Raw genomic sequence first — 70,552 nt, forward strand, 5'->3', positions numbered from 1 at the left:
TATAAATTTACTAAAGGACCACAGGGAGGGAAACCCGAGAGGGTCCCTACAAACAATGTGAAGGGATTAAGGAACAAGCAATTTGATTTTGTGTTTTTATTTTTATTTTTTGTAGTGTTATTGTTGTGTTTTTTCTTTTTTTGTGCTCTTTTTCTTTGTATTCTGAAAAACCTTAATAAAAAATATTATTAAAAAAAAAGGAGCAGAAGATCTGGGGCCTATTGCAAATGACAGGCATGTTTAGCCTGGAAAAGAGGAGACCAAGAGTAGATACAATATCCATCTTCAATTATCTAAACGACTGCCACATGGAGGATGGAGCAAGCTTGTTTTCTCCTGCGCTGGAGGCTAGGACTTGAACCAATGGAATCAAGTGACAAGAAAGGAGATTCTGACTAAATATCAGGAAGAATGTTCTGATAGTAAGAGCTGCTTGTCTGTGGAACAGACTCCCACAAGAGGTGGTGGACTCTCTTTTCTTGGAGGTATTGAAGCAGAGTTTGGACAGCCACCTGCCACGAATGCTTTAGTTGAGATACCTGCATTGCAGGAAGTTGGACTAGTTGACCCCTGGGATCTCTTCCAACTCTGCAGTTCTATGATTCTATCCAAACCCTTACAACTTGACACAAAACACTCATTGTTGCAGCTGGTTGGGTAAAGATACAACATTTAATTCACCTCTGCATGGAAACATGGATGGTCTGCACCCTTTCAGAGAGACTAAACAGAACTTCGTGGCAGCCACTGCGGAACACTGGCCTCAAGGGTGTGAAACGTGACAGGCCGCCGGCGAGCGACATAGGCTGTACTAGGTGGCTTGACGTAGGAGACCATGTAGACGCTGTTCATCACACCAGGCACGTTCTGGCCCCATTTTTTCACAATGTGCTCGAAAAGCCCATAGTTGGTTGGTGGTTCTGAAATGAGGACAAAGGCAAAAGTGGGCAGAGAAACTGTACTAGTTTCTACACACAGTCATCCATTCCTCTGGATCCTCTGCACAGGCAAATCATCATCAGAATTCAAGGACCACATTACGGCCGGGCAAAAATGCTCAAGGAGGATGCAAAACAAGGCAGGTGAGAGGGTGTGGTCTGGGGCAAGGGGTGTGACTAAGGAGGAGGTGTGACCTGGAGAGAGTCATGAAGGCCAGGTAGAGAGGACCAGGTAGAGAGGACCTTGTATCTGAGTTTCTCCACCCTTGCTCTGGAAGTATTTATTTGAAAGGTCCCCTGCACCCAGAGCAGCTTGCCTGCATGTTAAGATCAATGACAGAGGCTCTTCTCATTTGCCTGCCACTCATGACAGGCATTCGGGACAGGACTGTCTTTGTGGTAGCCCCACAATTTTAGAATTCATACCAGGTGGCCTCAGAGACCCACCTGTTTTCAATGGCTTATCCTTCTTCTCTGTTTTGCTACTGAGCTTCCTGGGATGATGGCCTTGCAAAAAGTTTGCAGTTTCTTCCTGGGCTTCACCCCTGGGCCTTAGGTTGGGTAAAATGCTGGAAACAACTTTGATGTGAATTGTGCCACATTTTTTTTCTGATGTGATTTACTGATTTACCAATTCAGAAACATGACCTAGTCTTTCAAAATTTGAAATTCAAGCCCTCGGCAGCTTGGGACAGGTTTACTTGAATGATCTCCTTATCCTTCATGTGTCCACTCAGCCACTTCCATCTGCACAACTGGCACATTTACAAGTGTCACATAATGTCCGTTCTGCACTTGCAATGAATCAGTGCTTCAGTCTGGCAACGCCAACTCTTTGGAACTCCCAGACTGTTGATATTAAGCCCCCTGGTGCATATTATGCTCTAGGAGGCTTCATTTGGTCAGAATCGAGTATACACTTCCAGCCAGGTAAAGGCAAAGGTAAAGGCACCCCTGACCGTTAGGTCCAGTCGCGGATGACTCTGGGGTTGCGCGCTTATCTCACTCTATAGGCCAAGGGAGCCGGCGTTTGTCCGCAGACAGCTTCCGGGTCATGTGGCCAGCATGACTAAGCCGCTTCTGGCGAACCAGAGCAGCACACGGAAACGCCATTTACCTTCCCGCTGGAGTGGTACCTATTTATCTACTTGCACTTGACGTGCTTTTGAATTGCTAGGTGTGCAGGAGCTGGGACCGAACAACGGGAGCTCACCCCCGTCACGGGGATTCTAACTGCCGACCTTCCGATCGGCAAGCAGGCCCTAGGTTCTGTGGTTTAGACCACAGCACCACCTGTGTCCCTTCCAGAGATAATGAGCCTCCACAGAGCTAAGAAAATTTGTGTCCTGGGCTTTTTAGCCTTGCCTACCCAGGTACTATCTGAAGCCAGATGTGAAATAGGTTGGCATTATTTTCAGCTCTCCTACCCCACTAATGTAAACTGCTTCATACTTTGGTTTGGTTTGCTTAAGCAGCTTATAATTCTTTCCAAGCAAAAGTATCTAACCAATGAACTATCCAGGCAGAAACACAAGTAAGGAGAATATTGCAAGCATTGTGATGCATAGGGCAAAAATAAAAATCTGTGTATTTGGATGACTTTCTCGACATGATGATGATGATGGAAGAAACCTGGCAATGAACCAAAGGCCTTAATGAGAGGAAAGGATGGGCAATCCAAACAGCATGTAGAAGAGATGGGGAACCTGTAACTCTCGGAACGCTACTAGACTACAACTGTCAGCATCCTTGCCCATTGGCCATGCTGGCTGGGACTGCCGTCCAATGACATCTGGAGGGCCACAGGTTTGCTAGTTACAATATTATTTTAATTCAGGGATGGGGAAGCTGTCTGAACATAGTTCAGATGTTGCTGAACTACAGATCCCTTCATCTCTGACTATTGACCACGATCAATCAGAGTTGTAGGCCATCAACACCTGGAGGTTCCTACGGTATTCACACAGGATCCCCGTGGAATAGATACTTGGGATGTTATAATGGGTAAACGGGGCCATATAATAAATGATTGATTGGTATGCATGATGGGAGCAACCTCCCCTGTTGTCAACCTTCAAGGTTGCCTTGTCTCGTTTTTTCTTTTCTTGACATGCTACCACATACCAACAAGCGGGAAGTCTGTCTTCTCTGGGATCCAAGCCATTTTGTGTCTATTCCATTTGCGAAGTGGAGGCAGCAAAGGATTGTAGCCATGCCTATTATACTGATCATCATATTGCGATACTAAGTGCCGGTGGCTCGGTTCTTCGTGGTGGGTCAATATATACTTCTTTGGCAGGCCCTAAAGTATAACACATGCCGAGCTTTAGCACAAGAATCCATTCTGCCTTTGGAGACATGCAGCCCCAGACCTGGATCTGTCTTCACACCCTTTCTATTACTTACATCCAGCTGCTTCATAATTCTTTTCATCACTATTCGGTCTGGACTCTGAGCTGGGTAACTAACATAATCTCGGTCGTAGGTGCTTTCGCCGGTTCCCTCATGGTCACGTATGAACTATGAAAACGCAGACAAGTGGCAGTCACTCTTTGGGAAGCAAGCATGGTTTATTCATGTACCTTGGAGTCCTGGAGCAAAATTCTGACCCTCTCAGATTCCACAGCAGGGGTAAGGAACAAGTGGGCCTCCATATCTTCTTGGACTCCAGTGGTGGCTAGCATGCGACTCTCTAGATGTACCGGTAACAAGACTCCAGCTCCCATAAACCCCAGCCAGCAAAGAGATAGTGGAAGTTGTAGTTCATCAACTTATGGAGTCTGTCTAATCATGTGCTCCCCAACCTCAGTTCCCCAGCTGTTTTTGGACTACAACTCCCATCATCCCTGACCACTGGTCTTGCTAGCTAGGGATGGTGGGAGTTGTAGTCCAAAAACAGCTGGAGACCCAAGGTTGGGAAACCCTGGTCTAATCCTTTCTTAAAGCCACCCATCTTCTGTGAGTGAATTCCATAGTTTAGCTCTGAAGAAGTGCTTCCTATTGTCCTAGATCTCTGACATTCACATTTGCTGGATGTCTCCAAGTTACGGTATTGTGCATAATCCGATGCATAAACACCATGCAAATGTTTATACACCTCTGTCATATTACCACCCTACTGTATAAGCTGGAAAGCCCAATTTTCAGAGCAACTCCCAACAGAAAGTCCAAGATAGTCCTAGTAAAGTGAGACACAAATTCTTGCAAAAACAAAATAACACAAGCAGATAAAACCTGGCTTTCAAAATTACCAGAGAGCCAAAATGACTGGTGATTTCAAAAGGGTTTTCATGTTGTGCCAACAAGCCCTGGTTGCCACTCTGGGAAGAGAACTGTCAGATCCAGGTGTCTCCATTGAGAAGACCCTGCCAGTAGGCACACCCACCTCACCTCTAACATAAATGACATTTATAAAGTCATGCAGGAAGTTGCTTTGGATTAATTCACCCCATTGGTCCATGTAGCTCGGAATTGTGTACATAATCATACGACCTTCTGTAGACATCTGAAGGCAGCCCTTTATTGGGATGCTTTTAATCCGTGTTGCTCTGCTATGTTTTTGTATATTCTCCTGGGAGCCACCCAGAGTGGGCTGGGGCAATCCAGTCAGATAGGCAGGGTACAAAAAATATATTATTCCTAACACCACACTGACTGGAAGCAGCTTTCTGTGGTTTCAGATGGGGGACATTCCCAGTTTTCCCTGGAGATGCTAGGGACTCCTCCTTCATGCCAAGCATCTGCTCTACCAGCTCATCCTGACTCAGACCATGGGTCCATCTACCACAGTATTGTCTACACTGACCAGCAGTGACTTTCCAGGGTATCAGAGAAAGTTATCTCCTAAGCCCTACCTGGAGAGACCAGTGATTGAACCTGCCTGCATCGAGCTGCAGTAGTTGGTTCCTAAACCACACAGAGCTTTATAGGAATGCAAGCCCTTTGATCTGTGCCTAGAAATGGTACAGGAAATTAATGTGTCCCATCAATTTTGTCCCATGTTATAGCTGTTTGGGGTGGGGTGATGCTTCATTACAATCTTCTCCCTCCCACCTCTTCTGCAACCACCTGGACTTTAGTTCCCTTTATTTCTTTCCTTCCCAAACCTACCTTTTTTCTCTCTTCCAGCCAGTTTCCAATAAGTACTTTAGTCGAATATTTGGGTTCTACCTTCCAGCCGGGAGTGTACCATTCCTGTGCATCTCTACACTGAGTAAACATGGTCCCGTTCACATGCTTTGGCAAGGAGTGAACTCGAAAGGTCCTAGACTTCCATCTCTGTATGTGCAGAGCAGGACATTTAACCTCTGATGTTCCTTGGTCTCGGGTTGCCTATTGTTGACCATCCCCATGGTAACACTCCAGGCAACAAGGGATTCTACCGTGGTGAAATCAATTCTACTATTCCACTGAAGGCAACAAAACACGTGTTTGTGAATGGACGCAGAATAAGGGGGGAATGCTTGCTGCTTACCCCCCCCCAAAGATGAGGAATCCAAATCCAGAGGCATGATAGGCTGGAGCTGGTGGAATTGGAATCCAACAACATGCAGATTACCCACAACTGGATTGCAATCTGACCACTGTGAAGATGTCTGGGTTTAGACAGAAAAGGGCACCATCCTATGCATGCCTGCTCAGAAACTACTCCCATTGGGTTAACCTGGAACTTACAATTGGCTAAACATGTAAAGCAGGCACGTCTAACTCCCAAGAGACTGTGATCTACTCACAGTATTAAAAAAACTGGCCGTGTTGTTGAGCTTTATTTAGGGAGCCAGATTCCCTAATTTTCCATTAGCATGCTCTACCTAGTGGCAGACAGCAGTACCACAAATAGCACAATGCGCCAAAGCAAACCTATATTGCCCTCTAGGGAAGCCCAGGTAGCTGCAGTGATGGCTAGGAGTTCCCTCTCCTCACCCCCTACCCAATTTAGGCGAGTAGAAGAGTTTGGATTTGATATCCCGCTTTATCACTACCCGAAGGAGTCTCAAAGCGGCTAACATTCTCCTTTCCCTTCCTCCCCCACAACAAACACTCTGTGAGGTGACTGAGAGACTTCAAAGAAGTGTGACTAACCCAAGGTCACCCAGCAGCTGCATGTGGAGGAGCGGGGACGCGAATCCGGTTCCCCAGATTATGAGTCTGCCACTCTTAACCACTACACCAGTGGTTCCCAACAGGTGGTCTGCGGACCCCCAGGGATCCGCGAGCTATGCCAGAGGGGTCCGCAAGATGCTATTAGAACAAAAAATATATTAAATATATTTCGTATGATAACAGATTTTTTGTTTTGGCCGCTTCCTGCATGAGCAGAGTCTAGCGCAAAACTAGAATTAGCTAGAGGCAGTAGTTCTGCTGTATGCCGTTAGGTGGTGCTTTACAAACACTACTGTTTTGCAAAGAGGCAGCGTGCACATTCTACCAACGCTCACTTCCCCAAGATGCTTTGCGCGCGTCGGCTTCATTTGTGCGCTACTGCGCAGGTACCCTGTCTTCTCCATTCCCCTCCCTCCTCCCTGGCACGCGCTGCCTCTTTGCAAAACAGTAGCGTTTGTAAACAAAGTGTTGTTTTTCGCGGAAGCTACAGTTCGCGTAGTTAAAAATGGACCGTTGGTTAAAAAGTGGTTCATCTCATTAAGAACTGAAAATTAAAACTAACTGTATACTGATGGAGTACTCTGTTGTAACTGTAAAAAACGTATAAATATAAAATATACAAAGACTCTTAATTTGGCTCTCACTTTTTAATTTTAGGATTAGGAATTAATGGGGGTCCTTGTCACAATAGCGGCTCGATGAGGGGTCCTCAAGAAAATTTTGTTGGGAACCCCTGCACTACACTGTGGTTACTACACCACAGTTGTAGTCCAACTGCAACTCTAACTACACTGTCTGATTTTGCCTCCTTTACTCATGCATTTGTTACTTGCCAAGGTAGACTACTGCAATGCATTTAGTGTGGGGCTACCTTTGAAGATGTCTCAGTAGCTTCGGTTGGTACAAAACGGGTTGGATCTCCTGCTCAGAGTTTACCCATTGAAATTAAAAGATCTATGGTATGTCATATCTGCTAACTCCTGTGGGCCTGCTGTGAGTGGAGCTAACATTGGATACAATCTGATGTGCCCATCTGGCTATTGTTTTAGACCAGGTGGTCAGAATGCAGGCACACCAACAACTAGTGGGGTCTTTGCTTCCCCCCTCCCAATATTTTCTGGTAGAGGGCTGGGCCCCTTTGATGACGAGCAGGCGGAGGAGGCTGAGCACAGGATCAATGGCTGGTTCAATGGCTGGCTTCTCCTGAGCGTGAGAGGGGAAGCCATGTCGCACTGGGCTCCCTGCTTGGCCTCCTCCCAGCGACACAAGGTCTCTATCCCCTTTCTCCTTGGTCTAATAAACATCATATAATATCTTCATGACTGAGTGGATGGTGGAATGGGGATTTGAACCCTGATGTCCCTGATCCTAGTCCAACATTCTAACCACCACTCTAATTTTGTTAAATTGTGGGGTAGGGAACCCTCCCAGGGATTTGGGACTCCAGTTGCTCCCCAGGGATACTGGGTACAGACTCCAGTCTTGCTCCTCTAAAAAAAGCATCTAAACATTTGAGGGTTTGTAGGAATGGTTTGCCAAGAATGGTCACATGACTGATCCCCTACGGGGGGAAAGTTGGCACAAAAAGCCAAAAGACACAAAGCTGTTTCCCAATTACCTTGTCCTTAAATTGGCGACATTCAAACATTTATTGAGGTTGCTTCTTTTCCTGAATATCATCCATATGAAGAATTTTTTAAAAAGGGTTCAACAACTTTGGACCATAGGCACTATTAGGGTTGCCACATGAACATAAGTGTGCATAGAACAATTTATTAAACTGTTTAACATGTACATATGGACTCTCTTTAAGGGCAGGGGGATGCTAACTCTTGACTCCTTCTCCAAGATCTTGTAGCTGAGCCAGCGTATATTGTTCTCAATATGTATATTGTTCTCAGTACAGTCATACCTCAGGATATATCCGCTTCATGTTGTGTCTTTTCAGGTTACAGACACGCTGAACCCGGAAGTCCCGGAACGGGTTACTTCTGGGTTTGGCGTGCCTGTGACCTGTGCGCATGTGCAAAAGTGCTAAATCACGCTTTACGCATGCGCAGAAGCACCACATTGCATCATGCACACGCGCAGATGCAGTGCTTCATGTTGCGGTCCTCTCATGTTGTGAACAGGCCGCTGGAACGAGTCCCGTTTGCAACATGAGGTACCATTGTACTGAGAAAAACTCCCTGTGGTTATGAGACCGTGACAGCATCAGTGTGTGTGTGATTTCCATAATCAGAAGCAGCAGAACATAGCTCAATTCCCATTGTAAGCATAAGGTTGGGTGTGTTTCTCTCTCTGTGTTATGCCATGCTCCCCACGGCAGCCATTTTTCATTATGCCGTACCCCCTAGCAGCTATTTAGTGTCATATCATAGCCCCTCCAGGGTAACTATTTTATGACTGGTGCCCCAGCACTCTCTCAAAGCTCAGGATGTTCCCTCTGGTCCAAAATGGTCAGAGATCCCCGATTTAGAAATATGCTTTTTGGTTTTATAAGCTCTTTATAAAATTGACTATCTTGTCCAGCCCTCTTTTACCAGAAGGGAAATTCAACCAGTCTCTGTCGAAGAAGCTTAGAATCCCATGGAACCCACTTTCAATGTGGTACCAAGTCACTGCTATGCCATTGTCCTCCAGTCTTTTCTTGTAGAGTAATCCATCATCTCTCAGGACATCATATTCACAGGTCACGATGCAGGTCTCAGGAAGCAGGCGGACAATGGCATCGTCGGCAAGAAGGGGCGAACACTCTGAAGAACTCAGAACCTTCACTTTGTTGTAGACTTCATCATCACAGGGAACTGTCGCTAGGGGCTTGTAGCCTCTGGTTTTAAATTCGCTCGGGATGTTTTCTGCACTCAGCCATTTCTTGTACTGCAATCTCAGGTTCACCGGAACATGAGAGCCTTCCAAAATATCTTCGAGGAGTGAAGCTTCTCCATTCACGTGTTGCAATATGTAAAAAGCAGCCCGTTCCCTGAATAAAATGGGCACGGCGTGGTTTTGCTGGTATGAAGGCAAGTTGAAGTCTACAGCCTGGAGGCCTGGGTAAATGAGGATCTGTGCACGTACTTTTGCAAGGCCTGGTCTATTCACTAAACTCTGGGAGATAGAGGCAGCCAGGCAGCCGCCTGCACTGTCGCCAGCAATGATGACACAGGTGTTGTCCACACCATAGTCTTCTGCAGTCTCCAGGAAGTGGGTGGTGGCAGCAAGGCAGTCGTTGAGAGGGGCTGGATACTTGTGCTCAGGAGCCAGACGGTACCTAAAGAAAAATCAATCCACAGTAAATCATCCCCATCTGAGATTGTGTATGATGCTGCTGCTTTTGAATGATCAAATAGTGGCCAGTCCCCATAGGGTGAAAGGCAGGAAGCCCACCAGCAGGTGGAGCCAGAGCCATTGACAGACAACTACCACTAATTCTACTCTTTCCCTTTATCTCCTCTCTGCTCTTCTTCAGGAGCAATGCTGAGATTAAGGAGGAAGCAGACAAACCATACAAATATATTCTACCCTACATCCCAAAGAAGCTAAGGGCGGCCAGCACACAAATGAAAAAAGTAATTAAAACAGGCATAGGCAACCTTGGCTCTCCAGATGTTTTGGAACTACAACTCCCATGATCCCTGACCACTGGCCCTGTTAGCTAGGGATCCTGGGAGTTGTAGTTCCAAAACATCTGGAGAGGCAAGGTTGCCTATGCCTGAATTAAAACATCGTAAGAGCAGGTGCAATACAGATGCAGACTGTAAAATAGATCTCAAAAGGTTTGTTGCAGGAGGAGTATCTTCACAGCACCTATAATATTAACAGGAGGAGGTAGATGCCACAATACCAATGACCTGCTTCCTACATTGTGTGGAATGGACCTCCTGATATGATGGTATTGGGTTGGAAATAATAAGGCAGCAGGGCTTGGAGGAATCAAGACCGAGGTTGGTGGTGAAGGGCCCCATTTCCCCCTATATGCCATTTAGGCACATGGGCTTACCCTCCATGGCAGTGGCATAGCATGGGAGGGGGCCACAGGGGCAGTGACACGGACGCTATTAGGCAGTTGAATGCTCTGTTTCCCTCCTTCCCACTCCATTGCTCTGCATGGCCCTAGGCGCTGGCAACCCACGCTACACCACTGCTCCATGGGCAGGCAGACTTGGAAGTTGGTCCACAAAGGGAATGTTCTCCTTGGGCTGCAAAGGGCGCCCTTTCCCTGAGGTGAGCAATGCTGAGCTAGATAGACAAAAGGTCTGGCATGTACAGTGGGTTACCCGATTTGCTCAGTGCTCTTTGGAAGGTGGATAGAGAGCTGGGGTAAGTTGTGGCTCACGGGGCAACCACACAATTAGGTTTCCTTCTCCAGCCGGCAAGTGAGCTGCTCTTAACATTTTGCCATGCTGTGGTTGAGTAAATGCTCTATCACAACCACGGGGGGCTGGGGGCTGGGTGGGGCGGAATACATTGACTTACTCCACAGACACAACCACAGATTCACTCTCTCGGGCCAAATAGCGGCAGATATTTTCATGGGTTTCTGAAACGAAAATATTCCCAGAGTTATCCATGTATTTATTCACTACCCGTTTCCCCCTTTTTAATACGTAGTCATAAAGTAAGCCATGGCAGGGTTTTTAAGCATTTGAGAAATATAAGACATACCCCGAAAATAAGCCATACTTCCGCGCCGCGGAAACCAACCCCCACAGGCACCTCCACTCACAGAGTCACTCCATGCGGCCGGCACTGCAGGAGCGTGATCAGCTGTGAAGCGGCGCTCCAAGAGCTCCGCTTAACAGCTGATCACGCTCCTGCCTTGCTGGCTGCATCCCCGCGCTCCGCCTTCTCGTCCACCGCCGTCCCTGCTGCTTCCGTGCTTGCCGCCACCGCTGGGCCCACTGCTTCTTCCTTGCCTGGCCCGGCCAAGGAGCTTGGAGCACCCTGAAGCGGCGGGCGGAGCGCCTGAGCCAGCGGCCTCCGCCTGGCCCGGCCAAGGATGCCTGCCGCCCCGCCACCCAGAACCGGTGGCTGCTGCAGCGCCGAGCACTCAAGAGAGCAGCAGCACCCTGAGCCGTAAAAACCGTACTGGTAATAATAATAAAAAAGACATCCCACCGAAAGTAAGCCACCCTGTGTTGTTTTTTTAGGGAAAAAAGTTATAAGACGGTGTCTTAAAAAAGGGAAAACACAGGTAGTAAGATGTGATATTTGCTTATGTACCTCCCAGGTGCAACACTTAATGAGAAGAACCTCATCACCACCTGTAAGGGGGTGGTCTTACAGAGAACAGCCACCCCTCATCAAATCCAGCTCTTCGAATGGCTCGAACAACAGTGGAGGGACAGGAGAAAGGAAGGAGGAAGTGAGTGGAGCAGGCTGGGGCTCAGGCAGCACACAAGAGCCCTACCTGCAGCCTATGATATCAGCAAGGAAGGAGGAGCTAGCAGAGAGTTCCAGCGGGGAAACAGCAGAGGGGCGTCCTTTCAAATTCACCCCGGAACTGAGGCGATCAGCGGCTCGCAAACGCAGGGGGGCGGAGATTTGGGGTCCCCAACCTACTCTGCTGGGGGAGGAGCCGAAAAGCGCCATTGGGAGAATCTGATAGTACTGAGTAGACATGTTTTCATGAAGCTCTTGCCTTGTAAATAACTTTCACAATAAAAGCACCAAAGACAAGATGGTTTGGAGTGTCGTTGCTCGAGGGTAGCCAGCAACCGCTCTGACACCACCAAAAATATATGTCAGCAAAATTAACAGAGAACAAACTCCCTGGGGATGTTATCGCACTATATTCATTTGACAAAATAGAGAAAATAAATATGTTTTTCCCCATGATAAGGAAGAGAGGGAGGGAAGGAGGTACAGATACCATCAGGGCCTGCCCCAGTCAGACTCCATCCCCTTTGGCCAACAGTGAGAGGATGTTAGAACAGTACAATTGTAGAATTGCATTACTGTAAACCATATAGATATATATATCCCAAACCTACAGTTTCTTCTAGTTCCAAAATGCAGATCTCTGCCCCGCCTCCCAAAATATTTTTGTCCATTAGTTTCCAGTGACTGAAGGAAGAACAGAGACTTAAGGTGGGCTAAATTAGCAAGTTAATTACAGGTGAAACTCGGAAAATTAGAATATCGTCGAAAAGTACATTTATTTCAATAATGCAACTTAAAAGGTGAAACCAATATATGAGATAGATGTTGTAATTGTAATTATTTGTCAATTATAAATGGAATGTAATTAATGAAATGTAATAGTGTTTATTTTTGCATTATTGTAACTATTTGTTTTATTTCTGTGGAATTTCCAAAAGAAAGCATTTGTAAAAATTAAAAGAAAATTAAAAAATAATAAGTTGCATTACTGAAATAAATGCACTTTTCGACAATATTCTAATTTTCCAAGTTTCACCTGTACAGGGGGAACTAATAAATAAATAAATATAACCCCACTGAAAAGTGGTCCAAGATGCAAAGCTCCAGCCTTATACTAGAAAGCCTTGACCACCCCCTTCTGATTTTTAAGTCTCTTCAAAAAGATTTCAAAGTTTTTCCTCTAGAGCCCATGAGGACTAGAAGGTTGATGTTGTTTCTCTAAAGCTAGGATGGGGAACCTTTGGTCCTCCAGATGTTGCTGGACTCATCACCTTTGGTAAGGCAAGCTGGGGCTGACGGGAGTTAGAGTTCAGCAACATCAAGAGAGTTAAAGGTTTCCCACCCATGCAGTGTTTCTGCAACTCCCAGCTCATCCAACAACAGCTAGAGTCCCAAGTTTGAGAAACACTATCTCACAAGGTTGTTGAGAGGATATAATTGTGGGGAGAATTGTGCAGGTCAACTTGAGCTTGTTGGAGGGATGGTGGGATAAGAAACGAAACGAAACAAAACAAAACAAAACAGCAGCAGCAACAACAACAACGATGCACAGAAATCAACAACTACTTTGAAACTTGTCAATAAATGATAGCTGCAGCTAGGATTGTTGTTAAGGCACATCCTGACTTCAGAAAGTCCCCTTTGGCTTGAGATTATTTTGGGGGTGGGATACTTTGGGGTTGGTAGATGGCTGATGACTTTGAGGAGAAACCTTATTATGAACTGGGTCTTAATTCAGAGGAGATCTCTCTGCAAATGCTCTGTGCATATGTGTTACCCCCACTTCATTCAGACATTGACGCAGATTAAGTTTGGGCATAACTCACGGATGCTTCCGAACACCCAGCCGCCTCCATGAAAGAACACGACCCCCCTCCTTCGGCCAGCAGAGGGAGTCTTTGGTTGGTAAATCCGGACAGGCACATGCTTAAACTTTGTGTCTTTAATGAAGAGTGCGTTTTCTTTCCCCAGTTTCCGGCTGTTTCGCACAAACCGCACAAACTGGATTTGTGTGCAGATATGTAGGTTTTCCAAGATCCTTCCCTATTGAGAGTGGGACAGAAAGAAGAAACAAAAGTCATATAGGAATTAACTCGTGGCAGGTTCATCCAAACAACTATTTAGATGTTCAAAATCTAAGAATCATAGTGCTACCCAGTTTGGATGAAACCTACCTAAAACAGTTGGGGCATGAGAACAGGGGAAATCATTTCAGAATTATAACATTATAGGTTATGAGGTGGACGTGCCAGATTTACATATAAGCTAAACAAGCTATAGCTGAGGGCCCCACTCTTTTGGAGGGGCCCAAAAATATAAAGAAAAAAACCCTGGATGTACAGTGGTACCTCAGTTTAAGGACGCAATTGATTCTGGGGAGCCGTTCGCTCCCCGAGCAGTACTTAAACGGAGTGCCTCTTCCGCGCATGCGCAAAGCGCTGAGAGAGTGCTTCTGTGCATGCGTGCACCGTGGAACATGGAAGTAAACACTTCCGGGTCCGCGGAGTACTCAAACCGAGAGTACTCAAACCACAGCAGACTTAAACCGAGGTATGACTGTACATTTCCAAAATACAAGATAAAAAGCAAATAAAATAAAACCTACATACAGCGACAGTGTTTTGTGTTGCGAAGGCTCCAATGACGTAAGTAATGGGCCCTGCCTGCTAGCCTGCTCCCTAAAATATTCATTACAAAAAACAGTGACAGTTTGTTGTTGACAAAGGACAGCTGGACATATAAAGGGCCCCATTACCTTCAGTAGCTTAAAAGGTAAAGGTAAAGGGACCCCTGACCACTAGGTCCAGTTGTGACCGACTCTGGGGTTGCGGCGCTCATCTCGCATTATTGGCCGAGGGAGCCAGCGTACAGCTTCCAGGTCATGTGGCCAGCATGACAAAGCTGCTTCTGGCGAACCAGAGCAGCACACGGAAACACTGTTTACCTTCCTGCTGCAGCAGTACCTATTTATCTACCTGCACTTTCAGTAGTTTAGGGCCTCATCAAATCTAAATCTGGCCCTGCATAGTGGATATGAAGAGTGATGATATAAGAGAAGATTCCTTTTTTTAAAAAAATATGCTTTTTATTAGTTTTCTTACATAACAAGCACACACACAAAATTAACAAAAATAATAAAACAGTAACAAAAGGAAAAACATACCTACACCCATAAATCCATACGTTCTTACAAAAAAAATCCCCTTACACCACCATATTCTTAATTCCCAATTACTTATCTTTCCCAATAGAATTCCGTCTTTCTCAAAGCGGGTCTGTCTTATCATTTTCTTAAAATGCTTCTTTGATCATTTTCCCATTTCTTTTATTATCTGAATGTTATACTTACACTCTATCTTGTAATTTGCACAAACGTAATCAAAGCATGCCCAGGTGTTGACTTGAGGACACTGTTTTTTTAAAAAAGATTCTTTATATGTTTCCCACTCTTTTTTGAATTTTTGGTTTGGCTGTCTCCTAATTGTCTCTGTCATTTTTGCCAATTCGAGATATTCAAATAATTTATCCTGCCATTCCTCTTTTGTTGGTATTAATTCTTCTTTCCATTTTTTTAAAGCAATTAATATTCTTGCTGCTGTTGTAGCATATAAGAATATTCTCCTGTTTTCATTTGGGATATTTGAGTCTAGAATGCCCAAGATGAAGGCTTCTGTTGTTGTTGTTGTTGTTTCTTTCTTTTTTTGGTCTGCTTGAACATTTTTTTCAGTTCCTCATAAATAATATCCCAGAAATTCTATTTTTTTTTTTTTTTGCAGCCCCACCATTCCTTCTGCCTGTTTACACCTCCAGCAAGTATTAGATCTTGTTTTATACATCTTGGCCAGTTTGTTGGGAGTTATATACCACCTATAGAACATCTTTCTATAAATTTTCCTTTAGTGTATAACAGGCCATAAATTTCCATTCTTTATTCCATAATCTTTCCCATGCTGATAGTTGGATATTTTTACCAAAATCTTTAGCCCACTTAATCATTACTTCTTTCGCCTCTTCATCTTTCACCTCCCACTCTAAAAGAAGCCTGTACATTCTGGACATTACTCTTTTCTTAATTTGTATTAATTCTTTTATCTATTTTTGATTATTCCGTTGCAAAACCCTTTTTCTTATCTATCTTAAAAACCATGTTTAGTTGATAATATTGAAGCCAGCCCGTTACGAGATGTTTTATTTCTTTGATTCCCCCCCCCACTTTCAGTTTATTATCTTCTTCTTCTAATAGGTCTTTATATGTGGCCCAGTTTGTTTCCATATTTTTTTCTTTTCACTGCAATGGCCTCCAGAGGGGATAGCCACCAGGGAGGTTTGGGTTCCAATAACTCTTTACTTCTCCCATACCTTATATAGTGGCTTCCTTATGACATGATTCAGAAAGCCTCTATGAATTTTAACTTTTTCATGTCCCAGATTCCTAACTTGTTTTAAACTAAATAATCTTGCAACGCATGAACAAGCCGCATACAAACATCGGCTTGCTATGGACAAAGTTAATGATATCTGGAAATCCTTCTTGCTGTATTAGGTTACGTTTAGGATAAGTACAATAACAACCTTGTAAATGCTTTTTTATTTTCTTTTTTCTTATTTATTTATTTGCATGGGCGTATATTAATAATTGTTATTCTTTTCATCTTATATATACAGTGGTACCTCTACTTACGAATAACTCTACTTACAAATGTTTCTACTTACGAATGGAGCTCCATCCGCCATCTTGGATGCGGTTTAGATAGGATTTTTTCTACTTACGAATTTTTAGATAGGGTTGCTTCGACTTACAAATTTTTCCTCCCAATGCATTCCTATGGGATTCGACTTACAATTTTTTTCGACTTACAAATGGGCGTTCGGAACGCATTAAATTCAGAAGTAGAGGTACCACTGTATATATAATATTTTTTTTCCTATTTTTCAATAAAGAATATTAAGAAGAAGAAGAAAAACCTAGCCCATCCAAGAGAAGGAAATCTCTAATCTCTGCTGCCTTGGGATATATTTGGGAGAAGAACAGGCTAAACTGTAAACCAGGGGTCAGCAAACTTTTTCAGTCATGGTCCGGCCCACTGTCCCTCAGACCTTGTGAGTGGCTGAACTACATTTTTGGGGGTGGGTGGGTGGGATGAGATGAACGAATTCCTGTCCACTATCCAATTAAAACTATTTAATTAATTCAACAACATTGATGAACTCGATCGAGCTTTTGAAAGTCTGATACTCATTGGCACCTACACTACATCCCTCTTGCTTCTTAGCACCCCACCCCCCAGGTAATCCCACTGCCCCTTTGGCGAACCGCTGGGCTAGATGAACAAACTAGCTTTATGGAAGGCATGCTTCAGCTGATTGCTTTGAAGAAAAGGCAGCTGTGGCAACGGAGGCTGATCCACTGGCAGGAATGGGGCCCTGCTCCACCAACCTCTGCGAGTCCTTGCCTGCCTGCCTCTCCTGCCTGCTTATCAACTTCCTCCACCACCACCTTAATCTCAGTGTTGTCCTTGTTGAACTCAGCTAAACTTGAATTCCTTGGCTCCATAGAACTGTACAATTGTAGAACTGTGGAGCTGGAAGGGACCCAACCCAGGGACATCCAGTCCAACCATGCAGTGCAAAAAAATCAACTTTAACAAAATCCCCTATAGGCAGCCATCCAACCTCCAATGAAAGAGAGAGTCCACCATTCTCTGAGGGAGTCAAGTCAGTTCCATTGTCAAACAGAATGGTTAGTAGGAAACTCTTTCATTATAATTTGAATCCACTGGTTTGGGTGCTACCACCTGGAGCAGCAGAAAGCAAGCTTAGAATCATATAATTGTAGAGTGGGAAGGGATCCTGGTGGTCTTCTAGTTTAATCCCTCCTCCTGCAAGACCGGCATCTCAACCTTTGGTCGCTCATCCAATTTGAAACCATACAGGACTCTGCTTAACTTTGCAAATGTGCTGGCAGTTTTATTGCTGTGCCACTAGGAGGCCAGCTTGCTCCATTATCCATGTCACAGCTCTTCAGGTATTTTGAGGACAGCTCTCCTATCACCTCTCACTCTCCTCTTTCCCAGGCTAAACATCCCCAACTCCCTCAACTGTTCCTCATCAGGCTTAGTTTCCAGACCCTCGATCATCTTGCTTGCCATCCTCTGCACACATTCCAGTTTGTCAATATCCTTCTTAAGCAATAGCTCTGGTGCCACCTTTCTGATTCCCACCTTAACACTGGGTAGCAGCTACCACAGAGCTGCAGAATCCCTCTCTAAATATGGCATGGGGCCTACGCTGGAGGAAATCCGTCCACCTGATAACTCTTATCTGCTCCTGAAAGGGTAGCATGTAGTAAGCAACACTTTCAAGGGCAAACAGCAGCCCAGGTGTGGGTGGGTGTGCTTCAGCAGGAAAGAGAGTAAGCGGGAAAAGATTAAGCATGCCTCCCTCATCTCACCCCATGGCATTCTCTGTGGTGGCACCTTGCCAATGGAGCTCCCTTCAGTCTGTGCTCATCGCAGATATATTTTAAGAAGTGACTTCAAACCAGGCATCCCCAAACTTCGGTCCTCTCCAGATGTTTTGGACTACAATTCCCATCATCCCTGCCCACTGGTCCTGTTAGCTAAGGATCATGGGAGTTGTAGGCCAAAACATCTGGAGGGCTGCAGTTTGGGGATGCCTGCTTTAAACCATAGGTAGGCAAACTAAGGCCCAGGGGCCGGATCAGGCCCAATCGCCTTCTAAATTTGGCCTGCGGAGAGTCTGGGAATCAGCGTGTTTTTACTAGAATAGAATGCGTCTCTTTATTTAAAATGCATCTCTGGGTTATTTGTGGAGCATAGGAATTCGTTCACCCCCCCCAAAAAAATACAGTCCGCCCCCCCACAAGGTCCGAGGGACAGTGGACCGGCCCCCTGCTGAAAAAGTTTGCTGACCCCTGCTAAACCATTTTATCAGGCAAGAGTTTTGGACTCCCATGAGATATACCATTTCCTTGGAGTGCAATTTTATTGATATTATTGCAGCAGTTCTGGCCATGCTGACTTTGAGAGTTTAACTTCCGTTTTACTTCAGCGCAGCTGTTTCATCTGTTAATGTTTTTGCTCCCTGGGCTCCAAACTGAATGATGGGCAAGATATAAAGGTCTTGTGTAATTGCGTTGTTTTTTTTTTTTAAACTGTGTTGACTTTCTTTCTCACAAAGTTGCTTCTTTCTCGTTCTATCATTTATTCATTCTACCGGTAAGTCTGCCTGTGAGCCTGCTACAACCATTACTGCTCCCACAGCAGGCAGTAATTGGCGTTTGGATGAAAATGTTCCAGAGATCCTGTCAAACACCATTAATAATTTTTAAAACTCTCTCTCTCTCTCTCTCTCTCTCTCTCTCTCTCTCTCTCTCTCTCTCTCTCTCTCTCTCTCTCTTTCCATAGCTGTCAAGTTCTCCCTTTTTTAAAGCGAAATTCCCTTATGCTGAATAGGCTTCCTCGCGAGAAAAGGGAAAACTTGACAGCTATGCTCTCTCTCTCTCTCTCTCTCTCTCTCTCACACACACACACACACACACAGAGAGAGATACTGTAGCTGTCACATCCAGACTGTTTAAAGCACACGGATTCTCCCAAGGAATCCTGGGAACTGTAGTTTGTTCCTTACAGAGAAGTCCCAACAAACTGCGGTTCTCAGGATACTTTGGGGGGAAATCATGTGCTTTAAATGTACAGTGTGGATGTGACCAGAGTCTCACTCAAGTCACTGCAGAAAGTTGAGCGAAATGCTACCGGTAGTCCCAAGCAGCTACTCTGAACCTGGAGGGTTACTTCAGCATCAGAGCCAAACTTTTTTGGGTTGCGTTTAAACACTGCCAAGCTCGTTCCTTTCCCTTTCCCTCCTCCTGCCCAACAATTCCTCTCTCGTTAGATCTCTCCCTCTCCGACAGGGGGGCGCCCACTTTAGCATTCGCTATGTCGGAGAGATACAGGTTAAAATCAGGAGGAGAGCGCAATGGCGCATGGGGTGGGGGTGGGGAGGCGGTTAAATTTGTGGATTTCCCGCAAGTTACCACCTCGCCTTTGGATGGGGCGCTGCGATCCACTCACCAGGACAGACGCGCCAATCAGCGTGGCGTGAATGATTCGCAACTTGGCCGGGTGCTCGACTCCAGGAGGGATCTCCGAGTTGGCGTAATCGAAATAAATGCTTCCCAGAACAAGCAGGAGGAACGCTGCCAAGAGGGCAGCCACCAGCAGCACCAGAAACGCGTGCAGGAAGCCCATGTCGCTGCGGCTCGGAAGAGCGCCTGCTCTCGCCCTTGGATTTTCCTCCTCACCGAACTTGGTTTGGGCTGTAGATTATTTCCTGCTTTCTCCCGTGGCTGCGATACTCAGGTTGCCGGCAGCTGAAAGGAGCGTCCCTAATCCCCTCCCACGCGCGGGAGGGAACGAAAGGCAAGCCCAGGTGCCTTCCGAGAAGCAGAGAGACCGACCGAAGCCTCGCATGATTCGATTGCCACCCCCAGAAATTTAAACTCCCCCTCCTCTTTCCCATGCAAGCCGAGCAGAGGAAGGTGTTGTTGCGCGTGCAAAGAAAGAACCAGCGAAAGATTTCCGCGTCCTCAAAGTTGCTGAACAGGTTAACAGACTATTGAGACACCCGACCAGGAAGCGCTGCAGAAGGCACGGCAAAGTGATACTAACTTAGGCTCAGGACCTGGCCTAGCCAAGTATTTCGCCTCTGTTGCACCTCATTGCGTGGAGAGAATGATTAAATCTAGGAGTCTCCACAGCTCCAGCAGAGGTGGAGAACCTCTGGCTCTCCAAGTGCAATTGGATCACAACCATAGCTGCCAAGTTTTCCCTTTTCTCGCGAGGAAGCCTATTCAGCATAAGGGAATTTCCCTTAAAAAAGGGAGAACTTGGCAGCTATGATCACAACCCAGATTTTTTGTCCAGGATGAAGGCTCCAGAGGGCCGCCATTGAAGCTCCCAGCCTGTGTGTGTGTGTGTGTGTGCGTGCGTGCATAAACGCGCGTGGGGTGGGTGCGTGCCAAACTGGCTCTTTGACTCCTGTGAAATAAAGCCTAGTTTTGCCCCTGCTAGTTGGGACTGATGGGAGTTGGAGTTCAGGTTGCCCACTCCTGTCATGAAGGATGCCTTGTTGAAGAAGAACTGGTACAGCTCCAAGCCTCACCTCATCAACTTTTTGCAATGCTTGAAATGTACAAAAGCACAAGCAACTACTTTGGTCCTTGCAACAAATTGGGAGTTGTGGGTGGGTTTTGAACCAAGGATCAGAGGCTACACAATCATTTTCTGAAACTAAACTCTCTCTCTATTTCTCTCTCTCTCTGTGTGTAGGAAGACAGGATCACAATCACTGGTCAAGCCCTCAGTACTTTCAGAATGTGTGTAGGGTTTTTTTTAAAAAAAGAAAGTATGCACAAACAGAAGCCGATTTTGGTGCGACTGGCTCTGCTGCACTGGGAGCCAACACTAGAGGGCGCTGCAGGGCTTCAAAACTATAATGCAGTGAAGGGAGCAGAACAGAAGACGAGAGGCAATGGGGGTGCTGAATTTTAGCTTTGCACAAGGTGCTGCTGAAATTTTAAAGAACAAAGTCCGCCACTGGCACAAATGTGTGTTGAAGGAGGGGGAGACTGGTGGGCACAGTCCTGTCCCCTATATGTGTGTTTAGTAAACCACTCCATAAGTTCTCTTAAGAAGTCTTATCATAGCATAAGAGTTCCCCAGGGCTGCTGAAATTCAGAGAGACATATTCTGGGCCCTGCTACCAACAGCCTTGTGACCCAGGGGCACTGATTTCTTTTAGTTGTTTATTTCTTATGCTGCTTCTCATTCCAATGAATCACAAAGCAGCTTACAAACAATAAATAACAAGAACAACACAAATGCAGCACAAATCATACAGAACAATTAACGGCATGAGTAAGGCAATTGCCACCCATAGAGCACCGTCGATGAAACAACAACAAAAAAATAAGCTAAACAGCACAATTGCAACAAGTCAAATTATAGGATCCACAAAGTACTATGGCATTCATAATTTGTAAAACAACAGCCAGAAATAAACCAAGTGCTGCCAAATTCATACACATACGCTCCCCATCCCCATGATTCAAAATCTTTCATTTGGTTCATTAAAAGACACATTCACATATTGCCCGTGGCCAGTGGCGGAGCTTCATTCTCCGGCACCAGGGGTGGAGAGCAGACAGGGGCGGGGCTAGCGCGTGTTCTGGGGCATGGCGCGCCCCACGTAGGGGCGGGGCGCGCGTTCTGGGGGCAGGGACCACTGCCTGTGGGGGCGGAGTGCCCAGCTCGGGGGGTGCAGCCATGATGGTCCCCTCAGGATCACGCTGCCCATGGGCGGAGCGCCCCTATCGCCCCTCCCTTCCTACGCCCCTGCCCATGGCAGCAAGACTGTCCAAAAGTTTCTTTGGACCGGAGGTGAGCAGCTGAGCCTCTTCTTCCCAGAAAAACATCATGGCAGAGTATAAACCCAGTGGCGGAGCTTCATGCTCCAGCACTGGGGGGTGGGGTGGAGAGCAGGTGGGTGCGCTGCCTGCAGTATATATCCTTATATATACTAGTAACTATATATTATACATAATACATAATTGCTTTCTGTACATATTATTATTCACCATACGAGTATTATTTAAGTACTTTATCCTATTAATCTGATTCTAGAACGTTTATTATATATTGTGCATATATGTATAACCTCATGGATATCCATTAATCACTACCCTTCTTTATCTTACATTCAGACATTACCTGAAATATTTCTCTTCAACACGGAAGTGTATTTTATACCCGGTTATTTATTGATCTGGCTTCTCACGTGAGAATCATCAACCCCTGTCTGTAAGGCCCCTCTCCCTAGTATTACGTCCATAACTTGAGGTTGCACCACTTTCTCACCTTTTCCAAGGCCTCTGGTTAATGGGTTAGTTACCCTCTTACCCTTGCTCATAGCATAACTGGTTTTCCTGGAGGCTGGTATTTTTTATTTCTCTTTCCCTTCAGACCACATCTCAAGTGCTCCTACCGATCCGATTTCTAGCCTGGAGTAACAGTGCAATGGACTTCGTGCAAGCTATGGCACTCTGCCGGGATCACGCTGCCGGGGGCGGTGTGCTCCCCCCACATTCCTCTTCCTCTGCCAGTGTAGAAACCAACCCTTCTTGCATCCACTGCGTAGTGAAGAGACAGCTGCTCCCAATGCTTGCTTTCCTCTTCCCTCCTCATTCCTTTATCCTTTTATATCACATTTTTAAGGTTGCAAGCTTGCAAGCAGGAGCTGTCTTATTTTTAAATATCTGTAGAGGATGTTTTACAATAAGAAAAGTATCCCTTCATCTCTGCGTTACTCATAACTTCTGCCATTGTTTAAAACCACCACCTGAAGCAGAAATGGTGTGAAGTGCAGTTAAAAATATGGGAGAAGCCAAAATGAGCAGATCCTTTCATCTCTACTCAAAGATAAATAAGATAGTTGCTGTTGATCAAAAGAAGTCAGAGATACAAATAATGTTTTTTTTATTTTTATTTTTTAAAATGCTCACAAGTCTTTTAGAAATGTTATAATGCTGTCTACCCCCTTTTTCCCAGAAGGAAAGGATAGAAATCCATCAAATAGACTTATCACCCCATGAAATCCATTTTCAATGTGGTACCAGGTGACCGGTACCCTATTGTCCTCCAGTCTTTTCTTGTAGAGGATGCCATCGTCCCGTAGAACATCATACTCACAAGTTACAATGCATGTTTTTGGAAGCTGGCCGACCACAACGTCATCTACCATGAGCGGAGAGAAAGTTGGCTCTAGCGCTTGCTTCACCACTTCGTAGATGTTGTCCTCATAGGAAGCGGCCGTAGGTGGTTTGTAGCCTCTGACCTTAAACTCATTGGGGATGTTCTCCGAGCTGATCCACTTCCCAAATCTCATCCTTATGTCTCTGGGAACATGGCAGCCCTGCATAACGCTTTCTAACACCGACAAGTCCTTATTGAGATACCGCAAGGCAGCGCCAACGACATGCTCCCGGTACAAGATGGGGACGGCTCGGTTTTGCTGGTATGAAGGCAGGTTGAAATCTAGCGCTTGGAGGCCGGGATAGATCAGAATCTGAGCAAGCGGCCGTGGGATGCCAGATCTGGTCACTAATGCTTGGCAGACAGAGGCGGCAAGATTCCCTCCGACGCTGTCTCCGCTGATGACGATACAGGCTGGGTCGACCCCATAGTCTTTGGCGGTTTTCATAAAATGTATGCTGGCAGTCAGGCAGTCCTTAAACTGGGATGGATATTTCTCCTCAGGGGCCAAATGATACCTGGGATATGATTTATTTGTATATAAGACAAATCTGGCCAAAATAACCAAGCCAAAATAACAGCACAATAGGATCACATCTTACACACATTTAACTCACATGATTTCAACCATATGTGGCTCATAATCAGGCAGAGGCAAACTCAGCCTATTGTTTTGGGACTACAAGTCCCATGATCCCTAGCTAACAGGACCAGTGGTCAGAGATGATGGGAATTGTGGTCCCAAAACATCTGGAGGGCCGAGTTTGCCTGCTCATAATGAAAGGTTGCAGCCAGCTAGGTCCTGCTCTGAGTAGACCTATTACAATTAAAACGCCTAAGTTACTCATGGTCATTAACATTAATGGGCCTACTCTGAATAGGATACAACCCCAAACTCATAGCCATTTCCCCATCAGGCACTGCAATCTAAATTAACTTTGCATTGGGCTGGGTGTGTTTCAGTTGGGAAGAGGTAGCCTTCTGCTGGGCTCCACCATTAAGTGATGCCAATTGGGAACTCTACATTCTGCCCACTGAATGTGTGACCAGGCAGGTGCCAGTGGCGGAATCCCTTCTTCGCTGCAGCGTTTAGCCAATTCAGCAGTATAACGCTATTAGTCAGTTCCCAGGGTCTGTTTACTTACCCGACAGAAAGCACCACCGAATCACTTTCTTTGGCAATGTAGCGGCAAAGGTGGTCATAGGAATCTGGAAACACAAGATGTATGGGCCATGTTAGAAGAGTTCTAGAGGCTGTCTAATCTTGGCAGAATGTTGGGGTTAATACAGGTGTTATGAAGGCAAATTATTCCAATTAGAACAACCAAAGCAACAAACATGTTTGTTTCTTTGTTTCAAAGTTTCAAAATCATAGAATTGTAGAGTTGGGCTCATCTAGTCCAACCCCAGCAATGCAGGAATCTTATCTTTTGTTCAACATGGAACTCACAACTCTAAGGTTAAGAATTTAATGATCTACCAACTGAGCTAAATCTGATTCACCTTTGGTCTTTGTGCACCTGAGCCCTTTAAGATTATTCATTTATAGCCCTTTATGAGGAAACTAACAAACCATCTTAGAGTGCTCAGATACACAAGGACCATTCCACGCACCCCACCCCCACCCCAAACTGTATGTTATGCGTTTTTCAGTACAGTGGTACTTAATTCGTTCCGGGGGTCCGTTCTTAACCTGAAAATGTTCTTAACCTGAGGTCATAGCTGCCAAGTTTTCCCTTTTCTCGCGAGGAAGCCTATTCAGCATAAGGGAAAATCCTTTTAAAAAAGGGATAACTTGGCAGCTATGCCTGAGGTACCACTTTAGCTAATGGAGCCGCTGCGGCACAATTTCTGTTCTTATCCTGAAGTAAAGTTCTTAACCCGAGGTACTATTTCTGGGTTAGCGGAGTCTGTAACCTGAAGCGTCTGTAACCTGAAGCGTCTGTAATCCGAGGTACCACTGTACACTAGAATGAACGTTCCCCACATAAAAGGGGAGGCGCATTTTGCGTGGTCGCGCACAGCCCCCTGGGATCCCTGAGGCAGCCCTGGAAGTTCGGAGGCCGGCACTGCCTTCCCGGGCTGGATACTGGTGGTCCCCGCCCACGCAGTTACCTGTCCAACCCAGCTCGGGGAGGCGTTGCCGGAGGGATTGGCCAGGTAGGAGGAGGTAACCTTACCTCGAACACGGCTGAAGCAGAGTCATTCCCGGGAAGCAGTCGACGGCTCCTGAGCTCCCCCACCCTCCACTCCCAAGAATTAATGATTGCATTACAGGTTATTTTCTTGCACAGGCATACACGCACGCAGGCGCTGCTACGACAAGGCTGCTGTTGAAGGGCCGGAATGGAATTTCCCTGCATTGGCAGGTTTCGCCTTTCCCGTAGCAATTTGTCACTACTTTGGCGGGTGCAGGACTTGGGCGGAATCCTTTAGTCATCTACATAAATGGGGGGCATGGGGCAGTGCCCCCCTGCCCCCATTGCGGCGGCGATAACAGGGTTCCTGTAAATGGGGCTAGGGGGGAGGCATTGACCATACGCAATAGGCTGTCATTGCCCTCCCCCTCCAGCGGCGGCGATCGAGGGGGGTGGGCTATCTGCTTGAACATATGTTCTCCAGAGCTAGCCCAACCCCCACACATGCTGGATGACCCTAAAATTACCCAGATCCCCGGCTGGGGGCTGGGAAGGATATACACCCAATGCTTGAGCCAAGGTCTCCCTGCATCTGAATTTTAATAAAGTTGTGGCCAATTTTAATCCCATAGAACGTGGTCTTGTGTCATCATTCTGCTCGGGGGCTGCCTGGGGGCTTTGGGGGACTCCGCCTAACTACGTAAAGGTCAAGGTGAGCTCCTCACCGCCAGCTATTCCCGGCTCACTCTAGGACAATCTGTTAAGATGGAGGGTAGGAAGATAAGCAACTGATGTAATCTGTTCTAAGCTATTTGCAAGTTTCATGTTTGGCTGCATTATTTACATCGTATATGCCTGGAATGTTACTTGCTGCATAGGGGTATAGGGAGATGATCTGTTATATGGATTTTTAGAAACTGAAAAATGAAGTTAAGAAGAAGGGGAAACAAACAGACAAAAAAAAACTTGTAGCCCTTCTGGGATCTGAAGTCGGGAAGACCCCTCCCCATCATTCATAAGTGTGTGTGTGTGTGAAACTCATGCTCAGACTGATCTCAGCCAGTGGCGTTATCACCTTTCTCCTTCTTGGTCTCAGTGTTGCCCTTGCAAGGAGGAGGAGGGGGAGGACAATGGAGACAAAACTAGAATTAGTTGAGTCTGCCTGTCATTGGCTTTGGCTACTGTTGGCCTCCCTGCTTTCCACTGTACCAGTCCCAATAGACACCAACCATCACAGGTACCAACGCTGAGTCAGATGGACGGAAATACACAACTAGAACGGCATTCATCCCTCAATTACTACAAAACTCTTTGTCATTTCATCTGGCCCAACTGCTCTATCCTTCCTCAAGTGAGAGGAAATTGCAACAGACAAATCAGAGGTTGGCCCCAGAGCTAGAGCCCCATACTTGATTTTTGTCCCTTAAGGTTGCAGCTCAAAGCTTAAAGTCAAATGGGAGGTTGTGGTTTTAAAAATAAAAAAAATCAAAAAAAATCTGTGTAGGTAGCTCTATCTTATTTGCTAAAGAACAAGCAGTTCAAACTGGTACTGATAAACAACGATGTTGTTGACATATGGAACCAACTGTATGTACCACTGATTCCCTGGCTAAGTTTACTTTTTGACGTCAACAACCAACAAAATGGAGTAACTTCTTTCCTGTTGAGCCATTTCCCCTGTTGAAAATTATTTCCACCTGCTCCTTTTCTCCTCCACTGGAGAGAAATCTCCCTTGCTCTTTGACTTCATGTCACCGGTTTTTTGACTGACTGACCACACCAAAATGGTCAAATCTTTCCTGGTAGAAAAACTGCAAACAAACAAACAAACAAACAAACAAACAAGCACACACCTGGATGGATTTGCCTGCAGTTTATCCAGTTTCAGGCTTTAGAAGGGCAAATTTGCCTGCAAGTTTCATTCACTTCTGCAGGATAAAAGTTATAGCTTTTTTTTTTAAGATTCCTAATTCTTTAGGGGGGTGGGGGCAGAGCCTCAGATTTAAGAGATCTGATTTTGACCTGAATAACAAATCAAATAGGAAAAACAGATTTGCTCCAAGACAAATTCAGTTGTTTCTCAATGCCACAGACAGTATTTATCTTGGTGACGATTTAGGTATTACATTTACTGGTATTTCATTATTAGAAACCATGACTAGCTTCTTTTTAGGTAATACAAAAATGCCCTCCCACAGCATGTGGGGAAAGAGAAGTTCAACCATTTCCTCCCTAGCCTTGAAAATTGTCCCCATGTTACAATATAATTATGAATAAAAATAAATAATTAGTTATTATTATTATCTATCATCCTAAATAGAAATAAATGAAAGGAAGACTGTCTAATAAGGATTGCATTTCAGGGAGAGGGAGTTATGGATCCTCGGGTCCATGGACAAAATGAGGCCCTCAAGTCCTTTCTATTTGCCCCTTGGCCATCTCAGGTCACACACCCATCAACACCTCTGCTCCATGTCTTCCTCAAGTGGAAGTGGGTGATTTTTCAGGATGCCTTACTGATGCTGCCGAACACCCAAGCTCCTCCATGGAAGTAGATGACGCCTCTTCTTTCTCTTGGGCCCCGTGGCTGGTAAACCCTTACAGGGATGTCCTCAAACACCAGGTCCTTAATGTCAAGCTTGGGGTCCTCCCCCATTCTCTTTCCTTCTTGGGTGTAGCGGATGAAGTGTATCTCAGTGCACAGGTGTAGATTCTCCAGAATCTTCCCCTGTTTGGAAGAAAAAATACAATGAGAGGAGAGGAGGTGATATGAATTCCAAAGAGTGTGTTCCCTCCTGTGCTGGATGTTTCCATTCTCTTCTTATGAGTCTTTCTGGATCAGGCCAATGGCACCATCTAGCACAGCATCCTGTTCTCATAGTGGCCAACCAGATGTCTCTTCTGGGAAGCCCTCAAGAGATAACTGAGCACAAGGGCCCTCTCCCCTCCTGTGGTTTCCAGCAACTGCTATCGTTCTCCCACTCTGCCCCACTGCTGTTACTTATTGTAACTGTTAGGAGTGGATTTCTGTTTAATCTTGAAATGCTAATATTTTATATTATTTTAATGAATATGTTGTTTTATTTGCATATTGTATATTGTATTATGCATATTGTCTTATTTATATGATGTTAGCCACTGTAAGCCTGGCTTTGGCCATGGAGGGCGGGATACAAATAAATTTTGTATTATTATTATTATTATTATTATTATTATTATTATTATTATTATATTCCCTATTTCTGTCATTGTCATGTGTAGCCCTAGCAGAGTGCCAGATTCTGAGTCCTCAGAGGATGAACAAGACACCGCACAGTCTGAGGATATAGGGCTGGGAGATGTCAGTTTTTCAACATCGTGATGTATCACCAGCCAAGCATTGTGGTCTGGTGATACACCGCGAGGTTGAAACAACAAGCTGCATTGGCCCCAGCCCAAGAGGTGCGGGGTGAGGCACTTTTCACCCCAGTGCCTCCTGGGCTGGGACCATACCTGCCAAGTTGCTGTCAGAGAAATAAGGGACCGGGCCGGAAATAGCAGACCGGAAGTAGCGCTGCCGCCATTTTGGAACTGGGCAGAGCAGCATCAAAAGTCGCTTCTGAGCATGCTCCGCCCAGTTCCAAAATGGCCGTCGCGCCAGAATAAACCGGGGGAAAAAAATCCATTTTTTCAGCTAGGAACAGCTGGAAAAACGGGGATTTCCCGGGGAAAACGGGAGACTTGGCAGCTATGGCTGGGACAGTGCAACTTATTTGCGAGGCTCAGCTGGGGACTGGGAGGGCTCCCTCCTCCCAGTTGAGCAATCCCTCAGGTCCCTGACGCTCATCACACGTGTCGCAGGGACCTAGGGACGTCTTTCTGAGGCTCAGCATGGGGGCAGGAAGGCTCCTGCCCCCCAGCTGAGCATGAAACTGCTTCTGCCCCCCAACTGAGCATGCCCCATGCCTCTCCAGCTTGCATGTGAGGCGCCAGGGCTCGCTTAGCTGGCAGGTGGGAGCAGTTTAAAGAAGCCAAGGGAGGAACAAGATTTTATCAGCCTGGCGATACAGCTTGCTCCTCCCTCTGCGGTGTGAGGGGCAGAATGATGGTGGCCTCACCCAGCCATAGCTTGTGGGTGAAACAGCTGCTGCTCCTGAGTCCCTCTGCTACCAGCGGTCCAGTGTTGAAAGTGACACTGGTAGCAGAGGGACTCAGGAGCGGCGGCGGTTTCGCCTGCAATATACCGCCAGGTGAAGCAGCCTTCACGGCCTGCCCTTCATACATCAATACATCGCCCAGGCCTACCTGATACTCCTGCCCTGCAAGCAGCAGTGGGTGGCTCTCAAAGAGGATTAGACAAATTCATGGAGGATAAATCAGTCAACGGCTATGCTCTGTCGCCACAGCTGGAGGCAGCAAAGCTTCTGAATACCAGTTGCTGGGAAGCGCAGGACGGCAGAGGCTTTTGTGCTCAAACGCCACTTGTTGGTTTCCCGCAGGCATCTGGGTGTACAGGATGCTAGAGCATTGGCCTGTTCCAGCAGGCTCTTCTTGTTTTCTCCTGTTAGGAGGCCAGGGTATATAATGCCTTCCTAGTTCTGGAAGCAACACGGGTCTCTGTCTCGTCTCTCGTTTCTGAGTCTATTTACTCTGCTTTGGTGTGTTATACCTTACATGGCACCCTGTGATACTGACCTTTCCCTTACTTCTGGTGTGTGGACACACACTGTCCCCCTATGTTTAAACTTGGTTTGTTTGGACTGTGCTGCACTCTGTTTGTGCTGGTCAGTACTTTGGCGAAAGCCTTATATCTCCTGGGGCTGTAGTTCCTGAAAGCACCCACGAGAAGCAGGGAAGAAGCAAAAACACAATATGAACCATAATCTACTATTGCTCCAAAAAGTGCTATGTTTGGGGGTGGCCCCTAAGTCCTATGGACATTGTCCCTGTTGAGTCTAGTTAGCTTCTCTATATGGAACAGGGCTGGCCTTTGTAACACCCCTTCTGCTGTAGCCTCTCCTTTCCACTAGTCTTTCTATGCCAACCTTCCAGCTCTCCAGCCATGCTCTCTTCCTGCCTCCAGTACCTCCTTCATCAGTAGTTCTCTCTCTGGCTCAAGGGAACCATCAACATAGGAAAGCAAGACGGTCCACTGCAATCCTTGCTAGGGCTGCCGTTTCCTCCGTAGCTTCTTTCTGAACCAAACCTTCCATCTGCTCCACAGTCCCTGCCATGGTCCTTTGTGCGGAGGGTATAATCATGAAAGATCGATTCTTTGAACTCATACGTCACCCTTTCCCCCCTTGATGGAGCCCAGAAAGCCACATGGTCAACAGGCATACATAAGAAGATCCCATCCAGTCCAGCATCTTGGCCTCACCATGGTGGACCTGAAGGAAACTTGAACACACAGGAGCATTCAAGAGCATCCTCCCCTCCTGCGGTTTCCAGAAACTGGTAGTCGGAAGCATTACTGCCTCCAGCCATGGAGGCAGAGCATAGCCCATTGTGGCTAGCAGCCAGTGACAGCCTTATCCTCCAATGAATCTGTCTAATCTTATTCTAAAGCCATCCAAGTTGGTAGCCATCACTGCCTCCTGTGCGAGTCAGTTTCATAGCTTAACTATACACTGCGTGAAGAAGTGCTTTCCTTTATCTGTCCAGAATCTCCTAACATTCGGCTTTCTTGGAGGTCCATGAGTTCTAGTGCTATGAGAGGAGGGGAGAAAAAGTTAAAATAGTTGTCCTGTATTAGGGATGGGGGGGCTTGAGGCCTCCAGCTGTTGTTGGGCTTCAGCACCCATGTTCTCGGCTGGCTCTCGTGGGAGCTGGAGTCCCACATCAATTCCTGTTCCATATAACATGCAACCCTGATATCCTAATGGATGTGAGCTTTCGTCAGACTATAGCTTAGTGTTAAAGCATCACCCTTGCGTGCAGGAGGTCCCAAGTTCAATCCCTGGCACTTCCAGGTAGAGCTGAGAAAGATTCCTGCCTGAAACCTGGAAGAGACCCTTCCAGTCAATGTGGAGCACACCAAGCGAAATAGTCCAATGGTCTGACTCGCTATTCCTGCATTGCAGGGGGTTGGACTAGATAGCCCTTGGGGTCCCTTCCAGCTCTACAGTTCTGTGATTCTAAGGCAGCTTGCTATATTCCTAATCACAGAGGCAATTTAAAAACAAAAAGGTTCCATCGTTTTAAAAACAACAACAACGAAAAACTTACCAGGAATGATGAAAGAATCATGAGCCAGTTAAGAATCCGAAGCTTCATAGGCTGGTCAATGCCAGGAGGAATCTCAGACTTGGAGAGATCACAGTAAATGGCCCAAGTGATCAGCATGGCAAAGGGAATGATCAGTATTTGCAGGAGAATCACAAAAAAGTCGAAGTTTAGCAGCATGTTCTCCAATGTTGGTTGGGTGGCTCCAGTTGCTTGTTACTTCCTGGTTCCAGATGCTTGTTATCTCCGGTGTCTGCAGTTTCCTAGTGTTATAAGCTGCATACTCTCTGCAACACTGTAGTAGTATCTGAGGGTGGCTGGGCTTTTTTTAGGCTCCAGTTGCAGCAAACACACAGGAAGCCCAAGAGTGTCTGAAAATAGAAGTTGGCCAACGAGCCGTTAGAGTTCTTTTAAGGTTGTGCAAGCCCTGTCGAAGAAACGGGCAACTGAGGAAGGTTAGGAAAACATGACTGTTTTGATCCCGGGTCACGTGTCCTGCGATCCGTGTGCTGTTGCTTTCTTTCGGGCAAGAGCAAATTCCAGTGCCTCTCTGCCAATGGAAGTGGTTCAGGAACACCTTGCTAAACACAAGCAGGTTACTCACTTCAAAGGCATTACAAAGCAAAGGGCGATTGCGAAAATGGATGCGGAGGTGTGGAGCAAGCGGTGCAAAGGGGCAGAATCCTCTCCTAATTCCCACCTGGTTTTATGTGGTTGAAGTCTATGGTAGGGGATCTGTGTCTAAGGTTGCCTCTGAGGAAGGCTCCTCTAGCTCCCTCAAGTTTTATAGCACCCAGCAAACCTCTTTGTTTTCATGATTTTGGTCCAGTGCAATCTCTCCACCCTTTTGGAGCTAACAGCAGTTTATGCCTGCCTTTTTGGCATGAACTTTTTGGCATGAACTTTTTGGCATGAACTGAGCTAGAACCAGCTCCAGGGGTAATTTAGATTACGGGGAAAGGCAAGGACTTGCAACCTTGTTTGAGAAGATAAGGATTACATTTTATGCTGTAAACCGCCCTCTGATATTAGGGCGGTGGAGAGAAAACAAACAAACAAACAAACGAACAAACGGAAGAGGCATTTCCACAGTACAGAGACATAGTTCAGTCACTCATGGAGGACCTGGAACAGAGCTGGTGAGATGTGTGGTCTGGAGAGAGTTCCAAGGGCCACACAGAGAAGCCAAGAGGGCCACATTCATATGCTTGCCAATTTAGGGTGGCATTCCATGCATCTGAGAAAGTGGACTGTGCTCCCTCAAAACCATATGCTTGTAATACAGTCCCTTGAATAGAAAAAGTCCACTCCACAACCACTCCCATTCCTCTGTTTTATGGAACATTGGGTTGCCAGACCTCCAGGACTGAGCTGAAGTCTCCTATTTTCCTGTCCCTTTCTGGGTAGCAGGTGGAGGGCTTGACTCTCCAAGTGGATGATAATGCCATTTTTTTTAATAAAAAAAATCAAGTAGACTCTGCATGTAGTTTCAGCCTGGCTGGAGTCAACTGCAAATTATTGCATAGACTCTCAAGGCGGGGATGGTCCTGCCCCACTCCTGTCTCTCCTTTCCCAATTAACCTCCACCTCTGCAAATTATTGCATAGATACTCTGGGGAGTCTGCCCTCCTCCCTTTTCCCAATTAGCCTCTGACTCCAGGGCTCAGTGGTGGAAGGGAGTGCAGAGAAAGGAAAAGAACTGGGCTAGGCTCAAGGGGAAGATGGGGTTATGAGTGTGACTGTGCATCTAGTGCAGGGTGGCAGAAGTGAGCAGGTTATGTGAAGAGCAGCAGCAGGAGTTAAGTTCTGCTACCTCTGTTGCCCACAGCAACTCCCAGGTTTCAGGTTTCAAGTTTAGGCTCCGAATTCTCAGCGTCTGGGATTATCATGGCCTGACAACCCTAATCCTTCTTGAGATCCACTGTCTGCACTTTCCGGAAACAAATGTAGATAATTTAGCTTTTCCAGCAGGATGGGTTTTTTTGTTTTGTTTTAGGTCGGAGTTTTGTTTTAGGTTAGGGGTCGGAGCAGCTTGATTTCGGGCTGATCCTGGTGCCCCCTCGCCCCAGCCGGTTGCAATCGGCAGGGGCGAGGGGGCGCCAGGATCAGCCCGAAATCGGGCTGCTCCGACCCCCTCCTCCCCCTCCGCGATCGGCAGGGGAGAGGGGGCGCTAGGACCATGGCTTTCCTTGCCCCACTGTGGCCCCTTCCCCCATGCCTTGGCCCCGCCCCTTGCCCCCCCTAATTTTGATCCTGGCTATGCTCCTGCTCGTACCTATGGGACCGCCTCTCCTGGTATGCCCCGTGGAGGACCTTAAGGTCCACAAACAACAATATTCTGGATATTCCGAGCCATAAGGTGGCTAGATTGGCCTCAACTAGGGCCAGGACCTTTTCAGTATTGGCCCCAACTTGGTGGAACGCTCTTTCACAGGAGACCAGGGCCCTGTGGGATTTGTCATCTTTCCGCAGTGCCTGCAAGACAGAGCTGTTCCGCCTGGCCTTTGGGTTGGATTCAGTCTGACCCCTTTGTTTTCCTCCCTCATGGTTTGGATTTATGGACTACTTAAAATGAGGCTGCATTTTAAATTTTAATATTGTATTTTAATCTGTATTTTAATTAATTGTTTTCTTTTTATGTCTTATTGTAATTTTATTGGTGTTAGCCGCCCTGAGCCCAGTTTTGACTGGGGAGGGCGGGGTATAAATAATAATAATAATAATAATAATAATAATAATAATAATAATAATATCCTGCTTCCCACAGTGTCCTAACTGATGCATCTGGGAGGCCCACACCACCTGAGACTTTGACTTCAGGGTCCAAGTTGGACCTCCATGCAGCACAAAAAGCTCCCCCTACAGTTTATCCTCTGGGGTCCTCCTCCAGTCTGCAGTATCCGTATATTCTCTTATTAAACCTTTCCTTCTATCGCTGTATAGTTGGAACAATCATCCTTCAACAGCCTGTTAATAATAAGGATGCACAGATTTTCTTTGCAAACAAACCGAAACAAAACAAGCCTATCCTGTCAATGAAGAAAATACAGCCATACAAAAATTAAACCAATGGGCTGATGGGGAGAAAGGGAAAGATAAAGCGGAAATAAATAATAGGATGAGTGGCTAGTAGCGACAATGACTGCAGCCTACTGGACAAGGGTACTACCTTCACTTTCGGAGGCAGTATACTGCATATTTCACATCTGGCAACCAATGTGCCCCTTTGGTTTCAAATGGTACCTGGGTAGGCGAGTCTAAAAAGCCCAGGACATTTACCAGAAGTAATGTATTTAGCGTTAACTCTAAAAGTGTATACAATGATACCTTGGTTGTCGAACTTAATGCGTTCCGGGAGTCCTTTCGACCACCAGAACCATTAAAAAACCAAAGCACGGCTTCTGATTGGCTGCAGGAGCTTCCTACACTCAATCGGAAGCCATGTCAGAGGTTCGGCTTCCAAAAAACATTCGCAAACTGGAACACTTACTTCCTGGTTTGCGGCATTCGGGAGCCAGTTGTTTGGGAGCCAAGCCGTTCGACAACCAAGGTACCACTGTACTCAGTTCTGACCCAAATAAGCCTCCTGCTATATATTGTGCTCTAGGGGGTTTAGCTTGGTCAGAATCAAATATGCATATCTACCAATGTACTTTTTGAAACCAGAGGAGTGCATTGGTTGCTCTGCTCTCCTTCCCCACTACAGAAGCATAGAGCTGATATTGCGCATAGAACTGATGTCTTGCTTTCATGCTGTCAAGAAGGCACCTGTAGACCCTCCAAGTAGACCCTATTTTCCAGGGTCACTCCTGGATTTACAAAAGCTGTTCCGGTTTCTTATTTGATACCGGAATGTTCATCTTTTCTTTAGGACATCCCTATTTCCATCAGAGAAATGTTGGAGGGTATAGTAGGACGTCCCTATTTTCACTGGAGGGTATGGAGTTATGTGACCCCCGAGTCAAGGAGATAAGTAACTATACAACATTTAGAAGACACCGGAAAGCAGCCCTGTATAGGCAAGTTTTGTTTTTTTTAAAAAAAAAAGTTTAATGTTTTATTATGTTTTTATATATGTTGGAAGTCACCCAGAGTGTAATTATTATGGAATAGGACGTCCCTATTTTCTTTGGAGAAATGTTGGAGGGTATGCATCTGGTTGGCTGGCAATCACTGATTAAGTGCTGGTACTTTGCCATGCAGTGTGCTTTTTTTTGGAGAGATCTGTGACTATCAAGTAGCCTTTGGAATGCCATGTGAATAAGTCAGTTCCTATCTTCTAGTAGGCCCCAATTCATCATCTAGCTCTGCTTGTTGCTGTGAGTTGTACTTTAAGCAGGTGGAACAACCTCCTACAATGGCTGCTATTTCCTAGGCTAATACATCACCTCTCGTGCACATCTTTTACATTTCCTAATGCCACAATGACTCTCACAGATTAGTTGTAACATTTCTTTACAGAAGCTACTGATTATCACCACTTCGCTTCGATTGAAGACAATGTCATCTATCACTGAGCGTTCATGCCTGCAATTTGAGGAATCTCAAATCAGGATCTACAGTGATGGGTCTTTCTCGGTTTCCTCTTTGAGTTGTTATAATTTTTCATCTGCCACAGGAAGGGAAACAAATAAACATATCTATATAAGCTGAACAAATTTTTTCCCCTGGTGTGCAAGTCACCTCTAAGTGATACTTCTGCAGCTTGAGCATCATTTGTTGGATCCATAGTGAACAGTATTCAAGGGATTGTGGAAGACAGCTGTGAGAGAATGGGCATTAATATATAAAGTGCATTTGCAAACTGCATCATTATCTCCCCTATAGTTGGCAGTTCAAAGAGTTCTCTTACAATTGCCTAGATCTCTTGAATCTAAGCATATACACAAGTGGCCATTATGCTTTTTCCACAAGTCTCAACCGGTCAGTTGGTTCATTTATTTTCTTAATTACTTCCAAGTCCTCTTACCCTGTGAACTGCCCTGAGATCTATGGATGAAGGGCGGTATACAAATTTTAACGAAAACAACATGTCAGTTTGTAGTTTTGTCTTGAAGAGCATTATAGCACTTTCCTGCATGGCTGAGGGCACTGCCTTATTATTCTGGGTGGAGTGTTCACCTGGCAAGCACTCTAACCAACAAACAAGTCCTGGTATTCATCTGTAAGAATCTCATGCCCTTGCTCAGTATGGTCCTGTAATGCAAATACATGTTTTCCACATTTAATTTTCCACAGGCTACTAGACCTAGGATGGGTATCACTTTCTTCAGTACAATAAGGAACAAGTTGTATGTGGCATTTTTGTACTTGCAATGCATCTCGCCCGGCATTGGAATATTTGTTGCACAATAACCAGTAACTTTAATATTTGCTGGTCTCAGTTTTGATAGACCTTTTGATAGATGTTTAGAGCCGCAGGTTCCGGTTTCCGCCTGCAGGAATGGCGGACCTGTTTTCCATCTCTCTGACCTTCGTAAGGAATTTGGCGGTTGCTAGGGGAGTAAATGGCAACCCCCTACCCTCTCCGGGGGTTACGGAGAGGGGCCGCTGGCCCGCGATGCCCCCAGACCCACTCCGACTGTTTTTGGAGTGGGGGGAGCTTGGGCTGAGCACTTACGAGGGCCAGGACTCCCGGACGCTAATCTGCATGGCGGGGATTTCCATGGTTAAAGAAGATAATTAGGCTTAAATCTATGGACATACTTCAGAAGGAGGGGAAGAAGCGCTGTTTACTGCTGAGAAATTTATGCTGCTGAGGGAGAGGAGTCAAAGACTGTACTGCATCTGGAAGAAGGATTGATGGGGACGGAGCGATAAGGGAAGTGAGTTTTTATTTTTTTTTCTTCATATTGTTGCCTCGTACCTTCCCGGACGCGATGTCCTGGCTTGTTTGGAGTGAAAGAGAAGCAAAAGACTGTGTGAGTTGAACTTTATAACTGTTGTTACTGAGCATATTTTTTAAAGATGTGGAGTTGCCGATGAGAAAAGCCCCCCCCTAGTCGGACGGAAGGAGTTCTGGACGCGCTCGGAGGATTTATGAGCTATGACGCACTTTAAATTGGAGCAGCGACCTGAAGCTAAGTTCAGCTATAGGGCAAGGAGATCCATTAATTTACCAAGAGTTTATGGTTTGATGTTTGGGTCTCCTGCCTGGAAAAGCTGTAAATTCTATAATGATCGTAAATCTTCATGGCTATGAGAGAAAACGAAAGTGATTTGAGCTTTTTAAGATGGCGCTGCTTCGAGCTGCTTCGACGCAACAGGGAGCTCCATTAAGAAGATTTATGGGGAGGCTGGACTGATTAACTCACACAGGAGAAAGAACATCTGTGAAACTTTGTTTGATATTTATCTCAGCAGCTGGGAAACAATCGGATGAAAGTGGAAAACATCTATGTGACTGTAAGGGGAAGATCTGGATTATTATGAACTTGGAGGACGATTTGAACTTTAGAAAAAAGACGGCAGTGGACAGTTGCGAGGAATTCCCAATTTCTTGAAGCATGGGAACCCAAATAAAAAATTCTTTAGATGATTTGGCATAATATTCGGTTTGATTGATATATATATGTGTATAATTTGAAATATTGAATGTGATATAATTGGTTTTAATTGGAAAATTAATAAAAAATATTTTTTTAAAAAAAAATGATAGATGTTTAGAGCCTCCTCTCCCACCACATGAAGAAAAATGGAGGATATGACCTTAACCATTTTGCTGCCAGGTGCAGTTCAAACCTTTGTCTAGATTTCTTCCAGTTATGTCCAATAGCCCTTGACACTTGTAGGCTGGAGCAAGGCTACAACAGTATCTATACATGCTTTATTACTGCCACAGGGCAGGGCTGCCACAGCTTCTTATCTTCTATTTGTAGCCCTGCAACCAGAACCTTTCTGCCGGTTAATGCAACCCTTATTCTCCACCTTCTGACACCATGCAATGTTCATGGGTCCAATAACAGGCACCAAGAATGAGGAATAGGTTTATAAAGAGAGCTTTATTCAGAGGAGCCTCAAAGACCTTCTGCAAGAATGGAAGCGAACTGCCTAAAGAACTGCCCAGGTCATGTTGATGCAAGGGAAGTCCCCAAATTTCCAAGTCCTTAACACTAAGGGAGTGTCAATAAGTTACAAACACTATCATTGCAGTTGTCCTCCAACTTGTGGAGGGCAGTGGAAAAGGAGAGGGAGTAGACCCCAGGTGGTCATCACCGCAGGCTCCATTCATGTGTTGTATTTCTGCATTTCCTGAATATGAGAGTGTAGTTCCCACACGTGCTTGCTTGTAGGCGGAATGTAAGGAGCATGCTTACCTTTTGTTAGTTCTTTGGCGGCACCTAGTGGCAAATATTTCTGTGTCTCCAGACTTCCACATACTGGATACAGGAACCTCCGCACAGGGCAAACTGACTGTTTGACCATGCACACTTTTACTAGCTGCCAAGTTTGACTGGTTCAAAATTGGGAAAGGAGTACGACAAGGTTGTATATTGTCTCCCTGCTTATTTAACTTATATGCAGAATTCATCATGCGAAAGGCTGGACTAGATGAATCCCAAGCAGGAATTAAGATTGCCGGAAGAAATATCAACAACCTCAGGTATGCAAATGACACAACCTTGATGGCAGAAAGTGAGGAGGAATTAAAGAACCTTTTAATGAGGGTGAAAGAGGAGAGCGCAAAATATGGTCTGAAGCTCAACATCAAAAAAACCTAAGATCATGGCCACTGGTCCCATCACCTCCTGGCAAATAGAAGGGGGGGAAATGGAGGCAGTGAGAGATTTTACTTTCTTGGGTTCCATGATCACTGCAGATGGTGACAGCAGTCACAAAATTAAAAGACGCCTGCTTCTTGGGAGAAAAGCAATGACAAACCTAGACAGCATCTTAAAAAGCAGAGACATTACATTGCCAACAAAGGTCCGTATAGTTAAAGCTATGGTTTTCCCAGTAGTGATGTATGGAAGTGAGAGCTGGACCATAAAGAAGGCTGATCGCCGAAGAATTGATGCTTTTGAATTATGGTGCTGGAGGAGACTCTTGAGAGTCCCATGAACTGCAAGAAGATCAAACCTATCCATTCTAGTTCTGGAGGTATTACTCGATAGGATTAGAAAGGATGAGGAAATAAAAGGTGTGACTGTAGGGAAGAAACAATATAAACTTAAAGCCTTTGCAAGATGATCTGGTTTTGACACTACAAGATCCAGAGTCCAGTGTTCATCGGGCTCTGGAAATAATTCAAGAATTTGGAAAGGTAGCAGGTTTCAAACTGAATAAATCAAAAACCAAAGTATTAGATAAAAATTTGGATAGTAAGGAAAGGGAAAAATTACAAGAAGCAACTGGTTTATCTTTTGTTAAGAAAGTAAAGTACCTTGGTGTTAATATGACATCAAAGAATTTGAATCTGTTTAAGGACAATTATGCTAAAATGTGGGATGAAGTTAAGAATGATTTAGAAACCTGGACTAATTTGAAATTGTCTCTGTTGGGCCGTATAGCTACTGTTAAAATGAATGTTTTGCCAAAGATGTTGTTTTTATTCCAATCGTTGCCAATAATTGATAAGTTGGACTGTTTTAAAGAATGGCAAAAGGTTTTATCGAAATTTATATGGCAAGGGAAAAAGCCAAGAATTAAATATAAGATACTTACTGATGACAAACAAAGAGGAGGCTTTTCCCTGCTGGATTTAAAAATTTATTATGAAGCAGCTGCCTTTTGCTGGATGAAGGATTGGTTTTTGTTGGAAAATACAGATATCTTGGATTTAGAAGGCTACAATAATGTTTATGGTTGGCATGCGTATCTATGGTACGACAAAGTAAAGGCCCACAGAGGCTTCAAAAGTCATATAATTAGAAAATCATTGTATAGTGTTTGGTCCAGGTACAAAGATCTGTTAGAAAAACAACAACACCTAAATGGATTTCACCATTGGAGGCCAAGGTTCGTAAAAGATTAAACATGGAAACCAGTTGGCCAAAATATGGAGATTTATTGATTGAAGAAGGAGACCAATTTAAGTTAAAGACATACGAGGAGTTGAAAGGTAAACTAGATGATTGGCTCCAATACCACCAGATAAATGAAGTTTTTAAAATGGATAGATTACTTGGTTTTCAAACAGAGAGGTCAAAGTTGGAAACAGAATTGTTAGAACCTAAGACGAAAATACTTTCCAGAATGTATAAATTGCTGCTTGAGTGGCATACGAAAGACGAAGAAACAAAGAATGTTATGATTTTGTGGGCAAAGGATGTTGGTCATAATATTATGATTGAGGAATGGGAAAAATTGTGGCATGAGACTATTAAGTTTACTGCGTGTAGTTTATTAAAGGAAAATTTAATGAAGATGATGTATAGATGGTATCTTACACCAGTAAAATTAGCAAAGATATACCACAACCATGATAACAAATGTTGGAGATGTAAGAAAGAAGTAGGTTCATTTTACCACATGTGGTGGACGTGTCCACTAGTGAATGACTTCTGGAATAAGATTTATAATGAACTCAAGAAAGTGTTGAAAAACACATTTGTTAAGAAACCAGAAGCATTTCTAGTGGGCATTGTAGGGAAGGAGATTCAAAAGAAGAATGTATCTTTTTTTATGTATGCTACGACAGCAGCGAGACTTTTGATTGCCAAGAACTGGAAACTACAAACACTACCAACGATCGATGACTGGCAGATGAAGATGATGGAGTTCATGGAACTGGCTGAGATGACCGGAAGAATCCGCAACCAGGGAGAGGAAGCGATGGAACAAGAATGGAAAGATTTTAAATTGTATTAAAATATATATGCTAAAGTAACATATTAGATCAGAAATTAAGTTGTAAATAAACTGTGGAATTAGGATTATGTGATATGAAAGGAAGAAAATAAGGTTAAGTAAGGTGATTAAAATGATTTAGAATTTGCTAACTATAAAGGTGTTAAAGAACCACAGGGAGGGGAACCCGAGGAGGTCCCATTATACCATGTGAACTGATATAAGAATTGTTGTTTTATTTTTATCTGTTTTTTTCTTTTTTTTCCTTGTCTTTTTTCTTTTTTCTTGTTCAATTTCTTTATATACTGTTGTCATTTTTGTGAAAATTCCAATAAAAAATATTATATATATAAAAAAAGATCAAACCTATCCATTCTGAAGGAAATCAGCCCCGAGTGCTCACTGGAAGGACAGATCGTGAAGCTGAGGCTCCAATACTTTGGCCACCTCATGAGAAGAGAAGACTCCCTGGAAAAGACCCTGATGTTGGGAAAGATGGAGGGCACAAGGAGAAGGGGACGACAGAGGACGAAATGGCTGGACAGTGTTATTGAAGCTACATACATGAGTTTGACCAAACTGCGGGAGACAGTGGAAGACAGGAGTGCCTGGCATGCTATGGTCCATGGGGTCACGAAGAGTCGGACACAACTAAACGACTAAACAACAACAACAGGTTTGAAGGTGTTGTTCTGTCACACAGACCTGAGCATTAAATCATGTTTATGTTTATGATTATGACTGTGTTTGTGTTTATGATTATGATGTGTATGCCGTCCTCCATCTGAAGGTCACAGGGCGGTTCACAACATAAAAAAACAAAAATGAGAACACAAAATACATAATAAAACTAAAACTAAAATAAGCCAATATCCCTCTCCCCCACCCCCATTTTAAAAGGCCCTTGAGTGTTAACTAGCCAAAGGCCTGCTTATAGAGAAATGCTTTCAACCCACTGAAAGAAACGGACGCATGTAACTTAAGTTCATCTTTTGCATTATGCTTAAATATACTTCGAAATTATATCTCACAAGAAGCTAAAGGCAAGCTGATTCCAAATTTGAAGAAAATCAGTACAGTGGTACCTCGGTTTACAAACACAATTGGTTCCGGAAGTCTGTACTTAACCTGAAGCGTACTTAACCTGAAGTGAACTTTCCCATTGAAAATAATGGAAAGTGGATTAATCTGTTCCAGACGGTCCGTGGAGTACTTAAACTGAAAATACTCAAACCGAGGCATACTTAAACCGAGGTATGACTGTAGTTAAAAATATACATTATCCAAAGAAGAAAATAACATTTGAAAATGCATGTCGGCTTAACCCATTTGAGTAATTGCGATGGGTCTAATTTGAATTGGCCTCCACAGTCACTTACGGACCCATTGTTAAAACCGTGTTTATGGAAGACAATCTTACTCAGCTACGAGTGATCGTCCAAGAAGAAGGTTTGAGTAGGACTGAGTTGGATATGGCCCGTTTTGCTTTATTGTAACCCACTTTGGGATTATTTTACAATCATGGAGTTGGAAGGGACCACCAGGGTCATCTAGTCCAACCTCCTGTGATGCAGGAATCTTTTGCCCAGCGTGGGGCTCGATTGCATGACCCTGAGATGAAGTTTCATGCCCTACTGACTGAGCTATCCCAGATGAAAAGCGGGAAACAAACAAACAAATAAAATCAAGCAAGATAAAAGGTCAATTTAAAGAATTATAGTTTATGGCTATACAAGCAAATTAGTCTATTCATTTGCTACATTTGCTGCAGCAGTTAAGAACCCACAGTTCCCACAAAGTAGCATCCTTACTCATCCTATTAATCATTGGTTTAAACTGCATTTCCCAATGCTAGTTCCTCATAAGTTTCCCAAACAATGGTGCAACTAAGTTAGTTTATTTTGCAAATGAAGGCAGGCGTTTGTTTCTTTACACTGTTGTCTGAAAGCAGAAAGGTTCATAGAACTGCAGAGTTGGAAGGGACCCCAAGGGTCATCTAGACCAGGATTCTTGTAATGCAGGATTGAAAGGATTATACCAGTGGTCCTCAAACATTTTTCTCTGGGTCGCACTTTCAGAATAAGAATTTGCTCATGCAAAACCTTTTTTTTTAAATTGATAAGAAATATCCTGGAAACAAAAAGAAGCATCTCTTAGCAGTGTTTGATTTCGAAAAGATACAGGATCTCTCCATTAGGGTGGGTCATTAAAAAACTTTTTTGGGAAAATGTTTCCTCCCTTGATCTTATATCAGGCATATGGTATAAACATAGTCAAATTTCAAATTTGGGACAAATCAGTTAATATTTAGACCCTGCTCCTACAGATTGAAATTTTGCCTCACTACGAATGATGAAAACATAGGAATTTGACTCATTTATTCTCAGTATGTTAAATTGTGAACTAATAAACATAAATTTTAGATTTTATGTAGAGCAATAATAGTTGCATACTATTATTTTCTGCAATATTTATTTATTTAAGATAAAACATGTTGATAATTTACATGAAAAACCAATGGTTTTGAACAAATTATATGGAACAATTAAACAAACGGTGTACTAAACAAGTAAACATAAACAATAAACAATAAAACACCACTTATATTGTGTGTTGCGTCAAAACATCAAATTATACTTAATTACTTAGGTATAAATTGTACTAAATGCTTACATTTTGTGTAATTAATAAAATTTAACAGAGGAGCATATTTCAATTGTTTCATTGCCTGATGGAAATTACATTGGTGGTCATGTTACACCGGTTGATAGCAAGGTGAAATCTATTGCAAATTCTCTTATCTCATTTCTCAGAGAAAAAGAGCTAGTGTGACTCAACTTGCAGCAGTTGCTTGTGATGGGACATACACAAACATAGGTGCCCCGGGAGGAATTAACCATCTTATTGAAATAGACATTGGCCAGCCATTGCAATGGAATATTTGCCTCCTTCCTGCCAATGAACTGCTTCTACAACATCTCATCATTGAACTAGATGGACCCACATCTGGGGCTAACAACTTTTCAGGGCATATTGGGAAATTACTGCCCAGTGTCACCGATTTGCCAGTTGTTGAATATAAATGCTTTGCACGATCAGATTCAATCCCAGAAATGCCATAAGTAGTTTGGAAAAATCTATCTACTGACAAAAAGTATTTGTGGCAAGTTACATCTGCACTCATCTCTGGAGAATTCAGCAGTGACTTACAGCTGCTCAGAATTGGCCCATGCAGCCATAGCAGGTGGCTCACTAGTGCCTGTCAGAACAAATGATAAAATGGTCGGAAATTGACACATATGAGCCACCAATCGTCAGGAAATGGTTGAACGTGCAGTGAAGGGGGTTACTAGAGCATCTAGGATAGTTATTGGAGAGAAAATACGTGATGCTACCATCAAAACAACAATGAACAATCGCTCTAAATTCCCAAAACAAGAGACAAATAAGGACTTTGCACCAAAATAGACGTTTAGTGTAAGGCATAAAAGCATATTCTTAGCATGATATAATATGCTGTACATGTACAATGTATAATATTGCATAAGGCATAATTTTATTAATTACACAAAATGTAAGCATTTAGTACAATTTATACCTACGTAATTAAGTATAATGTGATGTTTTGACGCAACACATAATATAAGTGGTGTTTTATTGTTTAATGTTTATGTTTACTTGTTTAGTACACCGTTTGTTTAATTGTTCCATATAATTTGTTCAAAACCATTGGTTTTTCATGTAAATTATCAACATGTTTTATCTTAAATAAATAAATATTGTAGAAAATAATAATGGTATAATTATTGCTCTACATAAAACCTAAAATTTATGTTTATTAGTTCACAATTTAACATACTGAGAATAAATGAGTCAAATTCCTATGTTTTCATCACTCGTAGTGAGGCAAAATTTCATTCTGTAGGAGCAGGGTCTAAATATTAACCGATTTGTCCCAAATTTGAAATTCAACTACCGTATGTTTATACCATACGCCTGATATAAGATCAAGGGAGGAAACATTTTCCAAAAAAAGTTTTTTATGACCCACCCTACTCTCCATATTCTTCAACTAAACAAAATTATTTTCATACTACACTATACTACACTGAAATATTTCAATGTTTCTTTGACCGTTCTGGATTCTTCCTGCCACACTTGCCATCCTCTCTTGCCACACCAGTGTGGTATGCCACACCCTTTGAGAACCACTGGATTATACAGTAGCGTTTGCAGGTAGGCTCTGATGCTCAAGGCAGGCTTAGGACTGATGGATCAATGACTTATCCCATGCTACCTGAAAGATTCCCTGTATGAACCTGCCCAGGTGATCACCTTTTTTTTAGTCCAGTCAACATCAGAGGCACAGTGGGTGGTGACACAAATGAGACCCCTTTCTGAGGCCGCTCCTGTGTTGCAGAATCCCCTCCCCAAAGTGCTCTTAGACCGGCTTGCTCCTCGTTATCCTTCTGCCAGCAGGCTTAGACATTCTTGTTCCGAGAAGCCTTTGGAAACTAAGGAGAAGACAGTGCTAACCGCTGGGCTGCTGTCAGGGCAAGTTATAATTTGATTGCTGGTTCTAAATGTGTTCTGATGTGTTGTTGTTGTTTAGTCGTTTAGTTGTGTCCGACTCTTCGTGACCCCATGGACCATAGCACGCCAGGCACTCCTGTTTTCCACTGCCTCCCGCAGTTTGGTCAAACTCATGTTCGTAGCTTCGAGAACACTGTCCAACCATCTCGTCCTCTGTCGTCCCCTTCTCCTAGTGCCCTCAATCTTTCCCAACATCAGGGTCTTTTCAAAGGATTCTTTTCTTCTCATGAGGTGGCCAAAGTATTGGAGCCTCAGCTTCACGACATGTCCTTCCAGTGAGCACTCAGGGCTGATTTCCTTAAGAATGGATAGGTTTGATCTTCTTGCAGTTCATGGGACTCTCAAGTGTCTCCTCCAGCACCATAATTCAAAAGCATCAATTCTTCGGCGATCAGCCTTCTTTATGGTCCAGCTCTCACTTCCATGTTCTGATGTACATTATTTTAATTATTGCTTATAAGTAGTTTGTTTTTCTTGCTTTGTATTTTACAATGTTTCTCATATGTTGGAAGCTTCCTTGAATCCCAGTTTGGGAGAAAGGCAGATAGGAATATGTTAAAGAAATAAATCGGTGGCATAACTAAGGGCATTTTAGCCAGGAATTTTGCCCAGGGTGAAGTCTCCAGAAGGCGCCATAGCTGCTCTCAGCCTCCCAACTATTTTACTGTCTGGGCTTCTCTCCTGCCCTGTCCTCCCTTCCCAGGCACCCTACCCTGCGACTCCTATTCACCCCCAAATATCCTGTTGGATATTTTGTTGCTTAAATTATGTTGGAAACCAATAAAAATTTTTGTGTGTGTGTGTATTCAAATATCATATTGCTTTTTTTTATGCCCTTCAAGAACAAATTTGTTGAAGGGTGTGTGTGTGTGTGTGTGTGTGTGTACATGTGCATGCAATCACACATGGGATGGCACTGATCAGAGTCTTTGACCAGAGTGAAAGAAAGCCCTTGTTTTGTCCCTGAATAAATAATGCATTGTTTGGTTTATATTATGCTCAGAGTAGGCAAGATGGCAGACAAATTTGTCTACCCAGGTTCCACCATGACCAGCAACCTCTCCATTGATGCTGAGCTGGACAAGTATATTGGAAAGGCTATTATGGCAATGGCTCACCTCTCCAAAAGGGTATGGGAGAATATGATACTAAGATCCAATGCCAAGATGAAGGTCTACCAAGCTTATAATAATTATAATAATTTATTATTTATACCCCGCCCATCTGGCTGAGTTTCCCCAGCCATTCTGGGCAGCTCCCAATCAAGTGTTAAAAACAATACAGCATTAAATATTAAAAACTTCCCTAAACAGGGCTGTCTTTTAAAAATAGGATAGCTCCTTATTTCCTTGACATCTGATGGAAGGGCGTTCCACAGGGTGGGCGCCACTACCGAGAAGGTCCTCTGTCTGGTTCCCTGTAACCTCACTTCTCACAATGAGGGAACCGCCAGAAGGCCCTCGGCGCTGGATCTCAGTGTCCAGGCTGAACGACGGGGGTGGAGATGCTCCTTCAGGTATACAGGACCACTTGTGTGTTGAGCATGCTGCTTTATGGAAGTGAGTCGTGGGCAACCTTTACGAGCAATGCCACGACACCTTCCACATGTACTGTCTCAGGAGGATTTGGCGTATCACATGGCAGGACAGAGTTCCAAAAAAAGATGTGAAGGTTGGCAACATCAACCCAGCCATGTGATAATCCCTTGCAGACAACCGCAGAGGAGGAATGTTCCCTGGGGGAAGAAACGCCATGGTGTATCTACAGCGGCACAACTGGGTGCCTCCATCTGCCCCAGATGCAACAAAACATATCTTTCCTGCATCAGTCCTTACAGCCACAGCAGGCACTGCGACCTTCCAACAGTTTGACCTCACAATCAAAGGCACATTCTTCCATTGTCTCCCGAGACAGATGTATGCCAACAATTTGGTTTCTATTATGGTATCCCTACTCAGAGTAGACACACTGAAATTGGTGAGCATGACTAACTTAGGTACTGTACATTCATCTCAATAGGTGTACTCTGTGTTGGATTTAATGCCACTCACCAAAAAAACCCAAAACAAATGTGTAGTACAAATGGTTGTATCCCCATAGCTGCCAAGTTTTCCCTTTTCTCGCGAGGAAGCCTATTCAGCATAAGGGAAAATCCCTTTAAAAAAGGGATAACTTGGCAGCTATGGGGATACAACCATTTGTACTACACATTTGTTTTGGGTTTTTTTGGTGAGTGGCAGGGGGCCTTAGCCAACATCACTTCTTTAGAGATTATGTGGGCTCAGCATTTCAGGAGAGGGTGGTAGAAGACCATTTGTTTCCTTGTCCCTTTGCCTTATAAAGATTTGACGAATTCCACTACACCGTTCACAGTCTGATCTGCTGTCGGAAATGACAGGATCCCATAGCCAAAAGAAATGGCCACCGCATGAAAGCCATTTGCAAGATGGACCCATTTTACAGGCACACCATTGTCCTCTAACCGCTTCTTGTACAGAAGCCCGTCATCCCTAAGCACATCAAACTCACAGGTCAAAATGCATGTCTGTGGAAGCTTGCGGATGATGGCATCTTCAGCAAAAAGTGGTGAAAATGACAACTCCAATACTTGTTTCATTTCTTCATACACCTTGGGTTTAAATTTACGTATTTTGGGGTCTTGCGGTTTGTAGCCTCTGACTTTGAATTCTTCAGGAATGAGGTCTCCATTTACCCATTTCTGGTACTTCAGTCTGATATGCTCAGGAACATGGCAGCCTTCCAGGACATCATTTGCAAGGGAAGTATTCTTAGCCAGGTAAAGGCAAACATAATGGGCTACCAGCTGCCTGAACAAGATAGGCACGTGACTGTTCTGCTGATAGGAAGGCAGGTTTAAGTCCATTCCCTGCAGTCCTGGATACATCAACACCTGGGCATGAACCTTGGGGAGATCTTTTCTGTCCACCAGCAACTGGCAAACCCGGGTGGCATAACAGGCCCCACAGCTGTCCCCCCCGACAATAATACGGGAAGCGTCCACACGATAATCGGCAACATTCCTCATGAAGTAGACAAGGGCCCTGAGACATGCAACATACTGGGTTGGGTAAGGGTTCTCTGGACCAAGTCCATACCTGGAGAGAAGAAAAAGGGGTGTCATTGCTTCTTATCATAAGTGCAGAAGAATTATTATCCTGTTTTCAACAGGAGGTGGAGGTACTGAAATTAGAAGGGGGGAGGTAATGTACCCCTGGACGGTTAAGTCCAGTCAAAGGCGACTATGGGGTACGGTGCTCATCTCTGTTTTCAAGCCAAGGGAGCCGGCATTTGTCCACAGACAGTTTTCGGGATAATGTGTTCAGCATGACTAAACTGCTTCTGGTGCAATGGGACACCGTGATGAAAACTAGAGCATACGGAAACGCTGTTTACCTTCCCGCCACAGCGGTACTTATTTATTTACTTGCACTGGTGTGCTTTCGAACTGGTAGGTTTGCAGGAACTGGGATAGAGCAATAGGTGCTCATTCTGTCAAGGGGATTCAAACTGCCGACCTTCCAATCTGCATGCCCAATAGGCTCAGTGGTTTGGACCACAGTGCCACCCGCGTCCCTTTTAAGGTCTGGTGAAGGCACACATGTTCCATTTTTAAGCTATGAAATAGAAAACCTCTGTGTGAAGAGGGAGATGCAGACAGGATAGAGAGCGAGTTTGATGGTCACAGCTGGCTCTTACAAGCTGGGGGAACTCTAGGGGAAGATAAAACATGGAGAAAGGTTTTTCTCCCTCTCTTGTGATGCTAGAACTCGTGGACATTCAATGAAACTGAATGTTGGAAGGGCAGTGCATAGTAAATCTATGGAGGCAGCATGGGCATACCCAGGATCAAAGCTAAGGGGGGGCACACCAGCCACGCCCCCCAGCCACACCCCCAGCCACCCGATTGGCTAGCTGGCAATGACATGGCCAGAATCCCCCCAGGAGGCATGGTCAACATCCACCTCCTCCCCCCCCCCTCGTTTATAAGGCAGCACACGGAGCCACCCGCGCTTGCACTCCTGCCTCACCCGCTCCTTTAATGGCAGCAGTGACTAAAACGAGACAGCAGCTGCCTCTGTTGAAGGAAACCTGGACCTGGGCTAACTTCAGCCCACACTCTTTCAAGTCACAGCGAGCACAGCACAGAAAGTTTTGCCCCGGAAAGCTCCGTGGCACTTCATTTGCATGCAAATGAGGTGCCACAGAGCATTGTGGGGCAGCACATTCTGTGCTGTGCTCGCTATGACTTGAAAGAGTGTGGGCTGAAGTTAGCCCAGGTCCAGGTTTCCTTCAACAGAGGCAGCTTCGCTGCTGCTGCTGCTGCTGCTGCTGTTTTGCTTCAGCCAAGCAGGCTGAGGCGGAGCACAGCAGGCAGCGTCCCTGCCTGTCCTCTCCAGCTGCCCTGCTTCTGGGGAGGGAGCTGCCCCCCTGCCCCATGCTGGTACCCACCAACTTGGATGGCTTTAAAAGAAGATTGGACAAATTAATGTAGGAGGGGGCTACTGAGGGCTACTCTCCAAGATGGCTCTGCTCTGCTTCTACAGTTGGACGCAGCAATGCTTCTGAATATCACTTGCAGGCAGGGCTGTCTTAAGCATATCTGGCCCTGTGGTGCAAAGATCCCTCCGGTGGGCTCCCCCGTATATATAAGTGCATATATAACAATGCACTTATATATACGACACCACCACATTGACCGGCTTCCCCCGTGGACTGAAGAATGCATTGTGGCGACACCGCTGCCTCCCCCCCGGGGGCCGCGGAAGGACCCTGCACCCGGCGTCCCCTGCCCCGCACCCAGCACCCTCCCATTCACCCCGCTAGCTCTGCCCCGGAAGCTTGTCGGTGGGGTAGCCGGTGACCTTCCCTCCCTGCCCCTACCCCCATCTCTGCCTGTCTCCCTCGCTCTGTCCCTCCATGGGCGCGGTGAGCAGGGGGAGACCGAGCCCCACTCACCCTGGCAGCGGCGCTCCGCGCAGACCCAGCCCCAGCCCAGCAGCTGCTTCGCCGCCACCACTGCCCGGTCGCCCATCATGGAGGCGGCCATGATCCACCTCCTCCCTCAGGCCTGGCCTCGCCGGCAGTGCGCTTGCACGATGGGGGGGGGGCACAGCTGCGCTGGGTTTGGTGGGCCGCTTCTCTCCCCTCTGTAGCCCAGCCCAGGCAGGCGGGCAGGAGGGACGTGGCTGACAATGTTCGGCACCCCTACTGCACCCCTGCTGGGCAAGCGCATGGCACAACGCGCCACTCAGCCTTGCCCTAAAGATGAGGCTGCTTGCTGGAAGACCCACAAGCAGGAGGGCAGAGTGCTTTTATATCCTCAAATCCTTCTTGCTGGTTCCCACAAAAATCCGATTGGCCACCCCACCAGAGTCAGGTTGGGTGAGATGGCTGCCTCAGGCGGCAACCCTCAAGGGGCAGCAAACCCATTCCTGTGTGCAGCTTTGCTGCTGGTCTCACTTGTGTCTAGGGGGACTAGCAACAGATCTCTCTGGAACGCTTCCCCTGTTGCTGAGTTGGAAAGAGGAGAGCAGGGGAGACTCCTTTAGGAGATTGCATTCCCATCGCAGGTGCAGCAGTGGGTGTTTCGCCACAGGTGCTTAAATGCCTTGGGTTTCAAGAGCGTAATCAGGGAGCAATGGCCAGATGGCCGTGGCACTTACCTCACAGCTACAACCACCACTCCACATTCCTTGGCAATATGCCGCAATAATCTCTCGTAGCCATCTAAAAGTGAGACAGTTGCAATGCATGCAAGATCAATCAAAACAACCATAGCCCCTTAAACTGTTTGCAGAGAGATGGCCAGCTGATGTCCTAAAGCGAGGGGTAGGTAGTCCTTTTTTTCTCAGCCCAGTTCCTAGATTCCCTCTTAGGTAACTTTCTAGGAGGCAGCCCTGTTTAGGGAAGTTTTAAATGACTGATGTTTGAATGTATTTTTAATCTTTGTTGGAAGCCGCCCAGAGTGGCTGAGGAAACCCAGCCAGATGGGTGAGGTATAAATAAATTATTATTATTATTATTATTATTATTATTATTATTATTATTATTATTATTGGAGGGCACAGGCTAAAGGTGGTGGGGAGAGCCTGATGCAAACAAACAAACAATTTAGGTGGGGCAATGGACAAAGATCTTACATTTGTACTGCTGTAGGCTACATTCCAGCCAGAGTTCTAGTTACAGGTAGGTAGCCATGTTGGTCTGAGTCGAAACAAAATAAAAAAATTCCTTCAGTAGCACCTTAAAGACCAACTAAGTTTTTATTTTGGTATGAGCTTTCGTGTGCATGCACACTTCGTCAGATACCTGATGGACTTCCATTTCATGCGGCTCAATGTGGTGCCTTCCATAGTTCTAGTTACAGGTAGGTAGCCGTGTTGGTCTGAGTCGAAACAAAATAAAAAAAAATTCCTTCAGTAGCACCTTAAAGACCAACTAAGTTTTTATTTTGGTATGAGCTTTCGTGTGCATGCACGCTCATACCAAAATAAAAACTTAGTTGGTCTTTAAGGTGCTACTGAAGGATTTTTTTTTTTTTATTCCAGCCAGAGTTAGACTTAGAGGTCCGTGCTGGTAGTCAAGAAGGAAGTTTCATCAGTTCAGGACACTTAGGATCATGGAATTGTACAGTTGAAAGGAACCCAGAGTGCCATCTAGTCCAACCCGCTGCAGGAATCTTTTGCCCAACGTGGGACGTGAACCCATGACCTTGAGATTAAGAGCAGAGCAAGGAGAGGGGGTGTGGGTTAGGGATAGGCAGTTGAGAAGTAATGAGCTCCTACAAAAGCAGGGCAGACAAGCAGAATATGCAGGGTGTGAATGAATCATAGGGTGGGAAGGGATCCCAGGGGTCATCTAGTTCAACCCCCTGCAAAGCTGGAATCACAACAAAAGAATCCCTGACAGATGGCCATCCAACCTCTGTTTAAAAACTTCCAGTGGAGAGAAAGAAAGAATTGGACCTTAAGGGTAGGTCACAACTTTTTCAGCACACCTCTGAAGTCTCTCCCCCCCCCAAACTAAAAAAATTAAATTACCCAAAAATGTAGCACAGCACTGACGGGTCACACACACACACACACACACACACACACACACACACATATAAAGAACACTCTGTAATTGTGTTTGTTCAGTCACCATCTAAAGAGGCCTTTTCTTCTTACCAGGACTTCCAAAGGTACCAGACCCTCCATGAATAAAAACGAAAGCTTTCCTTTTTCCAGTAGTTGTTTTTTTAGGCTGATAAACCCTGACTGGCACCTCGTCAAACTGCTGGTTCTGAATGAGAAGGGATGCATCCGGGAAGGGGGGGATTCCATTTGCTACAAGCCTCAAAACATCAAAAATAGAGAACAGCCCCAGCTTCTTCCCAATATCTCCCTGTTTGCAAAAAGAAAAAGAAAAGATGTGAACTATTTGTTTGAGAAGGTCAGATGATCATAGGGTTGCAATAAATGGAGCCGCCACTGCTACAACATCTACATGGAAAGTTGGGAGAGACTCTGGAAGGAAGACATCAAATTTACAGCATGTTATGATTTAAAAGAAAATTGCTTGAAAATGCTTTACAGGTGGCATCTAATGCCTGTTAAGCTAGCCATGATGTTCAGATCTAAGACAAACGCTTGCTGGAAATGCAGGGAGGCTGAAGGCACATGGATCCACATGTGGTGGAACTGTAAAAAGAGCAGGCAATTTTGGTAAATGATTTATAATGAGCTTAAGAAAATGTTCAAATGCTCCTTCCCTAAAAAACCTGAAGCCTTCCTGCTAGGAATTATGGGTAATGAAATCCCAAAAAAGTTCAGGAGAGTCTTTATGTATGTTACAGTTGCTGCCAGAATTCTAATTGCAAAAGGCTGGAAGGGAGAGGGTATTCCATCTAAATTAGAATGGCAAAACAAAACAAGAGAGTACGCTAAACTGGTGAGATTATCAGCAAGGATAAGAGATGTTACAGATGAAAAATTTATCAGAGAGTGGGATACACACAGAGTATATGTAAACGAACACTGTCAAAAATCTGTTGGCAGGTCTTGATTGAGCTTCAGTGTGTAAGTACGTTAATTTTATAAAATAATATTTATAGTAAGTCAAATAACATAGAGAAAGTAAAGTTTAAGCACGTATTTAAGGAACTTAATTTGGGAACGCAAATCTAATCACAAATGGATGTACAAAGCAAGCATTAATTAAAGAATGAATAATTGTTTATTTGTATTTCTCATTTTGCCTATAACATCTATTGCATATTTCTTTTATAAAGTTTTCAACCAATAAAGCATTAAAAAGAGTTGCAATAAATGGAAAACTGAAACAAGCAGAATCCTGTTTGTGTTTTGCCATTAACTTGCCCTCCCTTTCATTTCCATTATACAAATCAAATTTGGGGAGCCAGTGGCAGGATTTCAACTCAGATCAGTCGCAGCCAGCATGGCCGAAGGTTGCATATGATAGGGGTTGTACTTAACAGGTAAGGTGACAGGTAAGGACATAAGAAGACTAGCCTGCTGGTTCCTCCAGTCCTCTATCCAGTTCTGGAGAGTTGTGGTGGGACCACAATATGTGGTAAGAGGGAGAAGAGGGAGCAGACTGGGAGGAAGAGGTGTTGGAAGCTGAAGAGGTAACATGGTTTGGTGAGCAGGAAGAGTCCAGAAGCAGAGGCAGAAGCAAAGGTTACAGGGGAGGGAGGCCAAGAGGCATAGATCAAGCAGGCTGCTGAAGAAGCCAGCGGGTCTTCCCCTCCTGCTGCAATCAGCTTCTCCCTCCCCTGGTCTCCCAGGACCAGAAGAGGTATGAAGGGAGCAGAGCAGAGACAGACAAGGCAATGGAGTCTCAGATAGCTTGAGAAGGGCATGGGTGGGGGAAGAGACTTAGGGAGCTGTGGGAAGGCAGGGACCTTTAGTCCCCGCAACAGCTTCATTGGGACAAGATCTTCCCATCATTGGGGAAGAGTTGCTGTGCTCACTAGGCCTCCTGAGCTATTTTGTTTCTTTGAATAAAGAGGATTAACTTCACTGACACTAAGAATGCACAAATGAGCTCAAAAATATGCATGAATTTTTTGAAAACATTTCTAAAAAGAACAAGCACACATGCACCGGAAACTGAGGCAAAAATAGAGTGAAGTTAAGAATGGAAAGGTGAGAAAACAAAATTGACAGTTCCTCCCATTCCAGTTCAGATCAAGAGTACATCTAGTTCAACCCTACCCTGCTAATATTCTCAAGTAGCTGACAGGCACGGCTAGACTTTCCCTGACCTTGGAGACTATAATACCATTCCACAATGGGTCTTAACCTATAACTCTGAGATTAAGAGCTTCTGAGTACTAAAAATTAAGGAAAACTTACCAGAGGGAACAGGGAGATGAATATAATATGAGCAAGACGGAGCTTTAATGGCTGGTCAATTCCAGGAGGCAAGACAGCTTGGGCAAAGTGGATGACAGTGGAGACCAAAAACAAGGCTGGATAGATGCAAACTGTAACAAGAACAGATGCTACGAACCTGCAAAAGGACATCCTTCCACTTTGCTGTGGACTATAGTTATGACAGCTTCTCCTGCCGCATCAATCAGTTGGTTCTTCTTGCAGGCGATAAAAGAGCTTAGGCACATATTTGTCATAGGGCAAAAGGTCTGGTGGACAAATTAGAATACACAGTGTCAGCCTGGCTCCACCTCTGCCCATAATGCAAAACACCTGTATGATAACAAAGAGCTGCTCATGAATCAATCAAAGGAGGTTGCAATGGGGAGCAAGTTAGGGAAAATGGACTTCCTTTCTGAGGAAATTAATATTCCAAACTTTATTATTATTGATTAAATTTGCACTCATATGTTTATATAGAGAAATGGACGGAGATATGACGAGGGCAGGGATGGGGAACCTGTGGCGCTCCAGATGTTGCTGGACTACAACTCCCATCGCTCTTGGCCATGCTGACTGGGGCTCATGGGAGCTGAAGTCCAAAATCATCTTCAGGGACACAGATGTTGTTCATCCCTGCTTAGTCTAGAAGAGTGTTTCCCAAACTTGGGTCTCCAGCTGTTTTGGAGCTACAATTCCCCGCGTGGATGTTTGGATACACAGCATTGTGTACTGGGTGTACTGGGTGAAAGGGTGATCGAATTGGGTTTGGGGAGTGGTTTTGGCCTCCCTGAAACATCAGAGTGTCCTGGATTATGAGGCGGGGAATGCAGTGGAACGAACTCCTGTCAGCCATCCAGGCCAGGGCTGCTGCACTGGGTCCACCCGATGCATTGGTCATACAACTCAGGGAAAATGATTTGGCATACCGGAATGCTGTCGATTTGAAATGGAAGATGTTTGAGGACTTTGAAAGACTGTTGGTTGCTTTCCCAGGGATGACGCTGCCGTGGTCCTCTTTGCTTCAGAGGCACTCTTGGCGCGATAGGCGTTGCCCCAGTGCCCTAAACAAAACAAGGAGACTCCTGGACTCCTTCGTGGTTCGCAGGGTGCTATCGCTGAATGGCCAGGTGGTCTTGCATCCTGATTTGAAACACAGTGAAGCAGCCCTTTATCGGAATTGTCAGAGGGCCTGATGTGGCTACTCTAGAGTAACGACTCCAGCATAGTCTTTTTAGGCTTTTATTAAGTGCTGATTATTTACAGTGGTCAGAACGATCTATATACATGCTTAAGGTGAGGTGTCAGAACCTCCTAATGGCGATTGGCGCATTTTGTTCCAGCAAAGAAGCTTTGGGAGACCCAACCTCTTCCCCCTACGTTTGCGTCGCAATTCCAGAGTTGGGGGGATTGGCCTTCCCCCCGTGCTCCCATCTTCCTGTCCCACCTGGGGCATGGGCTCCGCAACCTTGCCTGAGCCTCGGACACCACTTCCTGACTCTCCGCTGGAGGCAGAGCTCTCCCTACTCTCTCCAGCGCTTGGGGATGGGCTGGAACTTAAGATGGGAGGGACTTCCCTGTATCCCTTGTCCCTCACAGGAATGATGGTGTCCATATCTCAGTACTAGTAAACGACATTTGGTTAGACAATAATTAAGGGGATAAAGCATTGTTTGCGGGTGTGAGGGTATTGGCGGCAAGCCTTAGGGGGCTCGAGTGGTGGTAGGCATTGGAAATTTGCATAAAATGAAGAAGGGGGGCAGGTTATGTCATCACCTGCCCAGCAAATGGAGAAGTATTCCGTTAAAGGTTTCCGGGGGCGGAGCTTTGTCCTGAACCTGGAGAGGTCAGGGCCGTAAGGCACGCCCCAACAGTGGTCACAGGAGGAGTTCCGGTAGATGTACATCACTGGGCTCCTTTCTGGTGGCTAATTTCTCCCAGACTCCAATACACGGGTTGGTGTCAGATATAGTCAGTTAGTGTCCAATGCCTAAGCCAATACCGCCCAATATCTGTAACCAATAAAGTTGTGGCCTTATTCACCCACTTAAAATCTATCATTTGTGTCTTGTGTCTTATTCTCACGGGGAGGGAGGGACATTGCCACACAACAGATCCTTCTCATGATGACATTTCAGCATATAGGTTGTAGCCAACATTAGTCCTACTCAAAGTAAACCTAGTGAAGTCAAGTGAGATCTAAGGAGGAATTAGTAGGACCCTAACCTAAAATGGGCACTGTCGTGCTGTTTAGATCCATTCCAATCCAGCCTGGCCGTAGAACTGAATTGGTCTTGGTCACCCTGATGCAGAGAGCGGGACAATTGGAGTGCAACCTTGCTCCTGCTTCTTACTCTCTCATCAACCTTCAATACCACCGACCATGGTATCTTGCCTACCCAGGATGGGGTTGCACTGACCCTGAAGGAGCCATAGCTGCCAAGTTTTCCCTTTTCTCGCGAGGAAGCCTATTCAGCATAAGGGAAAATCCCTTAAAAAAGGGATAACTTGGCAGCTATGGAAGGAGCAGGTTCGCAGCTTGGGGTGATTCTGCATCCAGCTCTGTCACTGTAGACTCTGTGGCTAGAAGTGCCTTTGACCAAGTGCGGATGGTTTGATAGCTTCAGCCATTCCTGGACCTGGAAAGCCTTGCTACAGGAGTTCACACACTGGTTACATCAGGACCGGATTCCTGCATGCCCTGAACTCCAGCGTACCTGGCAACCAGTCCCCTTGATGTATACAGTCCCAAGAGCAAATGCTAGCGAGGGGTCCAGCAGTCTAACAGGTCCAGGTTCAATACAGGCAGCCACACTTCAGGCCAGGTAGCCGCCTCTGCAGCCAATCCAGGTACAGGGAACCTGGAGTTCAGTCCCCCAAATCACAGTCCCATAACATTTTTAGGCGTGAGAAAGAGGACGTCTCTGGGAAAATCTGGACGTATGGCAACCCTACACACACACCCCACTACGCCTTGATTTTCTTCTTTTATCTTTTTGCAAACTGCTTTGAGAGATGTGTGTGTGTGTGTTTTAAAAAACAGCAATATAAGCATTTTCTGAAACAAACGATAAATAAATACTGCCTGTGTAGCAGTGTTTCTTGTTTACAAAAGAAAGTAATGATAGTAGACCTGTGCTAGTGAGCTAATGGATTCTCCATAGAATGGAGGACAAGTCATGCCAAAGGAGCAGGCATTTCTGTAGCATTAATTAGAGCAGTTGGCTTATCTCTCCTAACTACAGGTACATCCTGCCTCTGGGTGTGGAATAGCCAGGTGATGAGACCTGTCAACTCACCACACAATTGCCATGACAAAGAGCTGACTCTGTTGGTGGCATGTTCCTTGACTCAAGAGTGCCAGGAATGGAGCCCATCTGCTATAGCTACAGCATAATCTTTGATAGAGCTGGCTGTGAACATTCAGAAGGTTTTCCAAGAAAACTGGATGTTGGAAAATTCAGGCTGGATTAAAAGATTTCCTTCTTCATGCAGTGCTTAGTTATGTCAGTTTGCATTTCTTAGTACAGAAAGTATTGATCTGATGTATTGACCTTTCCTATTCTAATTAATTCAAGAGGGTTCTGGAAGCTTCTCTGTGTGAAAGAAACAGGCAGAAGGTTTGTGATGTTTGGGTTATTCCTTCAGAGAACCGGAGTACAGCTGGTTTAAACTGGTTCTCTTATCTCTTTCTGTCAAGGTCCTGCTGACTATAAAAGTAAGGCCAGAAGGAGCCTGGGTTTCACTTTCTCAATCTATCTCTTATCCTTCTGGTGTGGTGTTCTGTACATAGTATGCTTAGTGTTAGGGTTTAGATTTATTATAAGTTATTGTAAATTTAAGTAAAGTCTGCCGCAGCTGGATTACTTATGGACAGTGCCAATCCTGAACGTATTGGATTTGTGACCATTATGCTCATTTGCCTTCAGTGGCAGTCAAGCTCTGCTGGATGAAATACAATTGCCTCTCGTCTATAGTTTGGGAATCCTGTAACATGTTTAGGTTGTTACTCTGCTAACTATACATCGGAATCTACTCTGGATCAATATTGAGTAGAATTCCACGAGAAGGTAAACCATGGAACTCACTCCCTCAAGAGGCAGGGGTGGCTGTGAAAGAGAATTAGGCAAATCCATGGAGGAGAAGATGAACAACAGCTACTAGCCACATTGGCTGTGCTTTGCCTCCATAGCTGGAGTCAGCAATGGTCCTGAATACTAGCTGCTGGAAGCCACAAGAAGGGAGACTGGGTTTGGACTACAATTCCCATCATCCTTGACCACTGGTGCGGCTAGCTAGGAATGATGGGAGTTGTAGTCCAACAACAGCTGGAGACCCAAGTTTGGGAAACTGTGGTGTATCTCCTACATGGAGATGCCGAGGATTGAACCTGGGACCTTCTGTATACAAAGCAGATGCTCCGCAACTGTACTACTGCCCTCCCCCTGAACAGTGCATGTGAAGAATTAATATCATGCTCCCATTAGATGTCAAGAAGTCCTAGGTTGCAAAACACACCAAGCTATGAGCCATTAGGATGTCATAAACAGTCGTATTAAGGTGCTGTATTTGCATGTGTGCCTATCAGATCTTAATTAATGAGGCTATATATAAACTTGTGAACCACAATCCTATGAATGAGTCCTCTCTCAAAAGCAACCATGAGTTCACTACAAACCAGTGAGTGTCTTTAAGTCAGGGGCGAGAAACCTGTGGCTCTCCAGATGTCTGACTTGCAACTCCCATCATCCCCAGCTAGCATAGTCAATGAGTAGGGATGATGAGAGTTGGAATCCAACAACATTTAGAAGGCTACAGGCTGCCTATCACTGTTTAGATGCATTGCAGTTAATGATTTCAATGGGTCTACACTGAGTAGGACACACCCTTTAATGAGTATTTGTTCTGGTGCCTTTCCAAGTTCATTTTAGTTTCAGCCAAAGTTGTGCTTTAAAAAACAAAACAAAACAAAACAAAACAAAAGGTCTGGCAACCAAGCCTTGTGAAGAATGATTGAGGGAGTTGGGTATGTTTAGTCTGGAGAAGGGAAGACAGAGGTTTTCTTCAAATATCTGAAGGGCTGTCACATGGAAGATGGAGAAGGCTTGTTTTCTGCTGCTGCACAGGGTAGGACCTCAAACAATGGATTCAAAGGACAAAACAGGAGAGTCTGTCTAATATTAGGAAGAACTTTCTGATGGTAAAAGCTTTTAACAGACTCCCTCGGAAGGTGATGGGATTGCGTTCCTTGGAGGTTTTCTTAAGCAGAGGTTTGATGGCCACCTGTCAGGGATGCTTTAGTTGAGATCCCAGCATTGCCGGGGGGGGTTGGACTAAATGGTCCCTTAGGGTCCCTTCCAACTTTTCATACCTCACAGTACTGTTGTGAGAATGAAAATGGGAAGGGTAAGAACCTTGGAATGGGACGCGGGTGGCACTGTGGGTTAAACCACAGAGCCTAGAGCTTGCCGATCAGAAGGTCAGCGGTTTGAATCCCCGTGATGGTGTGAGCTCCCATTGCTCTGTCCTAGCTCCTGCCAACCTAGCAGTTCGAAAGCACGTAAAAGTGCAAGTAGATAAATAGGTACCACTCCGGCGGGAAGGTAAATGGCGTTTCCCTGTGCTGCTCTGGTTCACCAGAAGTGGCTTAGTCATGCTGGCCACATGACCCGGAAGCTGTACGCTGGCTCCCTCAGCCAATAAAGCGAGATGAGTGCCTCAACCCCAGAGTCGGCCACGACTGGACCTAATGGTCAGGGGTCCCTCCCCCCTATTTTTTAAAAATTCATTTTATATTAAAACATGATACAACAAAAACAAAAACAAAACCAATACATCACTAAACAAATATAAACTAACAATACATAAAAAGAAATAACCAAAACAAAAAAACAAAAAACAACATTTAACAAAATACATACACACATATTTTAATCCTCATTTTTACTTAACATTGTTTTGTGGACTTCCTCAGATCCCACCCTTCTGATTTTCAATTTTAAAATTATCTTTATCCTTGGCAGTTTCCATATATCATAATTTCAACCATGATCATTAAAAAACAAATCATTATTTTAAACTATTCATACTTCTAAAACTTATCTTTCTAATTTCTTTCTCACTTTTTAATCACCTCCTTCTATCCCCCCCATCCCCAGGCCTCCTCCTGCCACAAAAGGGTTCCGGGGTGGACAGACAGTCAGAAATGATCCTTTTAATAGTCAAGCTTCTCCCTACCTCCCCCTCCCCCCGCAGAAGCTCCCCCTGCCACCAAGAGGAAGAAGGGAAGAAGAACAGAGACAGAAAGCCGCTCAACCATCTAATTCCACATACAATAACTATTTAACTATCCTAAACATAATTCTCCATTCACACATACATATCATATATTTCCTTCCCTAGCCTAAAATCTCTTCCAAAAGAAAATCATACAGTTAATCATTCCTTTTAATTTCACCAATATCATCTACATTTCTTTCGATCTATTTCTGCCTCTTCCTCCCCCCGGTCTTGTCTTCCCCAATCGATACAGCAAGTTCCATAATATAGCCCAAGTTCAAATCCATTTTTATCATCTGGCTGGGTTTCCCCAGCCACTCTGGGCGGCTTCCAACAGAAAAATGAAATAAAATAATCTATTAAACATTAAAAGCCTCCCTAAACAGGGCTGCCTTCAGATGTCTTCTAAAAACCTGGTAGCTGTTTTTCTCTTTGACATCTGATGGGAGGGTGTTCCACAGGGCGGGCGCCACCACCAAGAAGGCCCTTTGCCTGGTTCCCTGCAACTTGGCTTCTCGCAATGAGGGTACCGTCAGAAGGCCCTCGGTACTGGACCTCAGTGTCCGGGCAGAACGATGGGGGTAGAGACGCTCCTTCAGGTATACTGGACCGAGGCCATTTAGGGCTTTAAAGGTCAGTACCAACACTTTGAACTGTGCTTGGAAACGTACTGAGAGCCAATGTAGATCTTTCAAGACCGGTGTTATGTGGTCTCGGCGGCCTCTCCCAGTCACCAGTCTAGCTGCCGCATTCTGGATTAGTTGTAGTTTCCGAGTCACCTTCAAAGGTAGCCCCACGTAGAGCGCATTGCAGTAGTCCAAGCGAGAGATAACTAGAGCATGCACCACTCTGGCGAGACAGTCTGCAGGCAGGTAGGGTCTCAGCCTGTGTGGAGCTGATAGACAGCTGCCCAGGACACAGAATTGACCTGTGCCTCCATGGACAGCTGTGAGTCCAAAATGACTCCCAGGCTGCACACCTGGTCCTTCAGGGGCACAGTTACCCCATTCAGGACCAGGGAGTCCTCCACACCTGCCCGCCTCCTGTCCCCCACAAACAGTACTTCTGTCTTGTCAGGATTCAACCTCAATCTGTTAGCCGTCATCCATCCTCCAACCGCCTCTAGGCACTCACACAGGACCTTCACTGATTCTGATTTGAAAGAGAGGTAGAGCTGGGTATCATCCGCATACTGATGAACACCCAGCCAAAAACCCCTGATGATCTCTTCCAGCGGCTGCATGTAGATGTTAAAAAGTATGGGGGAGAGGACAGAGCCCTGAGGCACCCCACAGGTGAGAGCCCAGGGGTCCGAACACTCACCCCCCCTGCCACTTTCTGAACACGGCCCAGGAGGAAGGGGTGGAACCACTGCATGACAGTGCCCCCAGCTTCCAACCCCCCCTAGACGGTCCAGAAGGATGTTATGGTTGATGGTGTCAAAAGCCGCTGAGAGATCCAGCAGAACTAGGAAACAGCTCTCACTTTTGTCCCTAGCCCGCCGGAGATCATCAACCAGTGCGACTAAGGCAGTTTCAGTCCCATGATGAGGCCTGAATCCCGACTGGAAGGGATCCAAATGGTCCGCTTCTTTCAGGCGTGCCTGGAGTTGTTCAGCAACCACTCGCTCAATCACCTTGCCCAAGAATGGAAGATTTGAGACTGGGCGATAGTTGGCCACATTGGCTGCATGTAAAGATGGTTTTTTAAGAAGCGGTTTAATAACCGCCTCTTTCACAGAGAGAAGCATTCACCAACCCGCGAAGCCCATTGCCCAGCTGTTCCCGGCTAGCTTTTATAAGCATGTTTTACAGTCCAAAATCCTGTCCTCCCCTCCCGCTGCCCCCCTTATTCCATAAAATCTCTCCCTTGCCATTCACTAGTCATAACATTTTCCTTCAGTCCCAATAATGGTTCTTGTTCTTCTGTCCCTGGGTTATCAAAGTTCCATGATGCTTCTCGGTAGATTGCCTCTCCATCTCGGAGTCTTCCTTCTGTTTTTCCTTTAAGATCTTTCACCTTGTCCTCAGGAACTAATTCTTCATATTTTCTTTTCCTCCACTATAGTTTCTTGAATTTCCAATCCGTCTTCCTCTTCCTCAAATATTTTGTTATTCCTTTCCATCTGTAAACTGAGCCGGTGCAGCCCACATGTAAATTCCCATAACATTTTTAGTACTGTCTTTTGAAACCCAGGTGCTGCTCCAGATGTTGACATTCTTTCCAGCTTCAAGGGTAGAGCCGAGATTGGAGAACAAATAATAATGGAGTCAGTTTCATAGAGCAAAAATTATATCCACATTGGCTTAGAAAAAAGATTTCTATACAAGTTCCTTTCAAAGCTTAAAGTTTTTGTAACCGTTCAATGAAAGAACAATTGCAATTTTTAATGACAGCATATGTTACGCTCCCTGAAATCGTTCTTTCAAAGGGATTCATTTTACTTTCTATTTTTTAAATTATTTTTTATGTTATTTTTAAGAGCTGGTCCTCGACCGTAAATAAAATCATATTATATCATTTAATGACAGCTGTCAAACGTAGCTATTGTTGTTCTTGCAACAGTTCACAACCTCTTGACAGTAAACACATTCCATTCCTTTATGGCATCATAATGGAGTCTCGCTGCTTCTCCTGGGGTGCCGATTCTGGGGCAAAGAGAGGCTTTTCTTAAAGCCAGTTGCAGCTTTGCGCAGGGATTTTCGTTAAAAAAAAGGCTCTTCCTCCCTTTACCCTGCCTTCAGAGGGGAATATAGATCCATTCCTTGGAGGTTTAAACCGCTCAAAATTTCTTTCCAGCTTCGGGGCACATTATTGCCTCCCAGTCCCTCAGTGGGTAGAGATTGACTCCCGTTTTTTGGATCTCTCTCCCGTGACCGAATTTTCCAAATTTAAGTCCAATGGATCAGCTTACTCATGGTCTATTCTTTTTGCAGAATTATTTTCCTTTGGAAGAATTGGCCGCTGCCATCTCCCAGTCTCCCAGCTTCACGCTGTTAGAGTCTTTGTCCATGCACCGCAGCTCTACCTCCTCTCTCTCAGGGGCTCAAAACAGAGCCAAACCGGGGAGGAGGGAGCCTGCAAATGGCACCCGCCGGGCGTTCAATCCCCAAAATGCTTGATTTGGGGTTTTTCAGGGGGGTCCGCTGTGCTGGAGCGGTTCCCCCCACCTCTGAAGTGCCAAGGTCTGCTCCGCTGAACGGACCTCCAACTGGAGAGGATGGCGTGGTCAACCAGAAGTCTCAGGGGTCCCTTTATCTTTAAGAACCTTGGAGGAAAAGTAGGCTATAAATCAATAAAATAAGATGTGTCATCACAGTTTCCCCAAGTATATATTCCATGGTTAATTACTGTTTCCAAACCTATGTTTAATGACCATGGTCACATCTGATACTTTAATCACAAGCTGAAAGCCATAAGGAGCAACTCTTGCAAAACCCCGTTGAATCACACACGGTTTGCACAAATGAGGCCTCTGGTAAATTGCACCTCTGATATCATTGCACTCAGGAACTTCCTTGCACTGATTTCCCTCCCATAAATAATCTCTTGGCCACAAACTCTTGTGATTGATTCCTTGATTTTAACAAGCTGATTCTAAGTTCCTGGAAGGAGGTGTAAAAGGTGACATGCAACCATCTTAGGGACTCCACTCAGAATTTGTGTAGGGTTTGCTCCTTAGTCTTTTCTTCTCCCAAAGATTTCCTGCAAGGCAGCTTAGGTTTAGGACCAGAGTTTTCCTTCTACTAGATGGGCTACCTTCCCAGGTTGATGAGCCCCACCTGCCTCTCACTTCCCTCAACAGCACATGCAGGGAAACCAGCTTCTTGACCATTGGACCCACTATTGGTATTGTTTACTCAATCCGCTGGAGCCTGCCTCCTCATGCAGGTCATGTCCCTAACTACCGAGCTACCCTCACCTGGTTTAGCTGGCCTGTCTAAAGCGTTTATAACAATTAATGGGGATGAATAACATGTGGTCATTATAGAAATATCGCTAGGCCACATTGTGGCTTGGTTGCAGGGTTGGAATATTAGCCCTGGGCAAAGGAGAATAATACCTTCTCCACTGTTCTAGGCTAGCAAGGGTGACCTAGGCATAAGGAATCTTCACTATCAGAGCATCTATTTAGAACCTCCCAACCCCAAATCTGAATCTCATTCATTCTTCCACCAGCACCTTAACTGATGCATCAGCTTCATGCTCTGATCTGACACCCACAAGACATAATCACTATAATACAACAGATAATGCTGGTTCACCATGATGACCTCAGCTGTTAGTAGCGATCAAAACTTTGTACCCTTCTCAAAAGCAGATCGTTCTGAAAGGCATTGTTCAGGCACTCTGTTATTATCCATTAGCTGTGTATTAGGGTGATCAACAATTACCCTAGAGCACATAAGGGGGTAAGAATGCAATCCTTGCCTGTCCCCTTTCCCCCAAATCTCCTCCCCAATTCCTTATGGTCAAGTTGGAAGGAACCTCAAGGTCATCTGGTCCAATGCCCTGCAATGCAGGAATACTGCCCACAGCTGTCCCTGGGTGGGTTCAAACCACCAAACCTCTGGTTAACAATCAGACACACTGACCCATTGCACCCATTTGCTTTCCCTTAGTTCACGGCCCCCTCCTCTCTAAACCCCATGAGATCTTTCACCTCTGTCATTGACACTCTACCTTCATGGAGTTCAGCCCAAAAGGTGGCCTTCACTAGCAGTGGGGGGACAACGTTGATAAAGTACAGGTAGCGCGCAACTTACACACGTTTAACATGTGTGATTTCAACTCTACATGGTTGAAGGCCGGGCAGTTGAAATGTGTGTTGCCCCGAAAGTGAACTGCTCCGGAAGCTGTGCTTACACTATCTTGGCACTCAAGATAGCCCTGCAATTAATTTGTGGTTGCTATAGCTATGAGCTTATAGTTTAAGTAAAGTTTGCTGCAACTGGATTGCTTATGGACAGTGCCAATCCTGAATGTATTGGGTTTGTGGTCATTATGCTCATTTGCTTTCAGTAGCAGTAAAGCTCCGCTGGATGAAATGGAATTGCCTGTGGTCTATATTTTGGGAATCCTGCAATGTGTTTAGGTTGTTACATTGGAATCTACTCTGGATCAATATTGAGTAGAATTCCATGAGAAGTTAAAGCCCTAAACGGCCTCAGCCCTGTATACCTGAAGGAATGTCTCTTCCCTCGTCATTCAGTCTGGACACCGAGGTCCAGGTCTGAGGGCCTTCTAGTGGTTCTCTCACTGTGAGATGTGAGATTACAGGGAACCAGGCAGAGGGCCTTCTAGGTAGTGGTGCCCGCCCTGTGGAACACCCTCCCATCAGATGTCAAACAGATAAAGAACTACACAATTTTAAGAAGACATTGGAAGGCAGCCCTTTGGGAATTTTTTAATGTTCGATGTTTATAATGCTTTTATATTCATTGGAAGCTGCCCAGAGTGGCTGGGGCCACCCTGTCAGATGGGTGAGGTACAAATCAAATTATTATTATTATTATTATTATTATTATTATTATTATTATTATTATTATTGGTTTGCTTGGTAATTAGTAATTGCCAGTGCTCTTTTTCTAGAAAAAGAGGTGCAGGAACTCCCACTTTTCACAGACAACCCTAAGTTGCCCCACAGCCTCTGACACAAAGCCGTGAGTGGCATGCCACTATACAGCTGCTTGTACGCTACAATGGGCTTTGTATCACAAATATAAAAACACAAAATCCATGATCAAAACAAAAACAACCCAATAACACCCCCCCTTTTTTAAAAAAAATGGGCAACCCAAAGCACAGATACCTTGAGTGTTTGTCTGGGTGAGGTCAAACAAAGTATATTGGGGAATAAATAATAGAATTATTCTTATTCTTATTGTTTTGTAAAGGAAACGTGTCATTTTCAACACATTTCAAGAAAAGTCAACTGTTCAGTAGTTTATGGGAAATGGGGCTCCGATCTGGCACCGCCATGAACCACGTACAACACCTCTCTCGTGAGCACAAAAAAACAATGATATAGTTGGAAAGAAGACATCGTGAAATATTTGCAAAAGGCAGTTCCATTTCGAGAACAGGATTTGAGATGAGATTGAACAGCAAGCAAAATTTACTCTTTTCAGATGCAGAGTACAAAACTATCAAAAGAAGGAAGAGAGTACAAAACAACAACAACAACAACAACAACACACAACACTCACCAATGATTGGACAGCACCTGAAGCCTTAGACTTTTTTTTTTTGCAAGAGACAAGTTTAGGATAAATTCATTTATCCCTGTCATGGTAGTTCTTGAAGCCAACCTAGACAGAAGAGCAACAGTGTAAAGGAGTGCGGCTGGCAATTTTTTATTTTCAGTGAACCTGCAACAACCAAGGAACAGGTTCACAATGGCATCGAGATGTTGATGCAAGAGTATTCCAAAGGGTGTTGACCTTGTTCTAGTTGATGAACTCTTGCAGTTCCACTTGTACGCCAAGCAAGCTCAACCTGAGAAAGAAAATTTCAGCCCCACAAGATATTTATCAAATAATATTCCAGGAGAAAATTGGGACAGCTTTTCCAAATGTGGAAACAATGTTCAGATTGTTCCTGTGTATAATGGTTACAAACTGTACTGGCAAGAGATTGTTGTCTAGAGTAAAAGGGATTAAAATGATCTACAGTCAACAATGTCCCGAGATTGGATGTCTGATCTAAGCACTCTCTGCACAGAAAATGATAAAGTGTGGCTTAAAAAACCATCTTTAGATGCAGCCCATAAGTCCAACTATCGCCCAGTCTCAAATCTTCTATTCTTGGGCAAGGTGATTGAGCGAGTGGTTGCTAAACAACTCCAAGCACGCCCGGAAGAAGCGAACCATTTGGATCCCTTCCAGTCGGGATTCAGGCCTCATTATGGGACTAAAACTGCCTTGGTTGCACTGGTCGATGATCTCCGGCGGGCTAGGGACAAAGTTGAGAGCTGTTTCCTAGTTCTGCTGGATCTCTCAGCGGCTTTTGACACCATCAACCATAACATCCTTCTGAACACAATTCAAAGTGTTGGTGCTGACCTTTAAAGCCCTAAATGGCCTCGGTCGAGTATACCTGAAGGAGCGTCTCCACCTCCATCGTTTTGACCGGACACTGAGGTCCAGTGCCGAGGGCCTTCTGGCGGTTCCCTCACTGTGAGAAGCCAAGTTACAGGGAACCAGGCAGAGGGCCTTTTCAGTAGTGGCACCCACCCTGTGGAACGCCCTCCCACCAGATGTCAAAGAGAAAAACAACTACCAGACTTTTAGAGGACATCTGAAGGCAGCCCTATTTAGGGAAGCTTTTAATGTTTAATAAATTATTGTATTTTCATACTTCTGTTGGAAGCCGCCCAGAGTGGCTGGGGAAACCCAGCCAGATGGGCAGGGTATAAATAAGTTGTTGTTGTTGTTGTTAATGATTTTAATGATGTAATTGTTAAGTTTGCATCCAAATGAGCCCAAAATAAACTGTTTTGAGTTTGTATACAGGGTACCACTATGACATAGCTATGATTCCCCAATTAATGCTCTTTGTGGATGTCTTCATTAACTCAATACATTTGTAAACTTATTAAAGGTTATAAATTTACAAACAATTTTTGTCGTGCAACAATTTCAGCAATATTCTGCTTTCATTGAGTAGATAGAGAAGAGAATGAGGTTTTGAGTTTCATGATCGCAAATGCAAAAAAGGACAGTGCAGAATATCTGGACTTTAATCAGGTAGGTAGAGTACTTAAGACCATTTGGAAAGCCAAGTTTCATGTTGAGAGGGAGTCCAGTGTGTCTGCATTTGTTGTGTATGTGATAAAATCTGACCAAGCAGCCTAGAATTTTTGGGCATCCTCCAAGCCTTGGTCAACATATAATTTATGTGTTACTTTTCAGCTAGTGCACCCACAAGAATTCCTGAGAGCTGAAACCTTTCAGTCAATTGTCCCAAAGATTTAGTAATCAAATCTGCAGTGAAGCTGGAATGGAATATTAGAATATTTTGGTCATTTCTTAACAAAACACTGTCCAGAATTTAAATACCTGTCTTTTGAATTGTTTAGACTTTCCCCCAAATGTGTTATATAGGAATCAAATTTCTCAAGTGTACATAATTGCTGCTTCTCTCAACCTTCACACCGATATGAATCAGTAAAGAGAGCTTAACTGAAACGAAACTAATAAACTCTGGCTTGTATCAGGGCCATTGTGTGCCTATATGTCATGCGTTCAGCAATGCATGTTATAGAATGCAGTTGTTGTGGATGCAACAAAGGTGGCGTGTTGGGAAATTGGCCACTAATCTTCCATGTTGCAGAATCCAAAAGTTAGCAACCAGAGCAACAACAAAAGTGAGCAACAGTGGGCTGAAAAGTGGGTGGTATGGGGAGAACAATGAAGAAATCCTAATGCATCAATTCAAAAAGACGTGGATGTGATCTGGTACTCCAGCATCAATCTGGAGGGGGGAAATCAGATGAGAATTCCATACATCTGAAAAATGACATCTGATCAGACAGCTTAGGGGCCAAACAGGGATCACCATAAACACCATGGGTGGAAGGAAAGGAGAAAAGAGAACAGTGATTCTTATAACATCTGCATATGCTGATTTAGAAATGAATCTCTTTTTTAAAATAAGATTTATTAATTTTGAAATTTACAAACAATGATCAAACAACCGATAAAAAGAGAATTCCACAGATGCCCCTGAACTTCCCTCCTCCCCTTTGTGGGTCCTTACGTTAACTTTTTCCCCTCCTGCTTCTTCTCTATTAATCCAAATCTGTTAAATCTCCATTACAACCATAGTTCAACATTAAACTGAAAGCATCATTCCAATCCTACTAATAATTTTAATTGTTTACAGTGATTTTTAAG

The 70,552-nt window shown here is 44.8% G+C and overlaps 4 protein-coding genes across 4 annotated transcripts; all 4 read right to left on the minus strand.

The window, feature by feature from the left end:
* Positions 1-205: 205 nt before the first annotated feature.
* CFAP107 (cilia and flagella associated protein 107) lies at positions 206-6,301 on the minus strand. The gene is made up of 4 exons (XM_035118809.2): positions 5,049-6,301; positions 3,345-3,458; positions 3,063-3,240; positions 206-920 (listed from the first exon to the last, which is right to left on the minus strand). The coding sequence occupies exons 1-4, from the start codon at positions 5,157-5,159 to the stop codon at positions 724-726; spliced, it is 600 nt and encodes a 199-aa protein (XP_034974700.1). The 5' UTR covers positions 5,160-6,301; the 3' UTR covers positions 206-723.
* A 1,931-nt stretch (positions 6,302-8,232) lies between these two features.
* LOC118087412 (arylacetamide deacetylase-like 3) lies at positions 8,233-20,679 on the minus strand. The gene is made up of 4 exons (XM_035120028.2): positions 19,517-20,679; positions 13,250-13,466; positions 10,518-10,581; positions 8,233-9,312 (listed from the first exon to the last, which is right to left on the minus strand). Exons 1-4 carry the CDS (start codon positions 19,691-19,693, stop codon positions 8,538-8,540), a joined length of 1,233 nt encoding a protein of 410 aa, XP_034975919.2. The 5' UTR covers positions 19,694-20,679; the 3' UTR covers positions 8,233-8,537.
* Positions 20,680-22,209: 1,530 nt separating this feature from the next.
* Positions 22,210-32,179, minus strand: LOC118087413 (arylacetamide deacetylase-like 4). The gene is made up of 4 exons (XM_035120029.2): positions 31,600-32,179; positions 27,910-28,120; positions 24,400-24,463; positions 22,210-23,772 (listed from the first exon to the last, which is right to left on the minus strand). The coding sequence occupies exons 1-4, from the start codon at positions 31,774-31,776 to the stop codon at positions 23,001-23,003; spliced, it is 1,224 nt and encodes a 407-aa protein (XP_034975920.2). The 5' UTR covers positions 31,777-32,179; the 3' UTR covers positions 22,210-23,000.
* A 13,029-nt stretch (positions 32,180-45,208) lies between these two features.
* On the minus strand, positions 45,209-55,583 carry LOC118087322 (arylacetamide deacetylase-like 4). The gene is made up of 4 exons (XM_035119862.2): positions 55,359-55,583; positions 53,169-53,385; positions 51,663-51,726; positions 45,209-49,094 (listed from the first exon to the last, which is right to left on the minus strand). The coding sequence occupies exons 1-4, from the start codon at positions 55,527-55,529 to the stop codon at positions 48,314-48,316; spliced, it is 1,233 nt and encodes a 410-aa protein (XP_034975753.1). The 5' UTR covers positions 55,530-55,583; the 3' UTR covers positions 45,209-48,313.
* Positions 55,584-70,552: the final 14,969 nt, after the last annotated feature.

Source organism: Zootoca vivipara, chromosome 6, assembly GCF_963506605.1.
Source record: "Zootoca vivipara chromosome 6, rZooViv1.1, whole genome shotgun sequence".
In the NCBI taxonomy this organism is placed as follows: Eukaryota; Metazoa; Chordata; class Lepidosauria; order Squamata; family Lacertidae; genus Zootoca; species Zootoca vivipara.

What these genes read in the sequence shown, in the direction of transcription:
- LOC118087413 (XM_035120029.2), bottom strand. Translation starts at nt 31,776, where the DNA reads ATGCTGCTAAACTTCGACTTTTTTGTGATTCTCCTGCAAATACTGATC. An exon ending in TGATTCTTTCATCATTCCTG is followed by an intron (nt 28,121 to 31,599) that starts GTAAGTTTTTCG and finishes TCTTCCAAACAG; the next exon opens with GGGAAGATTCTGGAGAATCT. An exon ending in TTGGGTGTTCGGCAGCATCA is followed by an intron (nt 24,464 to 27,909) that starts GTAAGGCATCCT and finishes TTGTGTTTCCAG; the next exon opens with ATTCCTATGACCACCTTTGC.
- LOC118087412 (XM_035120028.2), bottom strand. Translation starts at nt 19,693, where the DNA reads ATGGGCTTCCTGCACGCGTTTCTGGTGCTGCTGGTGGCTGCCCTCTTG. An exon ending in CTGGGTGTTCGGAAGCATCC is followed by an intron (nt 10,582 to 13,249) that starts GTGAGTTATGCC and finishes TTTTCGTTTCAG; the next exon opens with AAACCCATGAAAATATCTGC. An exon ending in TCTGTGGTTGTGTCTGTGGA is followed by an intron (nt 9,313 to 10,517) that starts GTAAGTCAATGT and finishes ATTTTTCTTTAG; the next exon opens with GTACCGTCTGGCTCCTGAGC.
- LOC118087322 (XM_035119862.2), bottom strand. Translation starts at nt 55,529, where the DNA reads ATGTCCTTTTGCAGGTTCGTAGCATCTGTTCTTGTTACAGTTTGCATC. An exon ending in TCATCTCCCTGTTCCCTCTG is followed by an intron (nt 53,386 to 55,358) that starts GTAAGTTTTCCT and finishes TTTTGCAAACAG; the next exon opens with GGAGATATTGGGAAGAAGCT. An exon ending in TGGTACCTTTGGAAGTCCTG is followed by an intron (nt 51,727 to 53,168) that starts GTAAGAAGAAAA and finishes TCTCACTTTTAG; the next exon opens with ATGGCTACGAGAGATTATTG.
- CFAP107 (XM_035118809.2), bottom strand. Translation starts at nt 5,159, where the DNA reads ATGTTTACTCAGTGTAGAGATGCACAGGAATGGTACACTCCCGGCTGG. An exon ending in GGCTGGAAGAGAGAAAAAAG is followed by an intron (nt 3,459 to 5,048) that starts GTAGGTTTGGGA and finishes GCGTTTTCATAG; the next exon opens with TTCATACGTGACCATGAGGG. An exon ending in GAATTATGAAGCAGCTGGAT is followed by an intron (nt 3,241 to 3,344) that starts GTAAGTAATAGA and finishes GTTATACTTTAG; the next exon opens with GGCCTGCCAAAGAAGTATAT.